This window comes from Microcebus murinus, chromosome 32, assembly GCF_040939455.1.
Source record: "Microcebus murinus isolate Inina chromosome 32, M.murinus_Inina_mat1.0, whole genome shotgun sequence".
Taxonomy (NCBI): domain Eukaryota; kingdom Metazoa; phylum Chordata; class Mammalia; order Primates; family Cheirogaleidae; genus Microcebus; species Microcebus murinus.
The window spans coordinates 4615619-4687707 of NC_134135.1; the positions used below are offsets into that span (position 1 = coordinate 4615619).

Sequence of the window (72089 nt, forward strand, 5' to 3'; positions counted from 1 at the left end):
ATGGCCATAAAAACAAATAAAATACCAAGGAATATACTTAATCAAGAAGGTGAATCACCCCTCCAAGGAGAACCACACAACACTTATGAAAGAAATTGTAGATGATGCCAATGAATGGAAAAATATCCCATGATCATAAATTGGAAGAATCAATATTGTGAGCATGACTGTACTGCCCACAGCAATCTAGAGATTCTATAGAATTCCTATTAAAACACCAAAGTCATGTTTTAAAAATTGGAAAAAAATAATCCGATTTTACTTATGGAGGCAAAATGAACCCAGAATACTCAAAGCAACCTTAAATACAACCAACACGTGTGGAGACATCACTTTTCCTGACTTGAAATTATCCTACAAACTATAGTAAACAAAATAATAGGAGACTGGTATAAAATAAAATACAAGGATTAGTAGAACAGAATAAAGAAAGCAGAAATGCAAACATATATGCCTACAAGCAACAGATCATCCAGAAAGCAGTAAAAAATATAGACTGTGGGAAAGAATTCCCTGTTCAATACACGGTGCCAGGAAAGTTAGATGCCCACAGGCATAAGAATGCAACTGCATCCGTATCTGTCACCAACTATGAATACTAAGGCATGATAGGTCACAAACTTACAACTTACAAGTAAGAACTAGCACCATGAAGTTTAACCAAAAAAAAAAAAAAAAAAAAGGCATAGGAAAAATGCTTCTAGCCACTGGCTTAGCCAAATCTCCAGACTCTCCCAAGGACGGTAACAGGCACAGACAAAGGACAAGGATGGCCACGCCGAAGAAAAGGTGTCAGGAGGAGCGGGCAGGCCCGGCTGGATCGGGATCCCGCCTCAGGCCGGCCTGCTGGGGTGGATGCGAGATCCCTGGTCGTTGCGTCCCCAGGGACCGGGACAGCTGGACTACCCGTGTCCCGCGGGCGGCTCTGATCCCGGGGTCTTCGTGGGAAGAGCAGAACCCCGTGGCCCGAGGAGCCGCCCGTGCGCAACCGTGCGCTTGCGCGAGTGTCTCTGTGCGAGCTCGGCGTGCGTGTCCGGCGTTTCTCTGTGTGCGAGGGTGTCTGTGCCTGGGGCTCGTTGCCGGGTGTCTTCCGGTGGGAGGGCGTGTCTCTGCCCTGCAGCGGGGCTGCTTCCGGTCGGATTTCCTTCCGGTGAGCCCTCCCTGCGCTCCCGCCTGGCTGCGAGTGCGGCTGAATCTGCCCTCTGTGGGTCCCTTTGGCTTCGTCCACGGCTGGCTGAGTCGGGGGCTGCCTCGCCGGCAGGGTAGGAATGGTCTCCCCATCCCCAGGGGCCACTTTCCTCCACAGAAGAGGATGACACGACAGCAGCAAGGGAAACCTCAGGAGGAGCTCATTCCCCACGTGCGGCAGGTGCAGGCAGGTGTCAGGGAAGGTGATCCTGAGTGCATTTCCAGTGTCCCCTGGTGGTCAGCTCAGACATCAGAGTGTCCCAATGACTGGGCTGCACACAAGGCGGGCACAGTGTCTTTCCCCAACTGGGGACTCTCTGGCTCCCTGGAGCAAGCGTGCACTCTTTGCCGCCCTCAGGTGGCAGTTGCGAGGCATTGCTCTTGCGTGCGCTCCAGCCTGGCCACGTGCTCCATCTTTTGGCGTCCTCCACCTTTCTATGAGCCTAGACAGTACTTTCTCTCGGCCCATCTTTCCAACGAAAGACCTTCCTCAGTTCATCCCCACTCACAATTTTGGGGATCGTCACACAGGGGTTTCCTGCTGCACATTCTTATGTCGTGCTGAAAAGCTGTGATATACTGCAGATCTGGGTTTCTAACCCTTCTGCCAACAAGGTGAGCATTGGTCCCAATGCCCAATATCCCCACAGGACCTGGTGCAGCTCTCCGTGTCTGGCCTTTGCTCCAGTAAACGAGGTGTTATTGGCCACTGGCACTTTGCCTCTCCTTCTTGGGGCATGTACCCTGTGTTCCTCGTGCAGGGTGCTTGGGGGATGCTGGTTGAAAGTCTGGAATCTTTGGCGGCTACTGCTTTCCCTGTGAGGAAGGCACTAGGTATTGGGTTGGTGCAGGGGGGTGCTGAGGTCCATGGTCCACCTTCTTGCCTCGGGGGCAACGGTGGTGTTTCAGGAGGACAAGGAGGATCCTTCTCCTAATGACTGACCCAGAGATCTGGTGAAGGAGATGAGCATTTATTCACTGGTGAGGCTCAGAGGAGTGGGCCCAAATTCTGAGCCCCAAAAAAGATTGTAACAGTCCTTTATACATTTTTAGGAAGAGTGAGGGGCACAGTTACAATGTAGTTATCTCTATTCCTAGCGGAGGCAGGGTTCTGAGGAGGCAGTGTCAGGCATGCAAGTCAGCCTTGAGTTCTTATCTTTCTGGTGCAGGCCTGTTCTTTGTAAGGAAGTAAGTTACAGAAATCATAAAGCAAGTTAGCAAGTTTTACAACCTTACCTCCTGGTATAGAGTTTCTATAGAATTTCTTCCTGTTTTCTTTGTTTTCTGTTTCACAGGGGCTGGGGACCCCCACCACATTCCCCCCTTTGATTCTTTTAATGAAGGAGTCTCACTTTTAAATTTAATTCTCTTTTATGTAGGCTAGTAAAGTTTGTTTTTTATAATAGATGTGATTTATCCAGTCTACATTTTTTTTTAACAGTGACCCACCAAACTAGGAAAGATTCAAAACCTGCAGCTATCTGATACTGCACCTTGAACTCATTTGGCACCAGAACTTCTCTTGTTGCCCCAATAGCATCTAGATATATGTGCAGGTCAAAGGATCCTCCTGGGGTTTGTAGGACAGCTCTCTTGTGTCAGGAGTGAGAATATGGTTGAGATAGGTTATGGGGATGGAATGCCAGGTAAAGAAGATAGGCAATTATCCCAGGGTACAAGTGCCACTATAATTCTCTGGAAGAACCTAAAATAGACCATGTCTACAATACCACCATACATCAGCTCTTGGGATGAGTAAAGCAGTTTGCTTTGCTAATGAGGAGAATTCTTGCTTTTCATTGCACCCAGTCAAATTTCCAAATGAGGCTATCTTCTTCCCCCACCTAGAGAGGCAGGAGGTGAAATTAGCCCCTGCCACAGGCAGCTTCATGGCTCTTGGGTGCTGACAGAGCAAGGGTGGTGAGGTGCAGGATGCATTTCTCCCAGCTTCACAGTGTTGGAACACAGCAATCATGCATGTCATCCCTGCCAGGTCTGTGGACCAGCCTAAAGGAAAAGGAACAACCTGAGCTTCCAGCCTTCCTCTCACACAAGCATAACAGTCGCTTTTGTCTAAAGTGTGGAACGAATATTTGGTCCATTCCATCCAGGCATTTGCATCCTGATAACCTGTTTCTATGGCCAGTGTCTGTTTTAGGTCTTTAATCTCTGCTATAGTTACTATAGATTTGTCTTTATTCTTTTGGGGTTAGGTATTTCTGTGCTTGTGGCAACAGAGACTCATTTTGGGGTTCAAAGAACTGTAACTTAAATTTCCCAGTGGGATCTTTGGCTGATATATCAACCCTGAGACCATTGACTATGGACAGTGTGGAGGTCTGCACTAGAGTGGTAGGGACATTAACGGTCATGTGTACTGGGTTACCCTGCAGGGGCTCACAGTCCACAGCTGGAGTTCCCCGGGTGAAGGGTAACTTAGGTTTTAATGCAGGGCATCCAGAGCTGAAGGTCCAACCCTGAAACTGGGTGGTCCACAAGCCGTCAGTCCAGGACTGGCATTGCTGGCTGTAGATTTCAGGGTAACCCCTTTTTATTTTAGCAGTTAGATGGGGCCCATTCATAGTTTCCAACTCCAGACCTATCTGTAGTGAAAGGACAAAGATATTTGTCACTGAGGAAAGTTGTCTTTGATTTTGTAGGGAGCCACAGGATAACAGTTGACAGGCATCAAGCCTGACTACTAGCAGGAAAGAAGACTTAGTTACATTAATAATAATTACCTTTCAGCTATATGTTCTCCAAAATGATGAAATAGAAATATCGCTAATAACCCTAATCCCAGTCCACTGATTCCTAAGGGAATCATATGTTTCTTCATCAGGTGCATCCTCAGGCTTCGGCCGTGCGTAGACCAGCCAGCTTCTGGGATGTGACTGGAGCAGGACCAGACGAGCTCTTTCTCTCAGGCTTAGTCGGAGTGGATTCTCAGGGTGAGTCAGTCTGCCAACCCAGAGCTGGAGCTGCCTTCTTAACTCGGTGTGGAGAATCCATGCTGCTGTGCCTTCCACTTCAAGGGCTGTTGGGGTGGTGAGTATAACAGTGAATGGCCCTTTGCACCTTGCCTTAAGCGGGGTGGAATTCTAATCTTTTACCTATACTTGATCCCCTGGTGAGAGAGGGTGTATGGGAGTTGGCAAGCTAATGGGGACTCTCTCTTGAAATTATTTACTTAAAGCATTAGATATCTTTCCTAGTCCCTCTATTACTGTATGAATTTCTAGTTCTCTCTGTTCTCTCAGTCATCTGGGCAGGGACCTAAGGATGGGAGGAGGCCTAGCACACAACACTTCATAGGGTGAGTATCCTGTTCTCTTAGTGGGGGTGCACCTGATTCTAAATAGGACCATAGGGAGAGTTGACCCAGGTAAGGTTTGTTTCTTGGCATAGCTTTCCTAATCCTGCCTTTATGGTTCTCTTCATTCTCTGTGCCTTTCCCGAATTATGGGGCCTATACGCAATATGTAGTTTTCAAGAGATTCCTAACCCCTTGGAGGTCATCTGGACTATGTCTGCTATGAATACCAGCCCGTTGTCTGAGCCGATCTGTAACAGTCTATATCGAGGGACTTTTTCTCTGAAGAAAACCTTTACCACCTCTCAAGCCTTTTCAGTCCTGCAAGGGAAGGCCTCACACATCTTGAGTAGGTGCACAGCAGTACCACCCGGTGCACTGAGGCAGCTCAGAAAAGTCTTTCTGATGGTCCTCGAAGTGCATCGCGCCTCTGTCTGAACTCCAGGAGGCGCAGCTGGGCCTTGTTTGGCGTTGTGTTGGCTACAAATGATGCAACATGAGTTTGCATTCTTCCTCAAAGCAGGGAGGTGTTGGATGTAAAAGTATCTTCCCCAAGGTTTTCTGTAGTTTCTTACCAAGGGTGAGTGGCCTCATGGGCTGTTTTCACTATAGTTGGCCCGAGGAGGTGAGGAACAGCTATCTGTCCATAGGGAAGAATCATCCATCCTGTTTCATCTGTCTCAGCCTCCTCTTGTTTTAACCATTCCTGTTGTAGGGGTGAGTTTTGGGGGTTTCAGTTGGAAGCCACGACAGTAAGGGAGCCATCAGCCCTCTGTCATCTCTGTCTCTCGGGTGGCTGCCCTCTTTGCCTCAGCATCGGCCTTTGCATTTCCCGAAGTCTCCAGCTAGATCCGTTCTGGTGTCCCCTGCAGTGTTCAGCTGCCACTTCTTAGGTTCCCAGACGGCCTCTAACAGCCCTAATATTTCTTTTGGATGTTTTAACTCTTTCTCCCTGCATTTAAGAGTCTCCTCTCTCAATGTAGTGGCCCATGTATATGTAATGCCAAAAGGCATATTTCGAGTCTGTATACATGTTTACCACCTTCTCTTTTCCAATTTGAGGAGTCCTTGTGAGGACAGTGAGTTTGGCTTTCTGTGCGGAGGTGCTGCCTGGCAGAGTTTGGACTTCTAGTGCCTCATCCCAAGTGACCACTACATACCCAGCCTGTTACCTTCTGAACATGGGCTAGAAGAAAGATGGTAACTGTCCTTTTCCCAAAACTAACTCCCAAGGAAGTCAGCAAAGTATACACAGAAGTAACAATGCTATGTTAAAGATGTACAGCAACGTCATGACTGGAACCCTCCAAGGTTACCTGACCAAGAAAAAAGAAGATTTAAGATTTAAGAAGATTTCTCAGGCCCTCAATGACCCCCACATGTCTGTGGTCCTCTGTTACTTCGTGTAACTCCCTTTGCCTGTTAACAAATAAGGAGTGCAAGTTTCATAGTAACTTAAGATGTTTCTTTAGGATATTAGTCCACAATATTCTAAGTTTGCTGCTTCCTGAATAAAAGTCACTTTCCTGCCCCAGCTCCTTGACTCTTAACTTACTGGCTGCCCTGCAGCAAGTGGCAGGAACTCGGATTTGGTCACACCACTAACAATGTAAAACATGATGACAGTCAGTAAAATGAAGATTAGAGAATAATTAGACTTGGGTAGAAAACTTTCTCAGGGAAGCAAAGAACGCCATGGGACACACATCCTTTACTGCCAGTCCCCCCATGACAGACCTCAGTCACTCCTGCCCCTCCGTGTGACACCTCGCCTGCTCCCAGGGATCATTGAAAACATGGAGCCTTTGGAAAATAGCCCAGTAGTCTCTTAGGAGACACTAGCTAGACATTTGTAATTGCTTGCAATGATGCACAACTGGGAAAAAAGTTTTCAGAAATCTTCTCAGCTCCCAAGCGTAGACACCCATTGCCACGGCTGGTGAAACAATAATTGCAGTTCCGAGGAGGGGTGAGGCCACAGAATCCCAAACCCATATGTAAGGGTCTGACTGCCTGCCTGTCACACATGTATGCTGTGCAGTGACTGTCACATGGAGCTCATCATCCTGACAACGAGAAAAGACTGGGTGAGTATTTTCTATTTCAGTCTGAGGGCAGAGTCTGTAAGCAGAAAGCTGCATCGAGAGTCTGCTTAAATGATCGTATCAGGGAATGGGTCTTTCCTGGATTGAACCTGGCTCAGTGCCTAAGCTACTCAGGAAGGAGAAAAAGTTCTTGCTGAATGGACTCAGCTGGTAACGAGAAAGGGCAGTCCTTGATGCTGCACCAACTCCTCACGGTGCCTAATTTGGTTTCATAAGCCTCACGGACAGCAACTTTTATAGTTTAATCCAAGTGATAATGAAACCTAATGTTTAAGTTTCTTTAAAGATGTCATTTCAGAAGGGTAAAAACGTTCAGTTATAAGATGTTCTGGGGTCCAATATATGATGGTGACTATGGAGCATAATACGATATTGTTCACTTGAAAATTTATAGGGAGCAGATTTAAATGTCCTTAACTCAATCCCCTGACACAGTTAATATGTGGAGGATAGATGTGTTAGTGAATTTGACCCTGGTAATTAGTACACAATGTATATACATATCAAATCACCACACCGTATACCTGGAATATATACAATATTTTTTCTTAAAATTAAATGTTTTCAAATAAGTTTCTTCAAAAAGTAGAAGAGAGAATTATAAAATAAATATACATAGCCACACTTGAACAAATAAAATTTTTAAAAACTCATCTGCTGTTCATCCTACTTCGAAGGAATCCTACACTAAATGTTCAGGCTTACTAGAGATTTGGATAGAATCCATTCATACTTATAAGAAAGAGTAAGATGATTTTACAGGAATAATACAAGCACACATGGAAAGAGTATTTGAATGGCAATGACTTGAATAGAAAGGTTTTTCTATAACTCTGGGCATCTGATACAATTACCATAGACAGTAATTGTGTCTGTACTGAAACTAATTTTAGTCTGGGGAGTGCAGTGAGGCTGTCTTTCTTCTGAAAGTTAGGGAAGGAACATTTAAGAAAAGGTTCACATAATAATTATGGATTTCTGACAGAGCTGTCAGCATTATATCATCTTGTTGTCACTTGGTTAAAAATATTCTCATTAGTTATAGCAGTTGTACCACACTGGTGTCAGGATTTGCTAGGGGAGACTCTGTGCATACACAGGGGTCTGTGGGAAATCTCTGTACCTCCCGTTCAATTTTGTTATGAAGTTAAAACTGCTCTAGACAATAAAGTCGGTTAAAAATATAAATTCTAATAATCCAAAATCTATACTCATTGAATTTCCTATAAGCAGACGCTTTCCTGTCTTCTATATTCCTTTTTTGATATAACTGCTGCTTTAATATCGTTCATGTATCTCACTTTACTGCTAATAGTTTGCTATTTATTATGTATTTATCTACTTAACCAAAGTATTATTAACTAGACAAGTATATGATCTAAACTTAAGAACCTTCTACTGTCCACCATTTTATTATGTATTGTACTTTATATCCCAGGTTAAAGTGCATGAGAAATGATTAATCAATAATTCCTAAGACAGGTGTTGTTGTACATGTGTGCCTGCGACAAAAGCATATGAGTTCTTCTGCAGCTATCCTAACATCGATCCATTATTGCATTCACCACACATGACTTGTAAGGGGGCAATTTCCTGCAGTAGTAGTATGTTGCCCTCAGGGCATCAGAATTTATTAAGGTGTCTAAAGGTTTTCTGCAAATGATATTAGCCTAAAAAATAAATGTTTATAAATAAATGGAAACTTGTTACAACCAAGTGTAAAAACTACTACCAGTCTAAATGAAAATGACAGTGTGTTAAAAGAAATCTAAGTATACATCTGAATTATTTTGGGAAAAAATCCTACAACTACTGATTCGGGAGATGCTAGGTTTTCACTGCACTTTCTCTCTGTCTTCTTTTTTTTTTTTTTTTTTTTTTTTTTTTTTTTTTTTTTGAGACAGAGTCTCGCTTTGTTGTCCAGGCTAGAGTGAGTGCCGTGGCGTCAGCCTAGCTCACAGCAACCTCAAACTCCTGGGCTCGAGTGATCCTTCTGCCTCAGCCTCCCGGGTAGCTGGGACTACAGGCATGTGCCACCATGCCCGGCTAATTTTTTTTTTATATATATATCAGTTGGCCAATTAATTTCTTTCTATTTATAGTAGAGACGGGGTCTCGCTCTTGCTCAGGCTGGTTTTGAACTCCTGACCTTGAGCAATCCACCCACCTCGGCCTCCCAAGAGCTAGGATTACAGGCGTGAGCCACAGCGCCCGGCCTCTGTCTTCTTTTTTTAATCATCCAGCCAGTTAAAGAGCCCCCTGTATCCCTAATAAGCACATGAATTTAGGCAAATATTTAATCTCCCTGTGCCCAAGTTTTCCTCATCTTTATAATTAAAGTTATAGAGTGCCTGCTTCACACATCATGAAGAATGAAGAGGCTACATTGTATGCTGCCTTCATAGCAGGGATTGAAACATTATTAATTAATGCTATTTTAAATTTTTACATTCAAATTTTGGAAACTCTTACTAATATAAAAACATCAACACATATTTCTAGGGAATTAATAGGAAATGGTGAATATTGGTTTTGAATTGTCATCTTTCATGCAACCCCTGCTTTGTCTTCCCATACAGGATCTTCTGGCTCAGAAGGCTCGTATCTGACAGGATGGTGGCCAGCCAAGTGGCAATAGGAATCATCTTCTTATCACAGACTGTGGTTGGGATTCTGGGGAATTTGTGTCTAATTTACCATCATGTGTTTCTGTGCTTCTCTGGAAACAGGACAAGATCAACAGATTTGATCCTTAAGTACTTGACTGTAGCCAACCTTTCAATCCTCCTCTGTAAAGGAGTGCCCCAGACAATGGCAGCTTTGGGCTGGAAAGGTTTCCTCAGCACCTTTGCATGCAAACTTCTTTCTTATGTTCACAGAGTGGGCAGAGGAGTGTCCATTGGCAGCACCAGCCTGTTGAGTGTCTTCCAGGCCATCACGATCAGCCCCAGGAGCGCCAGGTTGGCAGAGCTTAAGGTAAAAGCTCCCAAGTACATCAGCTCCTCTGTATACATGAGCTGGATCCTGAATACGTTTGTAAATAGCATTTTTCCTATGTTCGTGACTGGAAAATGGAACAACACAGACATCACAGCGCAAAAAGATCATGGATACTGTTCTTCTATTCGTCATGACAAAACCAGTGACATACTGTACGCAGCACTGCTGTCATTCCCTGACGTGTTCTGCATGGGGCTCATGGTCTGGGCCAGCAGCTTCATGGTTTTGGTCTTGTACAGACACAAGCAGCAGGTGCGACACATTCATAGGGCCAATGTCTCCTCCAGGTCCTATCCTGAGTCCAAAGCTACTAAAACCATTCTTCTCTTGGTGAGCACCTTTGTCAGTTTTTACACTCTCTCTTGCATCTTTCAGGTTTGTTTGAGCCTTATGAATTATCCCAGCTTGCTCTTAGTGCACACTGCTGCAATATTCACTGGGTGTTTCCCAGCTGTCAGCCCCTTTCTGCTCATGAGCTGTGATTCCAGTGTATCCAGGCATTTCTTTGTCTGGATAAAGAATAGAACCCCCTAGTTGTATAAGAAACATGTAAATGATAAGCTTTTGCTCAATGTTCAAGTGTTTATTTACTTTTCCCCACAGAATTGTACGTGCCATATGAAAGTCAGACTCTAAGAGAGTGGTTTTATACCCACTTACATATTTTGTGTTGTAAATATTTGCGTGTGTATGTTTGTGTGTTTGTACATAACAATTAGATTATGCTTATTATCTATGAAGCAATAATACTGAAATATAACACATAAGTATTAAGTTTTGTATTAAAAATAATAGTAATTTGAACAATGACAAACTACTTTAACAGGAAACCTGTTTTATTTTATATGTATATTTTTTAGTTCATTAACTTGTTAAAATACATGGACTATATTTTTTACTTCTTCACTCATTCTTATGTTTTAACTTTGTCTCTCAAAAGAAATTCCTAACTAAATACGGTCAATGTTTATCTTTAACAGAACAAATTAGTATTATATACTTCATATAAAAATTGACATATTTGTGAAGCATTTATTTAGTAACTGTTTATGTGTGCATCCTCACTTCTATTTTCTATGTTGGTTTCATCTGTGTTAACTTATTTCTGTAATTGTACCTTTTACTTGTACATGTACATTTTACTTGTACAATACCTCTATTGCAGCTCCTGTATCAAATAACAGAATATTTTCAACCTTGCAGATGCCTCTGTGTGCTCACCCAATCTCTATCTTCTATGGCTTCAATGTGTCTTCTGAAACTTCATGTTTGAACCTTAATTTCCAGTGTGGCTGTATTGGAAGACAGACTAATGGGAGAGGTTGAGGTTTAGGTCATGGGCCTCCACCCTTATGAATGGAATAAATCTGTTTTCACTGTAGTGATGTGGTTATTACAATAGAGAGTTGGTATAAAGCAAGCCCAGCCCCTTGTGTTTTTTTCCACACACATTGTCTTGCTCTTTCACTTTGTGTTGTGTTATGATGGAGCACAAAGGCTCTCACCAGATCTGACTTCAGCATCTTGCACTTCCCAGCTTCCAGAGTCATAACCCAAACATTTTTCTTTTCTTTCTAAGTTACCCAGTCTCAGGTATTCTATTCTAACAGCAGAAAATGAAATAAGACACTGTCTCTAAGAGTGATCATGATAGTGACGTCTAATAATATACATCATTTTACCTCTTTTGTACTTTACATACATCAAAGTGTTTTAAATGTTTGCATATTTATGTATGTATGTGTGTGTACATAACACTCATATTATGTTTTGTGTCTATCAAGCAATAATACTGAAATATTACGCATAAGTATTGTCAGTTTGGAATTAAAAATAGCACTAATTTCAACCATGGCAAGCTATTTTAACATCAAATCTGTTTTATTTTATGTATATTTTGGTTTAGTTGAATAACTTGTTAAATTCAATGGATTATATTTTGTACTTCTCCACTCTTATTCTTATCTTTTAGCTTTGTATTTTGAAAGAAATTCCTGATTAAATATGGTCAATGTTTTATCATTAACAGGCAAATTAGTATTGTATATTTCATAGTAAATGCACATATTTGAGAAGCTTTACCAACTATTTGTGTGCCCATCCTCACATCTACTCTGTTTTCTTGACTTCTTCTATGTTAACTTATTTCCATAATTGTGCATTTTACTCCCTTTTTGAGGGCTATATATTTAGCAGCAATTAGACTTCAACCTGGAAATGCCAGTGTACTTTATTAAACACTATTCACACAGTAAAATTATTTAATACCCTTTTCATCCACCTTCACAATGTAGGATATTATGTACAGATGTATTGGCCTTCATACACCTGACATGTAAATTTCTGACATGTAATGTAAGAAAATTTTCATGGGTGAATTAAGTGTGCACTACTCAATGAATTTTGGCAAATGGAGCCTAGCTCTCTTGCAGCTCCTATATAAAAAACCAGAATGTTTTCAGTTTTGCAGATCCCTCTGTGTGCTCACCCAATCGCTATCAGCTGTGGCTTCAATGAGTCTTCTTAAAATTCGTGTGTTTGAACATTAATTTCCAGTGTGGCTGTATTTGGTGATCGAGACTAATGGGAGAGGTTTAATTCAAGGGGGAGCCACCTACATGAATGGAATAATTCCATTTTCACTGTAGTGAGGTGACCACCTCTCTTACAATGGGAGACTTGGTATAAAGCAAGCCTGGCCCCTTGTGGTTTTTTCCTCACATGATATCTTGCTCTTTCACCTTCTGCTGTGTTATGAGGCAGCACAAAGGCCCTCCACAGATCTGACTTCAGCATCTTGCACTTCCCAGCTTCCAGAATCATAACCCCAAATTTTTCCTTTTCTTTCTAAATTACCCAGTCTCTGGTAGTCTATTTTAACAACAGAAAATGAAATAAGACACTGTCTCTAGAGTGATCATGATTGTGATGTCTAACAATATACATCATTTTACCTCTTTTGTACTTTACATACATGAAACTGTACATCATAACCTCTTTTATATTTCACTTTTAAAATTCTGTATATTTAAGATGTCTCTATTTTATAGATTGTTAGTGATAAAATTTGATTGTGTAAATAGAATATCAAAGAATTTTTTGGCTTTCAAAAAACTTAAGTTTTATTATACAGAAGAATATGAAAAATGCATCTGTATTATGAATCCTGTCTTACTCATCAAAGCCTTTGCTGTTTTTTTGTACACCTGACCTCTTGTTGGAGAAGATAATCATGCTGTTGCATTTTATTATGTTTCTAAGTACTTGATTGTTTAAGAAATTATGTACCAAAAGTAGATTAGAAGAAGCAAAATTGAGAGCTTCTGAGTTATATAGCTAGTGGCCATAAACCTAGTTAGTAAACCTTGTGTATTGTACACAGAGGCCTTCCGTCAAAACCTATTTATTGTGGAAAAGTTTGAATATTTTAGTTTCTTGTTCACACCATTTTAAGAAGAAACAAATCAGCCATTGCACAAATTGAAAGTAATAAGTGTCTGGTGCTACTTTTTACTTAAAGCGTTGAGATTTAATAGCTGCTAATCTCTAAGAAGAAGTATATAAAATCACAAAACTACAATACATGCCACTTTGAAGCCATTTCAATGGGGTACAAGCTGCTTTACCTGCCACTATACGATTTGATGGCATGGCTTTCAAACAATTAATTTTAGTATTTCTCTCTTCATGCACATGGTGAGTGTTTTCCCTTGGAGTATCATGAATACTGGTAGCTTTTAAGTCTTGAAACATGTTTTCATGATACATATATGAATTTCTGATTTTTAAGTATAAGCATGTATGTTTGTATGTACTTCTTGGGTCTTAAGTTTATATCTATTGAGCATTACAAGATATCAAGAAACTATTTTCTAAAATATTTGTGTAAGTTTCAACTCATATAAGTTATTAATTTCAATACAAATCATTTGACGGGTATCCCTGTGTAGTTAATATTTTCATTTTGTTAAAAACACTACTGCAAGACCCAGACCGGAAGAGGAGTCGAGTCTGGACAAGGAAGAGGAGACCAGACCAGATGAGATCAGACAAGGAAGAACAGAGGAGACCAAATGAGGGAGAGGAGACGAGGCTAGATGAGACCAGATGAGGAAGAAGAGACCAGACCAAAAAGGAGGCCAGACTGGAGGAGGAGACCAGACCAGACAAGACCAGATGAGGAAGAGGAGACAAGACCAGATGAGACCAGCAGAGGAAGAGGAGATGAGACCAGATCAGAAAGAGGAGACAAGACTGAAAGAGGAGATGAGATCTATGAGCAAGATCAGAGGAGACCAGACGAGGAAGAGGAGATCAGGCTAGATGAGGAAGAGGAGATCAGATAGGAGAGGAAGAGAGTGCTAAGTTCTTAATATGCAATACTTCATTTGGACCTCATGAACCATCCTGTAAGATAGGTGTTGTTCTTTACCTTGTTTAAAGAGGAGGAAACTAAGACTTAGAGAAGTTATATACTCTGCCCAAGGTAAAACCTTGACTCATGAAACTAAGAATCAAAACCAGGCCTGACGCCAGAGTCTCTGCTCTTAGCCATTATGCAAGTCTGATACCTTCTCTCTGCCTATATGGTTGTTCCCACAGCTTCCCCCAAAGCTGTCCTCAGGCTGGCCCTGGGGCTAAACCACAGCTGCTGTCCTGGTGATTTCCAGCCCCACATTTTATTTTTACTGTGGATAGGGGGACGGGCACAGTCCTGGGCTGGAGGGCAGAAATTGGGCTTCTTATGCTTTTCTGTCTCTGGACACAAGAGGATGAATTCTCAGCAGGTATCTCTTGTACTAGGCCTCACTTGCCCCTTCAGTAACATGGGAATAATAATTCTACTCCTGGTATCTGCAAAAATTACTGTTTTCTGAGATCATATATGGAAAAAATCTGCATAAAGTATTAGCACTTATTAGACTATGTATATACCCAACCAAAGTTCCACACTTAATTACCAAAAGTTCCCAGAAAACTTGGAAAACCTGCAAAGGATCCTAACTTCCCTGCCTTTGTTCATGCCTTTCCATGTATCTGAAAGGCCTCCTCATCTTCACCTACCATAATCCTACCTTTCCCAAGGGCCTGGTTCACAGGCTTCCTCCTAGAAGGTTGTTGTGGACAGCTGTCCATGAAGTGATCCATTTCTCCGACCTAAACTTTGGCTGTAAGCACTTAAGACAGGCATCACTCCTAGCCTAGCCATATAATCACTGATGTATAGGATGCATAGGACAACTCCTCTATGGAAGCCATGTGCTGGTTTTTGCTTGCTTAATATTTTCTCCCTGTTTTAGTAACAGCAACTTGATTTTACTCTGGGGAACAAACTTCCCTTACTTTTAATCCATATGCTTTGGATGGGGTGAACCACACTTTTAAATCCAGAGGTAGACAGGTGATGTAGGCCTCTTCAGAGTTAATATAATGGGTTCATTGAAGGACAGGTGACTCAATTAAAAGCATTGAGAATTAACATAGGACTTTTGCTAGGACCATTGACATAAAAAGCTCTATTTTTGCCACAATTGAATGTAAACATGGAGCTGTGAGCAGCTTTCACATCAGAAAGAAAAATCCTGAGGATGAAGCTACCCAAGAGCACGTAATAGAAAGAGACCTAACATGGAGGATAACATTGCTGGAAAGCCTTGGATCTTAGATTTAGCTATCCCTGAAACTATTAATAGAAGTAACTATCTAGGACAAATAAATTCTGTCCCCTGCCTTCATTCTTTTTTTCCTTTTAAGCCAGTTTGTATTGAGTTTCTATAATGTAGACTTGAAAGATAGGAACACATTCTCATTTGTTTTTGAACTTTAAGGGGCCAAAGGCCTGGTCTTTGTAACTTTACATCTCTTGGCATAGTACTTGGTAAGACAGAGGGTCCTCCAGGTGTGATTATTGATGCATTCAATCTCACTTTCCCTGACCACCTACAATGAGCTGAGCCAAGCACTGGAATCACAAGGAATAAAGAGACATAGTCCTTGCCACCAAGGAGTTCTGAATTTAGTACAAGGAGGAGGTATGAACATGAACACTTTTAAATATAACTTGGACTATAATAGAAATCTGAGCAAATTTTTGTGGGATTCCAGAGGGTTCGAGGTTTGGGGAAATGGGATGTGGGAAGGCTCCTCAGAGGAGGTGACGTCAGAGTTGAGTTCCAAAACAACAAATAGAATTTCCTTGGCAGAGAAGTGGGCGTGGGGAAAAGGTATTCCAGGGACGAGGTATTCCGGGTGGAAAGAACAAGATTATATATTAATAATTATAAAATTAATAATAATATCACCATCTCCTGTTCTTCCTTTGGCCTCTTCACAAGTTCCTTCCTCTTTCTTTTCCTCTGCCTCATTTATCAGTGGAACTGTTGGGCCGTAGAAATGTATAGCCCGTTTGTGGCGGGCAAGCCCTTTTTTGACCTTAGCTATAGACTTTTTAACAACTCCCGTATGGTCTGCATAGAAACAACGTTTTTTTTTTGAGGGCAGCACACAGTCCTTTTTACTGGAGGAATACTAGATTTAACCCCCTCTGGTTTTGGAGCACTACCTCGGATCAACAGCTGCCCTCAGAGTATTAAACCCTCTTTGCTGCATTGTCAGAGAAGAGATACTAGTTCTTGCTCTTATTGTCCCTAAGCCAAAAGAGTAGCCAGGGTTATGGCTGTGAAGGGCTCTCTTTTTTTAAAAAAAATTAAGTTGGTGACTCTTTGCCTTATTATGCCCTCATACATTGTTTTTTTAGTGTGGTATATTATTTTGGGGAACATTAACACTATTATACAGTAATCTTTAGACCCATGTAAGGTTATGGGGTTGGTGGGGGTTTGGGGAGGTAAGTATAGCTGTAGGTTTTTATCTTTAAAACATTGGACTAAAAACACAACATCCCCAAAACACAATAACCAACCCCCCACTGCGACCCGTTTATGTTTGTCACCCAGTCAATCTTTAGATGCCACAACCCCAGTCCAAGTCTGTGTCAGCGGTCCTGGGCTGTCGCCGCCACTTGGGTCAGTCTGGTCTTTAGAGGATTTTTCGGGTCTACAGTTGCTTTTTACTGGTCCTGGCACCGCTCTTGGTCTTTTTTTTTTTATTAGCAGGTCTCACGTGGGAGTGGTGTAGCCAGGTCGCTACTATTTTATCGACCTTAAGAGCAGTGGGGGTAACAAGAATAATTTGATAGGGGCCCTTTTACCTTGGCTCGAGGGTTTTGTTGTTATGCCGTTTCACCCACACCCAGTCCCCTGGCTGGTGTGGGTGAAACGGGTGTCCGGCACCCTCCTCCTCAGGCCGGTAGATAGCGTGGAGGCCTGGCCATACTTGACTGTGGACACGTTGCAGAGCCTGCACCGCTTGTAACACTTTTTTGGGATGTCCCGGAAGAGCCTCAGGGCTCATCCTAGGAACTACAGGAGGGGGTGTGCCGTACATTATTTTAAAAGGGGTTAAACCCAAGTGATAAGGGGTGTTTTAGGCTTGGAACAGGGCGAAGGGAAGGAGGGTCACCCAGTCTCTGCCAGTCTCTAGGGCCAATTTAGTCAGGGTTTTTTTTTATTGTTTTATTTATTTGCTCTATCTGCCCAGAGCTCTGGGGATTATATGCACAATGTAATTTTTAATCTATTCTCATAGCCCGGGCCAGCCCTTGACTAACCTGACTGATAAACGCAGGTTTATTATTTGATTTTATCCCTTTTAGCAGTCCATACCTGGGGACTATTTTTTTAAATATTTTTTTAGCTACTCTCAAAGCTGTTTTTTTTTGTTTTTTTTTTTGTAGGGAAGGCTTTTACCTATCTGGAAAACGTATCTATTATGACCAGTAAATATCAGTACCCGTATTTTTTAGGCTTGACCTCTGTGAAATCTACTTTTCAAAATAGTCCTGGCTGCCTCCCCCTTTCCCTCATACCTGCATGGGTCCCTCTGGTCCTCCCCGGCTGCATGACCTGACAGGCTCGGCAACTTTTGACGATGTCATTTGGAACCCATCCTTGTGACTTGAACCTTAGTTGAGCAGTGTCTAGCAGTTGCAGCATCTTTCTCTTTTTTAGATGTGTGGTCTGATGCAGGTGCTTTAACAGGTGGTGTCTTAAGAGTTCTGGCACTATTAGGCGATGCCCTTCGTCCCGCAACCAGCCATCTTTACGTAGCTGCTCTGAGGCCCAGACCTCATCTACACTGGAATAGTCCGGCAGAGGAGGCAACCGTCCCATGCCTGGGGGTGGCAGGCTAAGGTGTAGGATGTTTGGCTGCAGAGTGTCTTTTGCAGCCTTCTTAGCTTTAGCGTCTGCTCTCCGATTGCCCCGTGCTTTCACGGAATCCCCGCTCTGGTGTCCCGGGGTATGGACTACCGCCACTGCCTTTGGCAGCAAAACAGCCTCTAGTAGGTGGAGTATTTTAGACATGTGCTTAATTTTCTTTCTCTCTGCCATGATGAAGCCCCTTTTTTTGTAGAGGGCCCTATGTATGTGCACAGTCCCAAAGGCATAGCGGCTGTCAGTGTACACCGTCAGCCTTTTTCCTCGGGCCCGGCTACGAGCCTCTGTCAGCGCTATTAGTTCTGCCTTCTAAGCAGATGTCCCTTGCGGAAGGCGTGCCGCTCAGATAAGTTTACCTTGGTCATCTACTATGGCCGCCCCTGCGTACCTGCGTCCGTCCCGGATGAAACTGCTTCTGTCTGTGAACCAAGTCAGGTCGCTACCTGGAAGGGGGCGATCCTTTAAGTCTCTACGGGTCGTCTGGGTCTTGGCTAGGATCTCAAGGCAATCACGTTTAGGTGCGGCTGCAGCGGGGGTTGGCAGAAGCGTAGCCGGATTTAAGGTGGCAGGGGCCCGGAACTCGATGCGGGGTGCGTCCAGCAAAAGTCCTTGGTAATGAGTCAGCTTCACATTTGTGATCCACCGTCCCGGTGGCTGCTTCAGAACCCCCTCTATGGTGTGCGGGGTGGTGATCTGCAGCCGCTGCCATAGGGTGAGCTTATCAGCATCTTTGACCAACAGGGCCCTGGCCGCGATAATTCGCAAACACACTGGCCACCCCACCACCACCGGATCTAGTTTTTTTTTTGACAAGTACGCCACCGGTCTCTTTCAGGGTCCCAGGGACTGCGTGAGTACTCTCTTGACTATTTTCCCTCTTTTCGTCTATGAACAGGTGAAACTCTTTTGTAGGATCAGGGAGTGGTAGGGCCGGGGCTTCTAGCATGGCTGCCTTCAGGGCCTGAAAAGCGTCTTCCATTTGCACAGTCCACTCCCATGCTCGCCCCGCCTTACACCCTTCATATAGAGGTCGAGCCTTCTTTAAAAATCTAAGGTCATCATGGAGGGCCTCGTTGAACAGGGTAGGCAAGTTTATTTTGAACCCAAATCCATTCTCTGCCACGTGGTCCACCGATATAGTTTGGCTCTTGTTGCCCCCTGCACCCAACTGGTCTTACTGGACAATTTTCCTATGTCTTTTATTAGTACCAAATGTTCTGCTCCTGTATCTATGAGGAAGCTGACTGGGTTCTCCTCTACTTGCAAAGTTACCCTAGGTTTGGGGAAGGGGACCGAACCCCATCTTTTTTATTCGTCTATCACCTGTCCTGCAACCGTGACTTTTTTAGGACCTCTAAGTCTTCGCCCCCCTTTCTTTTGGGGCACTCTCAGGCCCAATGTCCATGCTCTTTGCAATTGGCACATTGATCTTTGCCTAGCCTTTTTTGCCGGGGCCTTTTTCTATCTTTTGACCCTATCTTCCCCCCTCTTGTGGTGGCTAGCAGGATTTTAGACATTTTTTTGTTTGCTTTTTGTGCTTTTTTAGCTTGGAATTTCCTATTTTTTATCTTGATCTTTTTTAACCTTTCTTCTGGTGTCTCTCTATTGTTATAGACCTTTTCCGCCACTTTTAACAGGTCCTGCAGAGTCTTTTCACCCAATTTATTTATTTTCTGCACCTTGTGCCTAATGTCGGGGGCCGCCTGATTGACAAACGCCATTATAACAGCTGCCTTACTCTCTTTCATAGTGGGATTTATGGGGGTGTACTGCCGGAAGGCCTCTATGATTTTCTCTAAGTATGCTGCCGGGCTCTCTTCTGGCCCCTGACGAACATTTCCTACCTTGGCCAAATTGGTTGGCTTTTGCGCCGCCATACGGAGACCGGCCATCAGAGTCTGGCGGTAGACCCGGAGACGCTCCCTACCTTCAGCCTCATTGTAGTCCCAAAGCAGCCGTTTAAGGGGAAAAGTTCGGTTGATGGTTCTCGGGCTTGTAGTAGGTCTGCCGTCCTCCCCGGGAACCAGCTTCCGCGCCTCCCCCTGAATTTTTTCTCTTTTTTCTGTTGTGAAGAGCACCTTAAGCAACTGCTGTCAATCATCTCAGGTGGGCTGATGAGTGAAAAGAACAGAGTCTAAAAGATTAATTAGGTCTCCCAGATTCTGGGAGAAGTTCGAGTTTTGAGATTTCTAATTATAGAGATCAGCTGTGGAAAAGGGCCAATATTGGAGGAGCTGGAGGGGAGCTGTGTTGTCATCTGACCCTGGCCCAGAGTTGGGAACTGGCACTGGGCGTAGGGGGCAGGCGACAGTGGAATCTGGAGACAACCCTCTCCTACTCCTAGTGCCTTGGGCCGGACCCTCAACCGTAGGGGCCGTGGGCTGGGCGGTCCCTGGCCCTGGCCGGGCTGCCTGTGCCTGTGAATGGGGGAGATAGGGTGGGGGAGATTGAAGGAGGAGGGATTTTGCCTGGGGATCGGCTAGGGGTAGAGGTCGCCGAGCTGGATCTGATGGTGCCGTCTGGGCCACTAGGGCGAGAGAAGGCTGAGGCACCCATACTTTTACCCAAGAAGGAGGGTTTTGGGCGAGGTCCTGCCAAACAATGATATAGGGGCCTTGATCCGGGTGTCCTTGGGGGTGTGGTGCAAAGATCTTCTTCTTTACTGCAGAAATAACAGAAAGGTTAAAAGTTCTATCTGAGGGCCACCCCACACCAAAGGAGGGCCACTCAGAGGCACATAACGTCTGCCAGGGGCCCTTCCGGATGATGACGGAGAGGTCGTGGGCCTGGTCTCAGACTTCCTTTTAATGTGCCAGAGTGAGGGAGAGAGGAGTACTTTTCCCTTGGCCCATAATTCCTGGATAAGTGAAAAGGAAAATTAAAGAGAAAAGAGTGACGACACAGAAAGCAGACAAACACCGAAGCTACTTATTTTTACACGAAAATGCAGACAAAGGACGATATCCTACCCTAGGGTTATCTTGCCCAATCCCGCAACGGCTTGCAGGCAAACAATTGGAGTCGACCAAGGCCACCTGGTCACCCCTAATCCCTGGAGCATCCTCCAGGGTGACAGTTTTTCTGGGTCAAAAAACCTCTATTTTTGCCCAGAGGAGTCTTCTCCTTACGGAGTCAACACCCTGTCATTTTAAATTCAAACTTTAAAACTGACACATCACATACAACACAGAGACGAACATAAAGGATGACTCCGGAGTCTGCCTACCTCTAAGCCTGGTGCCACTGGTCTTTTTAAGAGGGGTCGCCTCTCCGATCCCGGACGAGCCCCCAAATGTTGGGCCGTAGAAATGTATAGCCTGTTTGGGAGAGAGACGACCGCCCAAAAAGACTCAGAGTCTAGAGGCTTGATGCAAGAGAGCAAGAGGATTTATTTCCAGCGCAGCGCAGGGGCGGCAGCTTCCCTAGCTCGGTGGTGCTGCTCGCCCCTGCGCTGCGCTGGAAATAAATCCTCTTGCTCTCTTGCATCAAGCCTCTAGACTCTGAGTCTTTTTGGTCGGTCGTCTCTCTCCCAAACAGGCTATACATTTCTACAGCCCAACAGAACTATCATAGTGGTTAAGAGCACATGCTCTGAGCTCTGAAAAATTTTGGCTCTGCCAGATGGGTGCCTCATGCCTGTAATCCCAGTGACTTGGGAGGCTAAGGTGGGAATATCACTTGAGCCCAGGAATTTCATACCAGCCTGAGCAACATGATGAGACCCCATCTCTACAAAAATAGAAAACATGGCCTGGTGTGCTGGTGCATGCCTGTAGTCCCAACTACTTGGGAGGCTGAGGCAGGAGAATCACTCGAGCCTGGGAGTTGGAGGATGTAATGAGCTGTGATGATGCCACTGCATTCCAGCCTGGGGAACATAGCAAGACTTTGTCTCAAACAAATGAAGAAAAACAACAACAACAACAAATTTGGTTATGCCACTTACTACCCACATGACTTTGAAGGAAATCATTTAGATGTTGCAAATAAGTATAATAGGGTATTTGACTTATAAGATTATCAAGAACATTAAACAAAATTACAAATATAATGAGTGTGGGTGGCATAAGGTAATTTTTAAGAGAAGTTGGCTGCTATTATTTTTATTGTCATAAGCAAGAACCTCTAAACACTAAGGAATAAAAAAACAAACAAACCAAAACTGGCATAAACAGTAAGGAGATCCTTCATTGCACAGAATGGGGAGTCTTGAAGTGGAGCAGCCTCCAGACATGGAATAATCGGGGCTCTGACTCCTTTTGGCTGTAGTGCTCCCAGCTCTGGCCTCTTCTTTATATTGGCTCTGTCTCCAGGCTTCCCACATTGTCCAGACATGGCTGTGCCATAAAGTCCTGTGAAATTGTGACAACATTCTTCTTTGTTCACATCTATCATGGACACAGGAAAAAACTTCCTTCCCCAAACAGAAATATAAATCTGCTTAGGCCAGCTTACCTTATGTGTCTAATCCTGGAACAATGACCATGACCAAGATAATTCCCTCTGTTGAATGCCTTAAACCTGACTTCCTGAACTGGTCACTGGTAAGTGAGGTTGGGTGGCCACCATCAGCTTAGACAACTTGGGATCCACCCCTAGGGTTAGAGATTGGTTCCAGCTTTCTCCTCATCACATGGCTGCATTATGGCAAGGAAGAGAGAGAAAGAAGGAATAACTGGATGTTGTATGGACAACCAACAGCATAGTGTCTTGTGTGATGATTACTCTTTCATTTTTTGCATGCTAGTTCGCATGGGTCTCTGGAGGCCTTGGCTCAAATGGTTCCTTCTCAGTGAGGTTTTCCTTGACCACACAAGCCAGTTAGTCAGTAATCAGTGCATCAGTCTGTCTCTTTCCACTCACAGAGAGAGACTTGTTTTGTTTTATAACAAAAAGCTACCCATGTGAATATATATATCTATTATATCTATATCTATATCTCTATATATCTGTGAACACTAGAAGTCTCAACAGATGTTCTCCTTTGCTTTGGGCTAAAACACCATTCAATACATTTAAAATTTACATCAGCAATATACTCAGAATTAATTTGTTGTATCTGTTGGTAGCTATTTAAATCTTATTTTTAAAAAATCAAACAATAAATTTTAATGTATTCTGGAAATATTTTTTTGGCTTTATTTTTTTTCAGCACCTGTCACTGCCTTACCCAGGTAAAGCCCATTTCCCCTTAATGCTGACTTTTCTGTCCATTTTCCAGGTGGTTTTATTTCTTCTTCCCTCTTAGTTTTTACAATACCATTGTATCACAAAATCAAGGGTAGTTTTATGTCGAAAATGTTCAGTGTGAGGAAATTCAGGAAAGATTGTGGAGTAAGAAGCACCCAAAATCTGTCTGCACTTAAACAAAAATTGCACTGTGAGAATCAGTCTAACGTAAATGTGTTGGAACTCTGGAGAATTATGTAGGCTTGCACCTTTGAGGGAAACACTTGGATGGTAACTTTCTGTTAATGTAAAACGATTTCAGGTTTTAGCACAATAGCATCTACCCCTTCCCAACTCCATGGCAGGCAGATGTGTGTGCTTCCTGAACAGCTTGCATGCATCTTGTATGAGACATGGTCGACAAGATGAACTCTGTCTTTTAAATATTGTAGAACTGTGTTCTCATTGCGGATTGCTCCTTCTGGTCTTGGGGGTGTTGAAATAGAAGCAGGCAACCATTGTTATACCCCTGAACACTTCATTTCAAATGCTGATCTTTTCTCCTCTGGGATTTAAAGGGCCAGTGTCTGTTCCTGTTTCATTTTTTTCTTTTCCTCTCCCTTTATTGCCACAGATGACAAGTCCACAGAAAAAACATATATAATTGGGTAAACTTGAATATATTCCACTAAGAACCAAGAACAAGGCAACGATGCCCACTTTCACTGCTTCTATTCATCATTGTACTGGAAGTTCTGGTTAGAGAAACCAGGAAAGGGAAAGGAATAAAGGGCACCCAAATCAGAAAACAAGCAGATCAAACTACGCCTGTTTGCAGCTCATATGACCCTCATATTAAAAAATGAATGTTAAAACATCAAGACCATTCCAAAACATCAAGACCATTTCTATTCCACAGAAATAACAGCCAACCTGAGAATCAAATCAAGAACTTGATACCATTTACAATGGCTATATGGACAAATAAGGTTCCAAGGAATATACTTAACCAAGAAGGTGAATCACCCCTCCAAGGAGAACTACAAAACACTAATGAAAGAAATTGTAGATGATGCCAAGAATGGAACAATATCCCATGATCATACATTGGAAGAATCAATATTGTAAACATGACTATACTACCCACAGCAGTTTAGAGATTCAGTAGAATTCCTATTAAAAACCCAAGTCTTGTTCTCCAAAACCTGAAAAACAATACTTATTTTTCTTATGGAGGTAAAATGCACCCTGAATACTCAAAGCAACCCTAAATATAACCAACAAGTGTGGAGGCATCACTTTTCCTGACTTCAACGTATCCTGCAAACTGTAGTAAACAAAACAGGAGACAGGTATAACATTAAACACATGGATGAGTAGAACAGAATAAAGAAAGTAGAAAAGCAGAAATATATACCTGCAAGCAGCAGATCGTCCAGAACGCAGTAGAAAATACAGACTGTGGGAAAGAATTCCCTGTTCAATACGCAGTGCCAGAGGAGGCTGTGGGGCTTCAGAGAGCTGCACAGGCTGCGCATCCTGTGCTTGGTGGAGATGCCCAACAGGGGAACGCACCCAGAGGACAGCGCCATGCTGGCTTCCACCGACGAGTCGACACATACAAAGAGGATGTAAGCAACAAGATAAAAGAACACAAAATTGTTGTGGATGAGCTGCCTAACCTGGAGAAGAATAGGAAAGTATACAAGCAGCAACAGAAGAGCAACATATTCTTTCTTGCAGACTCAACAGAAATGGTTTCTCAAAGCAAAAACACAATAGATGAACTGAAAAAAGAATACCAAGAAATAAAAAACTCAGAGAAGACCAAAATCAAGAAGTAATCAATGTGATATTTCGTAACAGTGGCATTTGTTGTTCTGTAAGCCTTTCCACTGATAATTTCAGTAAAGATTTAAAAGAGGATTTACTGTATAATCTAAGTGACGGGGACCAGTAGTAGTAAACAACTGTTAACGTCTGATGTTCACTACCAGTGTTTATTTTCTGGCCACGTCCTTCGCTTGAGAGGTGTTTTCACTGCCCAGGCCCTGGAAGATGAAAGAGGCAATGGGTTCCTAAGGAATGGAGAAGTATTTAGTGGAATAAAGGTTGAAGCTGAAGAGAATGATACTCAAATTATGTTTAATTATCTTTCCTCTTGTAAGAACGAATCTGACATTTTGTCACTCTTCTCAAAAGTTCAAGGTCATTGGTCTTTCACATATTATTAAGCATGTACTCATTATGTATGTTTTGGGAGGGATTTATTTTGGTCACCACAACTTGCTTTGGCATTTTAGTAATTTGGGCAAGAGTTTCTGCCTCTCTTCAGTTGGTACCCAAACATCAGGAGTAGCAAATCATTGGCAAGAATTTCTAGCGTCTGGAGTTTTCAGAACTGATCTTAAGTCTCCTTAAGTTTCCAGATATGTGGTATTAAAATTGTATCCTTGGAAATATATTTCTAGGGAGAGTATTGTTGAAGGATGTGTTAATATTCTGACTCAGATGTCAGCAAACTTATCAGCATTTGTATCAGTGGCAGCAAATGAAGCCAAAGTATATCTTAAAAAACCTATTATCCCTTTAAATATGTTGTTGCCACAGCTCCATCAGAGACTCACTGCAGTAATATTTCCAGCATCCCCACTACAAGAGAGACACTTCAGGTCTTTCTTGCTGATGGACACATGGAGGAAGTAGTTCAGCACTTTACTGATGTCCTGAGTGTTGCAGTCAAGAGACGTGTCTTGTGTTTACCTAGGGATGAAAACCTGGCATTGAATGAAGTTTTGCAAACTTGCGAAAGAAAGAAAATGTTCCAATCCTGTTTTCTGGGGGCACTGATTCCATGGTTATAGCAACCCTTGTTGTCCGTCATATTCCCTTAGATGAACCAATTGATCTTCTTCATGTAGCTTTCATGACTGTAGAAAAGACCATGCCAACTAGCTTTAACAAAAAAAGGAGTAAACAGAAAAATTATTGTGAAATGCCTTCTGAAGAATTCTCTAAAAATGTTGCTGACACTGATGGCAACTGTCCTGATAAAGAATTCAATGTACCAGATCGAATTACAGGAAGAGCAGGACTAAAAGAACTACAAGTTATTAACCCTTCCTGAATTTTTAATTTTGTTGAAATCAATGTTTCTCTGGAAGCACTACAGAAATTAAGAAAAAAAAATGTCACTTGATTCAGCCCTTGGATACAGTTTTGGATGATAGCATTGGCTGTGCAGTCTGGTTTGCTTCTAGAGGAATTGGTTGGTTAGTGACCCAGGGTGAAGTGAAATCATATCAGAGCAGTTCAAAGTTAGTTCTCACTGGACTTGGTGCAGATGAGCAACTGGCAGGTTATTCTCATCATCATGTCCGCTTTCAGACACATGGGCTGGAAGGACTGAGTAAGGAAATCCTGATGGAACTGGGGTGAATTTCTGCTAGAAATCTTTGTTGTGATTACAGAGTTATTGGTGATCATGAAAAAGAAGCAAGATTTCCTTTCCTGGATGAAAATGTTGTCTCCTTTCTAAATTCCCTACCAGTTTGAGAAAAGGCAAACTTGACTTTACCCCATGGAATTGGTGAAAAACTAATTTTATGCCTTGAAACTGTGGAAATTAGTCTTCCTGCCTCTGCTCTTCTGCAAAAGCGGGCGAGGTTGGTATATCTGTCGAGTGTTTCTCTGTGCGTGCCTGTGTGTCTGTGGCTGTGGCTTTTTGCCGTGCGTCTTCTGGTGGGAGGGCGTGTCTTGTGCCCTGCAGCGGGGCTGCTTCCGGTCGGATTTCCTTCCGGTGAGCCCTCCCTGTGATCCCGTCTGGGCTGTGTGTGTGGCTGAATCTGACCTCTGTGAGTCCCTTTGGCTTCCCTCATGCTGGCTGACTGAGTTGGGGGCTGCCTCAGCCCGGCAGGGGTAGGAATAGCCTCCCCATCCTGAGGGGCCACTTTCCCAGTGGAGGGGACAATAGGACAGCAGCAAGAGAAACCTCAGCAGGAGCTCATTCCCTGTATGTAGGGCAAGTGCAGGTGCAGGCAGATGCCAATGAAGGTGATTCTGAGTGTATTTCCATTGTCTACTGGCAGTCACTTCGGACCTCACACTGGCTCAATGACTGAGCAGCAGAAAGGAAGGTGGGCACAGAGTATTTTAGGCCAACTAGGGATTTTCTGTCTCCCTCGACCAAGCGTGCACTCTTTGCCGCCTTCAGGTGGCAGTTGCGAGGCATTGCTCTTGCGTGCGCTCCAGCCTGTGCCACGTGCTCCATCTTTTGGCGTCCTCCACCTTTCTATGGGTCTAGACAGTTCTTTCTCTTGGCCCATCTTTCCAATGAGAGACCGTCCCCAGTTCATCCCGAGTCAGATTCTTGGGGATCCTCTCACAGGGGTTTCCTGCTGCAGGATTCTTAGTTCGTGCTTAGTTCCTGCTGCAAAGCTGTGATTACTCTACAGAGCTGGGTTTCCATTGACCATTGGTGCCAATGCCCAATGAGAAGGCTGCAATATCCATACAGGACCAGGTACAGTTCTCCGTGTCTGGCCTTGGATTTCCAGTAAACGAGATGTTTTCTGTCCCCTGCACTTTCCTTCTCTTTCTTGGAGGATATCTTCTTGGTGTGGGTCTCACATGTGTTCTTCGTGCAGGTGCTTGGGTGATGCTACTTGAAAGTCTGGAATCCTTGGCTGCCACTGCTTTTCCTGAGAGGAAGGGACTATGTATTGGGTTGTTGCAGGGAGGGTGTGGGGTCCATGGTCCACCTCGTTGCCCGGGCCAATGGTGGTGTTGCAGGACAAGGAAGATCCTTCTCCTAATGACTGCCCAGAGATCTGGTGAAGGAGAAGATGAGTGTTCATTCACCAATAAGGCTCAGAGGACAGTGTCCAAATTCTGAGCCCTGAACGAAGAGTGTAACAGTTCTTTATAGATTTTTAGGAAGGGTGAGGGGCACAGCTATAATGTAGTTGTCTCTATTCCTAGCGAGGGCAGGGTCTGAGCAGGCAGTGGTCAGGCATGCATGCCAGCCTTGAGTTCTTATCTTTCTGGTGCAGGCCTGTTCTTCCTCAGAAAGTAAGTTACAGAAGTCATAAAGCACGTTAGCAAGTTTTACAACCTAGACCCTTTAGCAGTTTTACAACTTTCATCCTTGGTACAGAGTTTCCATAAAATTTTTTTGTTTTCTTTTTGTTTCACAGGAACTGGAGACCCTTACCACAGTGAGAGACCCCCCCAAATGTAACATTCTAGGGGCTTTGGTTTTGTGACTCACTCTTGTGTTGAAGAGGTGCATGCAGCAATGTGTGCTCGACCACACAAGGTTGAGGGGCGAGTTGTGGAAGCAAAGAGAGCTGTTTCTCAAGAAGATTCTGTAAAGCCTGGTGCCTGTCTAACCATGAAGAAAAGTTTCTTGGTGGCATTAAAGAAGATACAGAAGAATATAATTTGAGAGCGTACTTTGAAATATATGGTAGGAGTGAAACCATAGAAGTTATGGAAAGCAGGCAGAGTGGAAAAAAGAGGATTTGCTTTTGGAACTTTTGATGCTCATTAAGTGTTGATAAAATTCTAACACACAATTGTGATCAAAGATGTCAGCTGCAGACAGAACTGGCACTCGGAACACGGCTTTTCTATCTTGCTGGGTGTGGAAGACCTAAGAGAGCATGTCAGCCCAGATTTCCTCAAAAGTAACCGACCTGATGGAAAATGCACATATCTAACCACTTCTGTCATCCCTGCTGTGCATCCTTAAACCTGTAAGTGTGGCAGCGAATATCAGGGGACACCTCGCCCCACACCTAAACGTGCCCTGGTGCACACGTGCAACCATGTTCACACTGCTTGCTCAGATTGGTCCTTCCCAAGCCAGGTTACTTAAGTCCTGGCGAATGCATGCAGGCTGCTTTAGTGTACCTTATCTACATAGGATTTGCTCTGCGCCTCCAAACCCTTGATCATCTCATGGAGTCCTCAGAGCTTCCCTATATCAGCCCCTTCCCAACCAAGGAATCACCCATTGTATTCCTTTCCCCACCATATGGTAAGTGCAAGGAACCAACAGTGTATGCGTGTTGAGTTGTGATCATAGTTTGTAAGTAGCTTAGGTGTGCTGTGTTTACTTTCTCTAGCTTGGTGCTAAAGAAGAGGGATGAGTGGATGCGATTGAAACAGGAATATTGGTAGAGATGTATCAGCACCACCAAGGATTATGTTCAATGAGCAAATTTATAGGTTCCACTGCAGACCTGCTCTATATTAATTTCTTAAAGTGAAGTTACCCCCTGGTTAATCTCTTTCCACAAGATCTCCACGTGATTTTAGGGAACATTACAGTTAGAGACACGGAGTCCAGCTAGCTGCTCCTCAACTCTGGCTTCTCCTCAGGGTCACCTGGGGAGCTTTAAGAAATTCCATGGCCTGTGCCCTGCCATCTTCCCAACTTAATTCTGTCAGTTAGTCTGAGTCAAGGCCCATTCTCAATGTTGTAATAAAATGACAAAAGGAATTGAAAGGAACATCCAGAGCTAATTACTGAGCATTCAGGACATGTTTCTGAAGGCAGGGTCTGTGCTCAAACTTAGGGGTAGTGACTGGGTTCTGCTCTTACAGATCTTGTAAGGAAATTTCAGTGCAGCCGCATTCTGGGTGCTGTGGCAGGATTTGTGAGTGCTCCTAGGTGGGGAATGTTCTGAGGACAGGGTGCAAATATTCATGTTATAAGCATCATATCAGAGACCTTTGTCCCTCAAGCCCTCCTGTTCCTATGACAGAGAGGTGTGGTCGTGTCTGCATTTCACGATCTTCTGCCTGTGGATCAAAGTGTGGCAAGGGAAGGTGTGTTTTGTCTTCTGTAGAGCCTTAACAATGTGCCACCAAATGAGTGTTTACACAACAGAAATTTAATGTCTCCCAGCTCTGGAAGGTAGATATCGGAGATTAAGCTGTCCTCAGGGCCATGTTCCCAGTAATGGCACCAGAGAGTCATCTGTTCTACACTTCTCTCCAAGCTTCTGGAAGTTCCACGCCACAGGCAGCACAACTCAGTCTTCACTGTGGTTCTCACTCAGAGAGTTCCTGTCTCTAAATTTCTTTGTTTTGTAAAGATACCAGTCAAAATGTATTGGGGCCCAACAACTCCAGGTTGCTCTTATCTTATGTAATTATATCTACAATGATTCCATTTCCAAATACAGTCACATTCTCAGGTACTGGGGTTTAACTTCAATGAGTGAATTGTGTAGGAGCAAACAGGTACAAAGCGATGTAAAGGGCGATGTAAAGGGCGTTGGACACAATGAAGGGGCAATGGTATGAGAGGAGTGACGATTAAACTTACCTTTTGGGTTCTACGAACACTATTCTGGTGAGAGACGCACCAAAACCCCTTACTCGGGCATCGTACAATATATCCATGTAATAATTGCTTTTGTGCTTCTCAATATTTTGAAACTAGAAAAAAGAAGAGATGTGTTGATGACATAAGCAAGAGCATATTTGTCAAATGCAGATGTGATTTTTCAAGACAATAAGAAAGACACTTCGAGAAAGAGAAGGGAATGGCCTTTTCTTGAGCAAATCTGGACTCCCAGTTCACACTCTGCAACCTCTCTTCCTCCTGAAATGCCATAGTTTTATAGTTTGAATTTTTACTTCTGTGTCTGTGATATTGAGGCAAGAACACGATATGTTCTTTCAGAGTGTGTGTGTACTACAACATCACATGCAATTAAGATATATTTTGAAACTGTGTAAGAGAGAGCACAGATTTCAGTCAAGAAAATTGTTAATCTGAAGATTGAAATGGTATTGATTGTGGGTAAAAATGAAGTCTTTGACTTTATTTTCTTTTAAAAATATTTCACTATTAAATTTATTTCTGTGCATATTGATATTCTATTACTGATATGATAATTTATGACAAATTAATCAGCTTAACAGACACTGTTTTATGTTGTTACATGTCTTAGACCTGAGATCTATGGGACTTGTCTGGGCATCTTGAATAGGGTGTTAAAAATGGAAACCAAGGTCACAAATCTGGCATTTATTCATTAAACAGTGAGGAAGTTACACTTCCAGGATATTTTAGGCTGATGTCAGAATTCACTTTCTTAGAACCATTTCTTTGTGTTCCTATTTACACACCATATTCAAATGAGCAATAACATGTTAGATGCATTTCATGTTTCCCATGTCTGACTACTGCATCTACGACAGCATCTGTCTGGATTTTCTGTGTTTAAGGGATATTGTAATTACATTGAGAAAATCTCCCTGTCTTAAGATCAGCTGGTTAGTGTCCTTAATTACAACAGCATATTCCCTTTTACCTTGTGACGTAACACAGCAAAGGCAGCAGCATCCAGTATAGGAGATCTGGTTTTATGGCCTATGGTTTTATGTGACCACAGAAATATTTGAAATGCAAAATAGCATTTTTATAAAACTGTCCATAGAAGGCTAGGCATGGTGGCTCACACTTGTAATTCTAGCACATTTGAGAGGCCAAAAGGGAGGATCATTTCAGGCCCGGAGTTCTAGAGCAGCCTGAGCAACATAGCAAGACCCTGTGATTATGAAATGTAGACAAATTAGTCAAGCATGGTGGTATGCACCTTTGGTCTCAGCTGTCAGGGAGGCTGGGGCAGAAGGATCACTTCAGCCCAGAGGATTGAGCTTACACTGAAATATTATGATGCAACTGTAGTCCAGACTGGGCAAATGGGGTGATATCCATTCCCAAAATAAAATAATAATAATAATAAAATCAAGAAATATAACGCACATATAGTTCTTGTGGTGTGTTGTGGGGTTGGAGAGATTGAAAATAATAAAAAGAGTCCACCTTTTCTGGCATCCTGAGGTCTGGAGATATAATAAATTTTCTGCGTGTGTGTGTATCTACATATATATATTTAAAATATATATGTATCTGTATGTTAACAAAGACATCCACACAAGTGTAAAGGTAAAGTGGGTGTGATTGTGTGTTCATATGGGTGTGTGTCATCATGAGTGTGAATAAGCATGTGCAGAGTGTGTGCGTGAATGATTGAATGTTCAACTGAGATGGTGTATGTGCCACTGTGTGTAATACTGTCAGTGTTTCTCTGTATGTGTGTACATACATGCCTTTCGTTTATCTGTGTGTAAATGTGTAAATTAGTACGTGTATGTGTTTGTAAGCGTGTAGTGTCAGTGGCCCACCATTAGGGTTCTAATTCCTTACCAAAAATTAGGGGAGATTGGATAATGAACCCAGATTAAATTATGGAATTGCTTGTAAGGAAAACCAAAGAATTAATTTCATTTCCTACTTTACATTTCTCAATTTCCAAAGGCACAAATACTCATCACTGAAAATTCATAAAAAATATACGTGTAGAGAACTGTGGCAACTATTTGACACTCTTGAGTAAAAAGCATTGGCTTATCTGAAAGTTCCATGAATAGGAGAATTAGCCTGTTAAACCATCAGATCCTGGAGCTTTATTTATGAGGGTCTGTATCAGATGCTTTTTTCTTTTTTCTGTGGATGATGTTTTGTCTGTGATCTGTGACTAATAAAAGTCAATAATGGTAAAGTATATCTTCCCATAAAATATCCATATGAATTGGCCTTGTATTGTGAAAATAGACAAAATCAATTGGCCTTTAGATGTGCAGATGAGTCTAGTGATTTCCAATGTGAATTAATGGCATCATTTTCTTCCTTTTGCTTCTATCTATTTGAACATCCTTCCCAGGAATAGCTCCATTTAGTCTCTTACACCTTCTGGTGATGGCCTCTAGATTAAAAGCATCTACTGAGCTCTGAACACAGGCTAGCAGAACGACAGTCACTGACCCTTTCCCAAACTACCTCCAAAGGAGGTCAGAAATGTGTACACACAAGTAACAATGCCATGGTAAAGATGTACAGCAACATCATGACCTGAGCCCTCCAAAATTAACTTGCGAAAAGCAAAAACGTTTTACAACCTCCTGCGACCCTCAGTGACACACACATATGCGTGCTCCTCAGTTACCTCGTGTAACTCCCTTTGCCTGTTAACAAGGAAGGAGCCCGAGTTTCATAGTAACTTAAGATGGTTGTTTAGGACATTAGTCCACCATGTTGTCAGTTTGCTGCTTTCTGAATAAAATTCACTTTCCTTGTCCAAGTTCCTTGACTTTTAACTCAATGGCTGCCCTGCAGCAAGTGACAGGAACTTAGACTTCGTTAAAAGATGGTGTCAGTCAGTAAAATGAAGATTAGAAAAGAACTAGACTGGGGTAGAAAATCTTTTCAGGGAAGCAAAGAACGCCATGGGACACACATCCTTTACTGCCAGTCCCCCCATGACAGACCTCAGTCACTCCTGTCCCTCCGTGTGACACCTCGCCTGCTCCAGGGATCATTGAAGACATGGAGCCTCTGGAAAATAGCCCAGTAGTCTCTTAGGAGACGCTAGCTAGACATTTGTAATTGTTTTTAATAATGGGCAACTGGGAAAAAAGTTTTCAGTAATCTTCTCAGCTCCCAAGCGTGGACACCCATTGTTGCTGCTGTAGAAACAATAATTGCAGTTCCTAGGAGGGGTGAGGCCACAGAATCCCAAACCCATATCTAAGGGTCTGGCTGCCTCCTTGTCATACATGTACGGCTTGTAGTGACCGTCACGTGGAGCTCATCATCGTGGCAAAGAGAAAAGGCTCTGTGAGTATTTTCTATTTCAGTCTGAGGGGCAGAGTTTGTAAGGAGAAAGTCATATGAAGGGTCTGCTTAAGCGACCATATCAGAGAAATGGACTGTCCTGGATTTAACCTGGCTCAGTGCCTAAGCTACTCAGGTACCAGAAAAAGTTCTTGCTGAATGGACTCAACTGGAATGAAAAATGGCAGTCCTTGACGCTGCACCAACTCCTGATAGTGCCTAATTTGGTTTTATAAGCTTCACAAACAGAGACTTTTATGCTTTAATCAAGGTGATCATGAAATCTGATGTTTAAGATCTTTAAAGACAACATTTCAGAAGGGTAAAAACTTTTAGTTATAAGAAGTTCTAGAGTCTAAGATGTCACGGTGACTATAGTGCATAATCCTATATTGTTTACTTCAAAACTTATAGGGAGCAGACTTAAATATCCTTAACTCACTCCCTCAACCCAGTAACTATGAGTGAGGAGAGATGCGTTAATGAATTTGACCCTGGGAAATAGCACACAGTGTATATACATATCGAATCATCATACTGTATACTCAGAATATATACAATATTTTTCTGAAAATTAAATGTTTTAAAATAAGTTCCTTTAAAAAATAAAAGAGAGGATTATAAAATAAATACTTATAGCCACACCTGAACACAACTTTTTAAAAAACTCTATGTGCTGATCAGCCTACCTTTAAGGAATGCTACACTAAATGTTCAGGCTTACTAGAGATTTGCATAGAAAGACTTCATGCTTATGATAAAGAGTAAGATGAATTTTCTGGAATAAAACAAGCCCATATGGAAAGTATTTGAATGGCAATGACTTGAATAGAAAGGATTTTCTGTAACTCTGGGTGTCTGATGCAGTTGCTCGAGACAGTACCTGTGTCTGTACTGAAAACATTTTAGTCTGGGGAGTGCCGTGAGTCTACTTTCTTCTGAAAGTTAGAGAAGGAACATTTAAGAAAAGGTACACCTAATAATTATGGATTTCTGATAGCAGCTGTCAGAATTATATTATCTTGTCATCACTGGCTTAAAAATATTCTCATTAGTTATGGCAATTTTACTACACTGGTGTCAGGATTTGCTAGAGGAGACTCTGTGCATACAAGGGGCCTATGGGAAATCTCTGTACCTCCCATTCAATTTTCGTATGAAGTTAAAACTGCTCTAGACAATAAAGTCTATTATAAACATAAATTCTAATAACCCAATATCTACTCATTGAATTTAGTATAAGTAGACACTTTCCTGTCTCATTTCTTCCTTTTTTGATGTTACTTCTACTTTAATATCATTCACGTATCTCACTTCACTGCTAATAATTTTGCTATTTATTATGTATTTATCTATTAACCAAAGTATTAAATAGTAAGTATATGATCTAAAATTAATAACTTTCTACTCTCCACCATTTTATTATGTATTGTATTTTATATCCCAGGTTTAGTGCATGAGAAATGATTAATCAATAATTCCTAAGACAGGTGCAGTTATATGTGTGTTCCTGCAACAAAAGCATATGAGTTCCTCTGTAGCTATCCTAATATCGATCCATTATTGCATTCACCACACATGACTTGTAATTTGGCAAGTTCCTGCAGTAGTATGTTACCCTTGGGATATCAACATTATTAAGGTATCTAGATGTTTTCTGGCAATTGATATTTGTCTAAATAAGAAATATTTATAAATAAATGGAAACTTGTTACAACCAAATGCAAAAGCTAAGAAAAGTCTAAAAGAAAATGAAAGTGTGTTAAAACACATCTATGTATACATCCAAATTATTTCAGAAAAAAGCCTAAAACTTGCTATTTGGGAGATGCTAGTGGTTTACATTTCTCTCTCTCTCTCTCTCTCTCTCTCTCTCTCTCTCTCTCTCTCTCTTTTACCATCCAACTAGTTAAAGAGCCCCTTCTATCCCTAATCAGCACTTAAAATTAGGCAAATATTTAACCTCCAGGTGCCTAAGTTCTCCTCATCTTTATAATTATATTCATAGAGTGCCTGCTTCACACAATGTGAAGAATGAAGAGGGTACATTGTGTACTGACTTCATAGCAGGGATTGAAACATTATTAATTAATGCTGTTTAAAATTTTTACATACAAATTTTTGAAACCTCTTTGTAAAATAAAAACATCAATACATATTTGTAGGGAATTAATGGGAAATGAGGGATTTTCGGTTTGAATTGACGTCTTACATGAAGCCCCTGTTCATCTTCCCGTACAGGATCTTCTGGCTCAGAAGGCTCATAACTGACAGGATGGCTGCCAGCCAAGTGGCAATAGGAATCATCCTCTTATTGCAGACTATTTTTGGAATTCTAGGAAATTTCTGTCTAATTTACCATTATCTACTCCTGTGCTTCTCCAGAAACAGGAAAAGATTCACAGATATGATCCTGAAGCACTTGATTGTAGCCAACTTCTCAATCCTCCTCTGTAAAGGAGTGCCCCAGACAATGGCAGCTTTGGGCTGGAAAGATTTCCCCAGCACCTTTGCATGTAAACTTCTTTTCTATCTTGACAGAGTGGGCAGAGGAGTGTCCATTGGCAGCACCAGCCTGTTGAGTGTCTTCCAGGCCATCACGATCAGCCCCAGGAGCTCCAGGTTGGCAGAGCTTAAGGTAAAAGCTCCCAAGTACATTGGCTCCTCCGTATACCTGACCTGGATTCTGTACTTGATTGTAAATAGCATTTTTCTTATGTCCATAACTGGAAAACGAAACAAAACAAACATTGCAGGGCAGAAAGATTTTGGATACTGTTTTTCTATTCCTCATGACAAAACCAGTGACATACTGCATGTAGCACTGCTGTCATTCCCTGACATGTTCTGTGTGGGGCTCATGCTCTGGGCCAGCAGCTTCATGGTTTTGGTCTTGTACAGACACAAGCAGCAGGTGCGACACATTCATAGGGCCAATGTCTCCTCCAGGTCCTATCCTGAGTCCAAAGCTACTAAAACCATCCTTCTCTTGGTGAGCACCTTTGTCAGTTTTTACACCCTCTCTTGCATCTTTCAGGTTTATTTGGGTCTTATTACTTATTTCAGCTTGCTCTTGGTGCACACTGCTGCAATATTCACTGGGTGTTTCCCAGCTGTCAGCCCCTTTCTGCTCATGAGCTGTGATTCCAGTGTATCCAGGCATTGCTTTGCCTTGATAAGGAAGAGAACCCCCTAATTATATAAAAAATATGTAAATGATAAGATTTTGCTGAATGTTGAATGTTTATTTACTCTTTCCCTCATAGTTGTACTGGCCATTGTGAAAATCATCTGATTAGAAAGTAGTTTGTGTACACACACATAGATTTGTATGTTTTTAAAATTTATTTCATCATACTATGGAGGTACAAATATTGTTAGGGTTACAAATATTGCCCCTGCCCCCCTCCCTCCCCCCGATGTGTCCTATCCCCCGGTGGTGTGCATCACACACATTATGGAAGCATACACCCCTTTCCTCCTCCCCCCTCCCGCCTGCCCACCACCCGATAAAAAGTTTTGTTTTGTTTTGTTTTTGACATTTTGGTTACATTGTATATCTTTGTCTCTCCCTAAGAAGGGTTAGAGTTATGCCCTTCCCCTCCAAAATACTCGCCACCTCCCTAAGATGATTTGTATGTTTTAAATATTTACATATTTATGTATGTATTTGTGTGTACATAACAGTCATATTATGTTTTTTTTATCTATCAAGCAATAGTACTGAAATATTTCACATAAGTATTGTCAGTTTGCACTGAAAAATAATTCTAATTTCTACAATCACAAGCTACTTTAACATCAAATCTGTTTTATTTTATGCATGTTTTGGTTTAGTTGAATAACTTGTTAAATTAAATGGAGTATATCTTGTGCTTCTCCACTCTTATTCTTATCTTTTAGCTTTGTGTCTTGAAAGAAATTCCTTACTAAATATGGTCAATGTTTATCTTTAACAGGACAAATTAGTATTATATATTTCATAGTAAATGCACATACTTGAGAAGCATTTAGTAATTATTTATGTGCCCATCCTCACACCTGTTCTATTTGCTTGACTTCTTCTGTGTTAACTTATTTCCATAATTGTACATTTAACCCCCCTTTTGGGGTGATGTATATTTATCAGCAATTAGACTTCAACCTGGAAATGGCAGCATACTCTATTAAACACTATTCACACAGTAAAATTATTTAATACCCTTTTCTTCAACCTGCACAATGTAAAATGTTATGTACAGATGTATTTGCCTTCATACACCTGATTTTTCAATTTTTGATATGCAATTAAAAAATTTATGGGTGAATTAGGTGTGCACTGCTCAATGAATTTTGGCAAATGGAGTCTAGCTCTCTTGCAGCTCCTATATCAAAAAACAGTATTTTCAGCCTTGCAGATCCCTCTGTGTGCTCTCTCAATCGATATCAGCTGTGGTTTCAATGTGTCTTCCTAAACTTCATGTGTTTGAACCTTAATTTCCAGTGTGGCTGTATGTGGAGATCGAGACTAATGAGAGAGGTTTGATTCAAGGGGCCTCCACCCTCATGAATGGAATAATTCTATTTTCACTGTAATGAGGTGGTCATTGCAATAGACAGCTGGAGTAAAGCAAGCCCTGCCGTGTGGTGTTTTCCTCACATGATGTCTTGCTGTTTCACCTTCTGCTGTGTTAGGATGCAGCACAAAGTCTCTCGCCAGATCTCACTTCAGCATCTTGCACTTTCCAGCGTCCAGAATCATAAGCCAAATATTCTTCTTTTCTTTCTAAGTTACCCAGTCTCTGGTATTCTATTCTAAAAGCAGAAAATGAAATAAGACACTGTCTCTAGAGTGATCATGTTTCTGATTTCTAACAATATACATAATTTTACCTCTTTTGTACTTTACATACATGAAAATTTATATCATGAACTCTTTTACATTTAACTTTTAAAATCCTTTATGTTTAAGTTGTCTCTATTTCATAGTTTGTTAGTGATAACATTTGATTTTGTAAATAGAATAGCAAAGTAATTTTTTGGCTTTTGAAAAACTTAAATTTTATTACAATATAATAATATGAAAAATTCATCTGTATTATGCCTGTCTTACTCATCAAAGCCTTTCCTATTTTTTTGCACACCTGACCACTTGTTGGAGAAGATAATCATGCTGTTGCATTTTATTATTTTTCTAAGTACTTGATTGATTAAGAAATTATGTACCAAAAGTAGATTAGCATAAGAAAAATTAAGAGCTTCTGAGTTATATAGCTAGTGGCCATAAACTTAGGTACCAAACCCTGTGTACTGTACACACAGGCCTTCAGTAAAAGCCTATTAATGTGGAAAATTTGAATATATCAGTTTCTCATTCACATTATTTTTTTTTATTTTGGCATATTATGGGGGTACAGATTTTAAGGTTTCAATAAATGCCCATTTTCCCCCCTCCCCCCAAAAGTCTGAGTCTCCATCATGACCAGCCCCCAGATGGTGCACATCTCACTCATTATGTATGTATATTCATTCACATTATTTTAGGAAGCAACAAATTAGCCATTGCACATTGAAAATAATAAATGTCCACTGCTAATTTTTCTTCAAACCATTGAGATTTAATAGCCAATAATCTGTAAAAGAACTATATAAAATCATAAAACTATAATACACACAAGTTTCAAGCCATTTAATGGGGTACAATCTGCTTTATGTGCCACTATATGCTTTGATGGCATGGCTTTCAAACAATTAATTTTAGTATTTCTCTCTTGATGCACATGGTGTTTTTCTATTTGGAGTACCATCAATACTGGTAGCTTTTAAGTCTTGAAACATATTTTCATGATACATATATGAATTTCTGCTTTTTTATGTATGTGTATGTATGTATCTATGGACTTTTGGAGTCTTAAGTTTATATCTATTGAACATTACAATACACCAAGAACCTACTATCTAAAATATTTGTGTAATTTTCAACCTTGTATAAGTTCTTGACTTCAATACAAATCATTTGACAGGTATCCCTGTGTAGTTAATATTTTCATTCTGTTAAAAACACAACTGGAAGACCCAGACTGGAATAGGAGTGGAGACTGGACAAGGAAGAGGAGACCAGATGAGATCAGACATGGAAGAGGAGAGGAGACCAGACTGGAAAAGGAGACCAGACCAGACGAGACCAGAAGAGAAAGAGGGTTCCAGACAAGACAAGCACAGCAGAGGAAAAGGAGATGAGACTGGATGAGAAAGAGGATAAGAGACAGGAAGAGGAGACAAGATCTGATTAGGAAGATGAGAAGAAATCAGAAGAGGAAGAGGAGATCAGAACAGATGAGAAAGAGGAGACCAGACAGTAGAGGAAGAGAATACTAAGGTCTTAATATGCAATACTTCACTGAGACCTCATGAACTATCCTGTAAGATAGGAATTGTTCTTTATCTTGTTTACAGAGGAGGAAACTAAGGCTTAGAGAAGTTATATAATCTGCCCAAGGTAAACACCTTAACTCATGAAAATAAGAATAAAAACCAGGCCTGACGCCAGAGTCTCTGCTCTTAGCTGTTATGCAAGTCAGATACCTTCTCTCTGCCCATATCGTTGTTCCCACAGCTTCCTCCAAAGCTGTCCTTAGGCTGGCCCTGGGGCTGAACCACGGATGCTATCCTGGTGATTTTCAGCCACAGATTTTATTTTTACTGTGGATGGGGTGAGGGCCACAGCCCTGGGCTGGAGGGAATAAATTGGGCTCCTTGTGGTGTTCCCTCTCTGGACACAAGAGGGTGAATTCTCATCAGGCATCTCTTGCACTAGGCCTCAGTTACCCCATTGGTAACATGGAAAGAATAATTGTGATCCTGCCAAAATTACTCTTTTTTGAGATCATATATGGAAGACATCTGCATAAAGGGTTAGCACTTATTAGACTATGTACAGATCTCAACCAAAGTTCCAGACTTAATTACCAAAGGTTCCCAGCAAACTTGGAAAACCTCCAAAGGATCCTCCTCTCCTTGCCTTTGTTCATGCCTTTCCATGCATCTGAAACACCTCATCACCTTCACCCAAAATAATCCAACCTATCCCAAAGGCCTGGTTCACAGGCTTCCTCCTAGAAAGTGGTTGTGGATAGCTGTCCTTGAAGTGATCCATTTCTCCTATCTAATCTTTGACTGTGAGCACTTAGGACAGGCATCACTCCTAGCCTAACCATATCATTACTGATGTTTAAAATGTATAGGACAACTCCTCTATGGAGGCCTGTGTTGAGTTTTGCTTGCCTAATATCTTCTCCCCCTCTTAGTAACAACAACTTGTTTTTACTCTGGGGAACAACCTTTCCTTACTTTTAATCTATATGATTTGGATGGGGTCAACCACATTTCCAAATTCAGAAGTAGACATGTGATGTAGGCCTATTCACAGTTAATATGGTGGGTTTATTGATGTGCAGGTGACTTAATTAACAGGCTGGAGAATTATGGCTAGAACTTTTGCTATTACCACTGGTATAAAAAGCACTATTTCTGCTACAATTGGATATAAACTTGGAGCTGTGAGCAGCTTTCACATGGGAAAAACAAAATTCTGAGGATGAAGCCACCCAGGAGCAGGTTATAGAGAGAGACCTAACAGGGAAGATGACATTGCTAGAAAGCCTTGGATTTTATTTTTATTTATTTATTTATTTATTTTTTGAGACAGAGTCTCACTTTTGTTGCCCTGGCTAGAGTGAGTGCCGTGGCATCAGCCTAGCTCACAGCAACCTCCAACTCCTGGGCTCAAGCGATCCTCCTGCCTCAGCCTCCCAAGTAGCTGGGACTACAGGCATGCACCACCATGCCCGGCTAATTTTTTGTATATATATTTTTAGTTGGTCAATTAATTTCTTTCTATTTTTAGTAGAGACAGGGTCTCGCTCAGGATGGTTTCGAACTCCCAACTTCGAGCAATCCGCCTTCCTCGGGCTCCCAGAGTGCTAGGATTACAGGCGTGAGCCACCGCGCCCGGTCGAAAGACTTGGATTTTAGATTCAGCTATTCCTGAAACTATTAATAGAAGTAAGCTGCCTAGGGCAAATAAATTCTGTCCCCTGACCATGTTCTTTTTTTTTTTTTTGCTTTAAATCTAGTTTGTGTTGAGTTTCTATAATGTAGAATTGAATGATAGGAACACATCCTGATATGTTTTGGAGCTTTAAGGTACCAAAACCCTGACCTTTTTAACTTTACATCTCTTAGCATGGTACCTGGTAAGACAGAGGGTCCTCCAGGTGTGATTCATTTTAATTTCACTTTCCCTGAGCATCTACAATGAGCTGAGCCAAGCCCTGGAACCTCAAGGAATAAGGAGACATAGTTCTTGCCCTCGAGTAGTTCTGAATTTAGTACAAGGAGGAGGTATGAAAACGAACGCTTTATAATATAACTTTGACTATAATAGAAATGTGAGCAAATTTTTGAGGGATCCCAGAGGGTTAGAGGTTTGGGAAGATGGGATGTGGGAAGGTTCCTCAGAGGAGTTGTCATCTGCATTGAGTTCTGAAAGAAGAAATAGAAGTTCCTAGAATTGCTTGAATTTAGGAGTTTTAGGATGCAATGAGCTGTGATGATGCCACTGCATTCCTGCATGGGCAACAGAGAAAGTCTTTTTCTCAAACAAATGAACAACAACAACAACAAAAACGATTTGTTTCTGCCACTTACTACCCACATGACCTTGAGCAAAATCACTAACACTTTACAAATAAGGACAATAGTGTATTTGCCTTATAAGATTGTCAAGAACATTAAACAAAATTGCAAATATAATGAATGTGGCTAGCACAAGGCAATTCTCAAGAAAAGTTGGCTGCTATTATTTTATTTTTTTTCCAACTTTTATCTTTTATTTTTTTTTCTTTCTTTTTTTTTATTTCGGCATATTATGGGGGTACAGATTTCAAGGTTTCAATAAATGCCAATTTCCCCCCTCCCCCCACAAGTCTGAGTCTCCAGCATGACCCATCCCCCAGATGGTGCACATCTCACTCATTATGTATGTATATACCCTCCCCCTCCCCCCTCCTACCTGCCCAATACCCTATTACTACAGTACCTATGTGACCACTTAGGTGCTGTTCAGTTAATACCAATTTGCTGGTGAGTATATGTGGTGCTTGTTTTTCCATTCTTGGGAAACTTCACTTAATAGTATGGGTTCCAGCTCTAACCAGGAAAATATAAGATGTGCTATGTCACCATTGTTTCTTAGAGCTGAATAGTACTCCATGGTATACATATACCACATTTTATTAATCCATTCTTGGATTGATGGGCACTTGGGCTGTTTCCACAGCCTTGCAATTATGAATTGTGCTGCTATAAACATTCGAGTGCAGGTGTCTTTTTTATAGAGTGTCATTAGATCATTTGGGTAGATGCCCAGCAATGGGATTGCTGGATCAAATGGTAGATTCACTTGTATCGCTTTAAGGTATCTCCATATTGCTTTCCACAGAGGTTGAACTAGTTTGCAGTCCTACCAGCAGTGTAGGAGTGTTCCTCTCTCTCCACATCCACGCCAGCATTTGTTATTTGGATACTTTTTGATAAAGGCCATTCTGACTGGAGTTAAGTGATATCTCATTGTAGTTTTGATTTGCATTTCTCTGATGATTAGAGATGATGAGCATTTTTTCATATGTTTGTTGGCCATTCTTCTGTCTTCTTTAGAAAAGTTTCTGTTCAAGTCCTTTGCCCACTTTTTAATAGGGTTATTTGGTTTTTTCTTGCTGATTTTCGTGAGTTCTAAGTATATTCTAGTTATTAGCCCTCTATCGGACACGTAGGATGCAAAAATTTTCTCCCATTCTGTAGGTTGTCTGTTTACTTTCATGACTGTTTCTTTGGCTGTGCTGAAGCTTTGTAGTTTCATCATATCCCATTTATTTATTTTTGTTGCTGCTTTTTTTTTTTTATTTTGGCATATTATGGGGGTACAGATTTTAAGGTTTCAATAAATGCCCATTTCCCCCCCTCCCCCCAAAAGTCTGAGTCTCCATCATGACCATCCCCCAGATGGTGCACATCTCACTCGTTATGTATGTATATACCCGCCCCCCTCCCCCCTCCCACCTCCCCAATACCCTATTACTGTAGCACCTGTGTGTCCACTTAGGTGCTACTCAGTTAATACCAGTTTGCTGGAGAATATATCTGGTGCTTGTTTTTCCATTCTTGGGATACTTCACTTAGTAGTATGGGTTCCAGCTCTAACCAGGAAAATATAAGATGTGCTATATCACCGTTGTTTCTTAGAGCTGAATAGTACTCCATGGTATACATATACCACATTTTATTAATCCATTCTTGGATTGATGGGCACTTGGGCTGTTTCCACAGCCTTGCAATTATGAATTGTGCTGCTATAAACATTCGAGTGCAGGTGTCTTTTTTGAAGAGTGTCACTGGATCATTTGGGTAGATGCCCAGCAATGGGATTGCTGGATCAAATGGTATATTCACTTGTATCGCTTTAAGGTATCTCCATATTGCTTTCCACAGAGGTTGAACTAGTTTGCAGTCCCACCAGCAGTGTAGGAGTGTTCCTCTCTCTCCACAACCACGCCAGCATTTGTTATTTGGAGACTTTTTGATAAAGGCCATTCTCACTGGAGTTAAGTGATATCTCATTGTAGTTTTGATTTGCATTTCCCTGATGATTAGGGATGGTGAGCATTTTTTCATATGTTTGTTGGCCATTCTTATGTCTTCTTTAGAAAAGTTTCTGTTCATGTCCTTTGCCCACTTTTTAATAGGGTTATTTGATTTTTTCTTGCTGATTTTCGTGAGTTCTAAGTATATTCTAGTTATCAGTCCTTTATCGGATACATAGGATGCAAAAATTTTCTCCCATTCTGTAGGTTGTCTGTTTACTTTCATGACTGTTTCTTTGGCTGTGCAGAAGCTTTGTAGTTTCATCATGTCCCATTTATTTATTTTTGTTGCTGCTTTGATTGCCTTTGGGGATTTCTTCATAAACTCTTTGCCTAGGCCGATGTCTAGGAGAGTGTTTCCAACATTTTCCTCTAGAATTCTAATGGTTTCATACCTGAGATTTAAGTCTGTTATCCAGCGTGAGTTGATTTTTGTGAGAGGTGAAAGGTGTGGGTCCTGTTTTAACCTTCTACAAGTGGCTATCCAGTTTTCCCAGCACCATTTATTGAAAAGGGATTCTTTTCCCCAGCGTATGTTTTTGTCTACTTTGTCAAAGATTAGATGGCTATATGAGGATGGTTTTATATCAGGATTCTCACATCTGTTCCACTGGTCAATAATCCTATTTTTGTGCCAATACCAGATTGTTTTAATTACTACAGCTTTGTAGTATAGTTTGATATCTGGCATATTAATGCCTCCCAATTTGTTTTTGTTGCCTAGAATTGCTCTTGATATTCGGGGTTTTCTTTGGTTCCATACAAAGCGTAAAATTATTTTTTCTATATCTGTGAAGAATGCTGATGGGATTTTAATAGGTATTGCATTGAATCTGTAGATCAGTTTGGGTAGTATAGACATTTTAATGATGTTGAGTCTGCCGATCCACGAGCATGGAATGGATTTCCATCTGTTTACATCCTCTGCTATTTCCTTCCTCAGTGTTTCATAGTTCTCCCTGTAGAGGTCTTTTACCTCCTTGGTTAAGTATACTCCTAGGTACTTTAATTTCTTTGTTGCTATTGTGAAGGGTATTGAGTCTTTAATTTGGTTTTCGATTTGATTGTTGTTGGCATATACGAATGCCTCTGACTTCTGTGTATTGATTTTGTATCCTGAGACTTTGCTAAATTCATTGATCAGTTCCAGAAGTTTCCTGGTTGAATCTTTGGGGTTTTCTAGATATAATATCATATCATCAGCAAACAGTGAAAGTTTGATCTCTTCTGCCCCTATTTGGATACCTTTAATTCCACTTTCCTGTCTGATTGCTGTAGCCAGGACTTCCAGTACTATGTTGAATAGAAGTGGAGATAGTGGGCAGCCTTGTCTGGTTCCGGTTCTAAGTGGGAATGCTTTCAGTTTTTCCCCATTCAGTATGATGTTAGCTATGGGTCTGTCATAAATGGCTTGTATCATTTTTAGATATGTCCCTTCTATGCCTATTTTCTTGAGTGTTCGTATCATGAAAGGGTGTTGAATTTTGTCAAAAGCTTTTTCTGCATCTATTGAGAGAATCATGTGGTCTTTGTTTTTGCTTCTGTTTATGTGGTGAATTGCATTTATAGATTTGCGTATGTTGAACCATCCCTGCATTCCTGGGATGATGCCCACTTGGTCATGATGGATTATTTTTTTGATAAGCGTCTGGATTCGGTTAGCTAAGATTTTGTTGAAAATTTTTGCATCTATATTCATTAGGGATATTGGTCTGTAGTTTTCTTTTTTTGTTGGATTCTTTCCTGGTTTTGGTATCAGAGTAATATTCGCTTCATAAAAGGTGTCAGGGAGGTTTCCATTCTTCTCGATGTTGTGGAATAGTTTCTGCAAGATAGGTATTAGTTCTTCTTTGTAAGTGTGGTAAAATTCGGGTGTGAAGCCATCTGGACCGGGACTTTTCTTTTTAGGGAGATTTTTAATTGCTGTTTCTATTTCAGCTGTTGAGATTGGTCTGTTCAGGGAATCTATTTCTTCCTGGTTGAGCCTAGGGAGGCTGTGTGTTTCTAGAAATTTGTCCATTTCCTCCATATTTTCCAGTTTGTGTGAATAAATATCTTTGTAGTACTCATAAATTAAATCTTGTATCTCTTTGGGATCGGTTGTGATATCTCCTTTTTTATTCCTGATGGAGCTTATTAGAGATTTCTCTTTTCTGCTTTTCGTTAGCTTAGCCAGTGGCGTGTCAATTTTGTTTATTTTTTCAAAGAACCAACTTTTTGTTTTGTTAATCTCCTGAATAGCTTTCCTGTTTTCAATTTCATTTAGTTCTGATTTGATCTTGTTGATTTCACTCCTTCTGCTGGGTTTGGGGCTGGTCTGTTCTTCTTTTTCCAGCTCTTTGAGTCGTTTCATTAGATTGTCTCTTTGTGATCTTTTTGACTTTTGATTATAGGCATTTATGGAGATAAACTTTCCTCTCAGAACAGCTTTAGCTGTGTCCCAGAGGAGTTGATAACTTGTCTCTCCACTGTCATTTTCTTCATAGAATTTTTTTATATCCGTCTTGATTTCTTCATTTATGAAGTAATCATTTAGTAGGAGGTTGTTTAATTTCCATGTTTTTGTGTAGAAATGTGAGTTTCTGTTAGGGTTGATTTCTACCCTGATTCCATTGTGATCTGAGAAGATACATGGTATGATTTCTATTTTTTTAAATTTCTTGAGGTTTACTTTGTGTCCTAGGATATGGTCAATCATAGAGAATGTCCCGTGAGCTGATGAGAAGAACGTATATTCAGTGGATTTGGGGTAGAATGTCCTGTAGATGTCAGTCAGACACAATTGTTCTAGAGTTTTGTTTAAGTCCATTATTTCTTTATTAATTTTCTGTTTGGAGGATCTGTCTCGAGCCGTCAGTGGGGTGTTGAAATCTCCGGTGATTATGGAGTTGCTATTAATCCATTTGCTTAGATCCAGTAAGTTTTGCTTTATGAAACTGGGTGCACCTAAGTTGGGTGCATATATATTTAAAATTGTTATCTCTTTTTGTTGAACTGTGCCCTTCACCAGTATGTAATGACCCTCTTTGTCTTTCACAACTTTTGTTGGTTTAAAAACTAAATTTTCTGAAATTAGAACAGACACGCCAGCCTTCTTTTGGCTTTCACTTGCCTGGAATACTGCTCTCCACCCTTTTACTTTTAGTCTATATGCATCCTTGCAAGTTAGATGTGTTTCCTGAAGACAGCATATACTTGGCCTGTATTTTCTTATCCATTCAGCCAGCCTATGTCTCTTGAGTGGAGAGTTTAAGCCATTCACATTTATTGAGAGAACTGATAGGTAAGGTAGATTAGTGTTCATTCTGTTGGGTTGAATGTTGTTGCTTTCATTTCTCTCTTGAGCCACTGTATTATCTGGCCTTTAATCTTTGGGTTTTGGTTGTTTTTATATTCGTGAGTTTTTATTATGGTGCTCCATGCGTAACACTGTTTTGAGTACTTCTTGTAGGGCTGGTCTTGTCTTGGTGAATTCTCTGAGACTTTGCTTGTCTGGGAATGTGTTTATTTCTCCTTCATATATGAAGCTTAGTTTTGCAGGAAAGAAGATTCTAGGCTGGGCATTGTTTTGTTTCAGAAGAGTGAGAATGGGGCCCCAGTCTCTCCTTGCTTGTAAAGTCTCATTAGAGAAGTCTGGTGTTATTCGTATTGGCTTTCCCTTGTAGGTTACTTGCTTCTTTCATCTTACAGCTCTTAGAAGGACCACTTTAGTTGATATTTTGGTCAGTCTGATGACTGGATGACATGACATCTTCCTGTTTGCATTGAATCTCCCAGGGGTCCTCTGGGCTTCTTGAGCTTATATATCAAGATTTTGAGCAAGGCCTGGGAAATTTTCCTCTATTATATCTTCAAACAGCTTGTGCAGCCCTTGAGTGTTGTCTCTTCCCCTTCTGCTAACCCTATGACCCTCACGTTAGGTTTTTTCACATAATCCCAAAGCTCTTGTAGGCTTTGCTCTTTTCTCTTGTTTGTCTGCTCTATCTCTGTGACTGATTTATTTAATTGGTAGGTGTTATCCTCAATCTCTGATATTCTTTCTTCTGTTTGATCTACCCTGTTCTTGAGACTTTCCACAGTATTTTGTAATTCCCTGAGTTGATTCTTCATCTCCAGGACTTCGGTTAAGGTTTTCTTCACTGTGTTGATCTCTTTAGTGAACCTTTGTTCCATATCTTGGAGGCTCTTTGTGTTTTCTTTGTGTTGGTTATTGAGTTGTTGTTGCAGGTCGGTGAGTGTTCTTATGATCCACATACGTAATTCCTCTTCTTTCATTTTGGTTGCCTGATTTGGGATGGTGTCCGTTTCTAGGTGGCTATTGCTCCTCTTTGGGGGTGTGTTTTCCGTTTGGTTCTTCATATTTCCTGAGTTCTTTCGCTGATTTCTTCCCATGTCAGTCCGTTATTGTTTCTTTCCTTTAGGTTTTTCTTTGGGTATTCACACACCTTGTTTAGTTTCTGAGCCGTTAGGTGGTGTCTGTGGGTGAGATTCGACCACTCCCTGTATAATGAGTCAGTGGACGCCATGATAAGGCTTTGCAGGATGCCATCCCTGTCAGTAGGTGGCGCTTGCTTGGAGGAACAGGCTATGCTGTTGATTTTGTGTCCTGTTATCAGCTCTTGTTCTGGGCAGAGCTAGGTTGGGTAAGCCTGCCCTCAGGCACCACCAATGTTGTTAGCGAGGGTCAAAGTTCTGTTCTCTGCTTCCAGGAAAAGCTGTCAGGGCAGGGCTGGAATAGTCCCGCTCCGCCAGAAAGTCTGGGTGTGAGGGTGGGGCTGTCTGAGACCCGCAGTCTGGAGCAGGCCTCGCTTCTTTCCACCCTCCCCAACTTCGCAGCTACTCCTGGGTCTCTGCCAGCAGGCCAGACCACACGCCACCAGGCCTCCCTGGACTGTGATGCCGGTGGGGAGGTTCCCTGCGCAGGAATGCCACCTGGGCTGGGCGTATGGTCTCCTAACCCTTCTGTTCCCCGGGCAATGCTAGACCTCGGTGCATGGGATCTGGTCTGCAGGTCCGACCTCTGGGTCCCAGAGATCAAACTATATCCCCACCAGGGAGAGGAGTTCTTGTCCCAATTCACCCACAGGGAGCCCAAGCTGGGTCTATGTCTCTCAGCCTCTGAGTCTGCATCGTTCTCCTGGGGAACACTGTGCCAGCAGCACCTGGGAGGGCGGGCGGGTAGGGAGCTCACAGTCTGAGTTCCCCTGAGTCAGCTGTAGGGTCCCATAAGGGAAGGTCCTGTTCCTTGGAGGTGGCTCCGGCTGGTGGCTGTATTGTCTCTCTGGGCAGCTGCAGGTGGGTTGGCAGAGGGGAGGAGGAGGCAATATGGCGCCTGCCCGGGTCTGTGCCCCCGGAGGTGCCGGGAGGGAGTTGGGAGCCTTGTGCCATGTCCACTACAGGGTCACTGCTGGCTGGTGGCAGCCATCTCTGGGCTCGTGTCCGCAGGTCTCTCCACCCGCTGGGGAGCCCACCAGCAGTCCCAAATGCAGGGGAGTGGAAACAGCAAATCCACCTACCCTTGCCGGTGGTCTCTGGGCTGGTCCTGTGGTCTCAGCCTCCAGTTCTCCTCTGCAGCCTTCTCCCGTGGAGTCTCCCGGGGTTTCAGGTACCCCTCCTTCCGGCCCTCGTCCGCTGTATGCTCGTCTTCTTGCTTCTTTTTTCTAATTTCTGCTAGAATCTGTCTTTCCTGCAGAGACTGTCTGGCGGTGTTTCTCATCCACTATCTTGATCCTCCCCCTATATTTTCTTATATGTCTCAGATCAGACGCATCTCAGATGAGACTTGTCTGGCTACCCTGAGTAGAGTGTCAAAAGCTGAAACCAAGTCACAAACCTAGGCTTTATTTGTGAGATTGTGAGGAAAATTACACTTCCAGGGTCTTTTAGGCTGATGTCATAATGCACTTCCTTCTAACAGTTTCCTCGTGTTCCCTCTTACACACCGTACTTAAAAGTAACAATAACGTGTTACATCTATTTCATGTTTCACATCTCCGACTACCGCATCTATGATGGCATCTGTCTGGCTTTTCTGTGTGTAAGGGCTATTGTAATTACATTGGGAAAATCTCCCTGTCTTAGATCAGCTGGTTGGCGTCCTTAATTACTACAGCATAATCCCTTTTACCTTGTAGCATAACAAAACAAAGCAGTAACATCCATTATAGGAGATCTGTCAATAGTTTTATGCTGCCAGAGAAATACTTGAAATGCAGAATATTATTTGTACAAAACTGTCAATGGAAGACTAGGCAGGGTGGCTCATAACTATAATTCTAGCCCTTTGAGAGGCCAAATATGGAGGATGGTTTGAGGTCAGGGGTCAAGACCAGCCTGAGCAACATAGCAAGACCCCATCACTACAAAATATAGAAAATTTGGGAAAGTCTGGTGATGTGTCAGCTCTTAGGGAGGCTAGGAGAGGAGGATTGCTTGAGCCCAGGAGTTTGAGAATGCAGTGAGCTACAATGATGCAACTGCAGTCTAGGCTGGGCAACAGTCTGATACCCATTCTCATAACAAAATAAAAATAATTAAAAAAGAAAAAAATTTATTTAAAAATCTATAGTTCTACAAAAGTAATTCAATGGTTTCACTTGTTATGCTTGTCCATAATGAAGAAGAAAAATCAAAATGTACTAAAACATTTGAGTTGTTGTGTTATATTCTATTTTCTTATATTAACAGTTATAAGCATAAACTTATTAAACGTGAAAATGCTTAAAATTACTAAATTTTAAAAATATCACAACACTTTAAATATTTTCATCATATCAGTGTTGGGGCATGAAAGTTATTTGACGTTTAAAAGTTCTTTGGGGCCGGGCGTGGTGGCTCACGCTTGTAATCCTAGCACTCTGGGAGGCCGAGGCGGGCGGATTGCTCAAGGTCAGGAGTTCAAAACCAGCCTGAGCGAGACCCTGTCTCTACTATAAAAATAGAAAGAAATTAATTGGCCAACTAATATATATATATAAAATTAGCCGGGCATGGTGGTGCATGCCTGTAGTCCCAGCTACTCGGGAGGCTGAGGCAGGAGGATTGCTTGAGCCCAGGAGTTTGAGGTTGCTGTGAGCTAGGCTGACGCCACGGCACTCACTCTAGCCTGGGCAACAAAGCGAGACTCTGTCTCATAAAAAAAAAAAAAAAAAAAAAAAAAAAGTTCTTTGGTAAAAATGCAGAGGGAGAAGAGATGGACTGACACTTCCTTCCAACACCCACAATGCAGGATACCAGGAAACAGCCTCCCCTGCCACACCCACCAACACCATAGGCTGTGCCAGGTATCTGAAAAGAAGAGAAAAAACCCTATTGAATGTTTTCATCCAACATTTAATTGCTATCCTCTAGTGTATCTTCAGTAGAAGGGGTTCTCAGTGCCGTATTATATAGCAAGATTGTACTTTCTGAGCGAAGTGACATTTTTTCCATGACTGTTGATATTTAGCCATAAAACAAGGATGTAATGAATGGGAAGATGAAATAGCAGCATCTGAACTTACCTCTGGCACCTCCCTCAACCCCAGCACTGCCCCAACTCCCCCTTCATTTTTGCCTTCCCCCTACATACTCCTCTATTCCTTCACCGTCACCGTCACCCTGTAAGCTTGAGCCATCCACTGAACCTCCACCCTAACCTGCTGGACTTAAGTTTGGTACCCTCTAGCTCAGTCCCACGCATTTTGAGGATGTCCTCCTGTGGCCGTCTTCCAAAGATCTCAGTGTAAACCTTCTGATCATGCATCGCCGATGCAAACCCACCACGCGTCTTTCTTTGCTCTATTTAATCCCAATTGCAATACCTCAGCCCATTCCCCAGGTGCTGTAGGCCCCTCACTATCTAACCTTCCCACGTCAGCTATCATGTATCATCAATGTCCTTGTAAACACATCCAATACTACATCCTGCCTCTTTCTCCTGGTCTCTTGGGCTCAAGTGTGTTTACTGCTTCCCCAGCTCCTCACTGCCCTGTGCTGTTTTCATCAACATTTAACTGCTATCCACTAGTGTATGTTCAGTATAAGGGGTTCTCAGTGCTGTATTATATAGCAAGACTGTGCTTCCTGACGGAAGTTACACATTTTCCATGACTGTTGATATTTAGCCATAAAACAAAGATTTAATGAATGGGAAGATGAAATAGCAGCATCTGAACTTCCCTCTGGCACCTCCCTCAACCCCAGCGCTGCCCCAACTCCCCTTCACCTTTACCTTCCACATACACACTCCATTCCTTCACCATCACTGTCACCCTGTTCCTTCACCGTCACCGTCACCCTGTAAGCTTGAGCCATCCACTGAACCTCCACCCTAACCTGCTGGACTTCTGTTTGGTACACTCTAGCTCAGTCCCATGGATTTTGAAGATGTCCTTCTGTGGCCGTCTTCCAAAGATCTCAGTGTAAACCTTCTGACCACGCATCACCAATGCAAACCCCAACTGCAATACCTCAGCCTATTCTCCATGTGCTGTAGGCCCCTCACTATCTAACCTTCCCACGTCAGCTATCACGTATCATCAATGTCCTTGTAAACACATCCAATACTACATCCTGCCTCTTTCTCCTGGTCTCTTGGGCTCAAGTGTGTTTACTGCCTCCCCAGCTCCTCACTGCCCTGTGCTGTTTCCTTCCCCTCACGTCAACCATCTCCTCCAGCTCCATCCACTGCCCCACACTCCACACCTGCCAGGACCACACTGTCCCCTCCCAGGATCTCTTTAACCCTGCTGTTCCTGCCATGATACTTAATGCTTCATACACTCGAAGTTTCCCATGACTTTTACCAAACTCTGACCTTTTCCTTCTTTGTCTATTACCTACCCATACCCAGAATTCCCTTCTTTTGGATGAAAACCAGCACCCCTATCTCCCCAGATTACAGTGTTCCCTGGACCTCTAGTATTCCTGAACACTTCTCACCCAGATACCCTCAAACTGGACAGTGAGTGTTGACCCCTCTGTGACATTTAACACTCTTTTGTCTTTTATCTATCCGCCATCTCTTTCCCCCTGCACTCTCTATTCTCACCCCCCAAGGCTCTCTGCACAACTGTTTATCCCTATGTCCTTCCAACCCTGTGTCCTCTTTCTCACCTCCTTCTCTCTCACCCATGCCCCGTCTCTGCTCAAATCCCCAATTTCAACTTCCCAACTACGCAACTTCACCTACATAGTACTGCACACAGCAATTAAAAGGGTATATACTGTCAGCATTGTCCTTGTTGTGCATTGCTGGTTGGAGGGATTAAAAATAATGTAAAGGGTTGCCCTTTTCTGTCATTCTAAAGTCCGGTGATACAACCAGTTTTCTGTGTGTGTGTTCGTGTGTGTGTCTGGTAAGAAGGACATGCACACATCATAACTGTGATTGTTGGTCTATGTCAGCGGGGGTGATTGTGTGTTCATCTGGGTGCTTGTCATCATGAATGTTTACAAATAAGAGTGTTAATATTCATGTCCAGAGTGTGTGCATGCATTACTGACTGTTCAAATGAGATGGTGTATGTTACACTGTGTGTAATTACATCAGCTTTTATGTGTATGTGTGTGTACATGCATGGCTTTCTTGCCTCTGTGTGTAAATGCCTATATTAGTTTTTGTATGTGTTTGTGCGTGTGCAATGCCAGTGTTTCACCATGATGGCTCTAATTACTGACTAAAAATTAGGATACATTGGGTAGTGAACCAAAATTAAATTGTGGAATCACTTGTAAGAAGAAACAAGGAATCAATTTCATTTTCTACTTTATGTACCATTTCCTATTTTATGTTGCCAAAGCAAAAAGTGCCCATCACTGACATACAGGGGTGGAGAACTGTGACAACCATATGGCAATCTTGAATTTAGCAAGGAGCACTGGCTTATCTGATAGTTCCATGAATGGTAGATTTTGCCTTTGAAACTGTCAAATCCTGGTGCTTGATTTATGAGGGCCTCTTTTAGTCCTTCTCTCTTTCTTCTGTGGAGAAGAAGAAAGATCTGTGACTATGACCTGTGACTAATAAAGATTAATAATGGTAAAGTGTATTTCACCATAAAATGTCCACTGCATTGGCCTTTCATTGTGAAAATAGACAAAATCAATTAGCCTTAATATGTACACATGAGTCCAGTGATTTCCACATGAATTATTGGCATCATATTCTTCCTTTTCCTTCTATCACTTTGAACCTCTTTCCCAGGAGTAGTTCCAGCTAGTTTCCCACAGCTCGTGGTGATATCCTCTAGGTTAAAAGCACCTTCTAATTTCTGAACATAGGCTAGAAGAAAGATGGTAACTGCCCCTTTCCCAAAACTAACTTCCACGGAGGTGAGCAAAGTATACACACAAGAAACAATGCTATGGTAAATATGTGTAGCAAATTCATGAGGAGAGCCCTCCAAAGCAATTACCAAGAACAAAGAAGTTTTAAAACCTCCTGAGACCTTCAATGACACTCACGTACCTGAGCTCCTCAGTTACTTCATGTAACTCCTTTCACCTGTTAACAAATAAGGAGCCAAGTGTCATAGTAACATAGTAGACATTGGACCACCATATTCTTAGTTTGCTGCTTCCTTAATAAAAGTCACTTTCCTACCCACCACCTTGTCTCTTAACTTATTGGCTTCCCCGTAGCAAGTGGCAGGAACTTGGACTTGGTTACACTACTATCACAAAACCTGGTGCCAGTCAGTAAAATGAAGATTAGAAAACTACTATACTGGGTTAGAAAAACTCTTCAGGGAAGCAAAGAACACCATGGGACACACATCCTTTACTGCCAGTCCCTCCCATGACAGACCTCAGTAACTCCAGCCCCTTTGTGTGACACCTCGCCTGTTTGCAGCGATCATTGAAAACACAGAACCTCTTGAAAATAGCCCAGTAGTCACTTAGGAGATGCTAGCTAGACATTTACAATTGTTTTTAATAAAGGCCAACTGGGAAAAAAGTTTTCAGAATCGTTCTCAGCTCTCAAGTGTGGACACCCATTGCTGCTGCTGGTGAAACAATAATTGCAGTTCCAGGAGGGGTGAGGTCACAGAATCCCAAACCCATATCTAAGGGTCTGACTGCCTCCCTGTCACACATGTATGCCTTGTAGTGAGCACCACACGGAGCTCATCATCCTGGAAAAGAGCAAACGCTGGGTGAGTATTTTCTCTTTCAGTCTGAGGGGCAGAGTCTGTAAGGAGAAACCCATATCGAGGGTCTGCTGAAGTGATCATACCAGAGAAAGGGACTGTCCTGGATTGACCCTGACTCAGTGCCTAAGCTACTCAAGAGCCAGAAAAAGGCTGAATGGCCTCAGCTGGTAATGAGAAAGGGCAGTCCTCAACCCTGCACCAACTCGTGATGGTGCCTGATTTGGTTTCATAAGCCTCAGGGGCAGAGACATTTATAGTTTAATCCAGGTGATAATGAAATCTGATGTTTAAGGTTCTGTAAAGATGTTATTCCAGAAGCCTACAAGCTTTCAGTTATAAGATGTTCTGGGTGTAATATAAAACATTGTTCAAATATATTGTTTATTTGAAAACTTATAGGGAGCAGATTTAAATGTCCTTAATTCACTACCCTGACACAGTTAATATGAATGAGGATAGATGTGTTAGTGTATTGGACCCTGGTAATTAGCACACAATGTATATACATATCAAATCAGCATATCGTATATCCGGAATATATACAGTAATTTTTCTGAAAATTAATTGTTTTAAAATAACATTCTTTAAAAAGCTAAAGAGAAGATTATAAAATAAATACATAAGCCACACCTGAACAACTAAAAATTTTAAAAACTTAATCTGATGTTCATCATACCTCAAAGAAATCCTACACTAAATGTTCAGGCTTACCAGAGATTTGCATATAATCTCTCCATGCTTATAATAAAGAGTCAGATGATTTTCCTGGAATAATACAAGCTCATATGGATAGTGTATTTGGATGGCAATGACTTGAATAGAAAGGCTTTTCTGTAACTCTGGGTGTCTGATGCAATTACTAGAGACAGTACCTGTGTCTGTACTGAAAACATTTTTAGCCTGGGGAGTGCACTGAGTCTTTCTTCTGAAAGTTAGAGAAGAAACATTTAAGAAAAGGTGCCCACAATAATTATGGATTTCTGACAGAGCTGTCAAGGTTATATCATCTTGTTGTCACTTGTTTAAGGATATTTTCATTAATTATAGCAGTGGTACCACACTGGTGTTGGGGTTGGCTAGAGGAGACTCTGTGCACACGCAGGGGTCTGTGGGAAACTCTGTACCTCCCGTTCAGTTTGGGTATGAAGTTAAAACTGCTCTAGACAATAAAGTCTGTTAAAAATAGAAATTCTAATAATCCCAAATCTGCGCTCATTGAATGCCATATAAGTAGACGCTTTCCTGTCTTCTATATTCCTTTTTTGATATAACTGCTACTTTAATATCATTCACATATCTCACTTTACTGCTAATAGTTTGATATTTATTATGTATTTATCTACTTCACCAAAGTATTATTAACTAGACAAGTATATGATCTCAACATAAGAACTTTCTACTGTCCACCATTTTATTATGTATTGTATTTTATATCCCAGGTTAAGTGCATGAGAAATGATTAATCAATAATTCCTAAGACAGGTGCTGTTGTACATGTGTGCCTGCGACAAAAGCATATGAGTTCTTCTGCAGCTATCCTAACATCGATCCATTATTGCATTCACCACACATGACTTGTAAGGGGGCAATTTCCTGCAGTAGTACGTTGCCCTCAGGGCATCAACATTTATTAAGGTGTCTAAAGGTTTTTTGCAATTGATATTGCCCTAAAAAATAAATCTTTATAAATAAATGCAAACTTGTTACAACCAAATTAAAAACTACTACCAGTCTAAATGAAAATGACAGTGTGTTAAATGAAATCTATGTATACATCTGAATTTTTTCAGGAAAAAGTCCTACAAATGCCTATTTTGGTGATGCTAGTTTTTCACTGCACTTTCTCTCTGTCTTCTTTTTTTAATCATCCAGCCAGTTAAAGAGCCCCCTGTATCCCTAATCAGCACATGAATTTAGTCAAATATTTAACCTCCCTTTGCCCAAGTTCTCCTAATCTTTATAATTATAGTTACAGATTGTGAGCTTCACACATCATGAAGAATGAAGAAGGTACATTGTGTACTGCCTTAATAGGAGGTATTGAAACATTAATTAATGCTCTTTAAAATTTTTACATTAAAATTTGGAAACAGTAATATAAAAACTTCAATACATATTTCTAGCTAATTGGTGGGAAATGGTGAATATTGGATTTGAATAGGCGCCTTACATGCAGGCCTTGCTTCATCTCCCCATGCAGGATCTTCTGGCTCAGAAGGCTCGTAACTGACAGGATGGCTGCCAGCCAAGTGGCAATAGGAATCATCTTCTTGTCACAGACTGTGGTTGGGATTCTGGGGAATTTGTGTCTAATTTACCATCATGTGTTTCTGTGCTTCTCTGGAAACAGGACAAGATTCACAGATTTGATCCTTAAATACTTGACTGTAGCCAACCTTTCAATCCTCCTCTCTAAAGGAGTGCCCCAGACAATGGCAGCTTTGGGCTGGAAAGATTTCCTCAGCACCTTTGCATGCAAACTTCTTTTTTATGTTCACCGAGTGGGCAGAGGAGTGTCCATTGGCAGCACCAGCCTGTTGAGTGTCTTCCAGGCCATCACGATCAGCCCCAGGAGCTCCAGGTTGGCAGAGCTTAAGGTAAAAGCTCCCAAGTACATCACCTCCTCCATCTACCTGAGCTGGATCCTGTATATGTCTGTGAACAGCATTTTTCCTATGTTCATGACTGGAAACTGGAACAACACAAACATCACAGGGCAAAAAGATCATGGATACTGTTCTTCTGTTCGTCATGACAAAACCAGTGACATACTCCATGTAGCACTGCTGTCATTCCCTGATGTGTTCTATTTGGGGCTCATGGTCTGGGCCAGCAGCTTCATGGTTTTGGTCTTGTACAGACACAAGCAGCAGGTGCGACACATTCATAGGACCAATGTTTCCTCCAGGTCATTTCCTGAGTCCAAAGCTACTAAAACCATCCTTCTCTTGGTGAGCACCTTTGTCAGTTTTTACACTCTCTCTTGCATCTTTCAGGTTTATTTGGGTCTTACTGATTATCCGAGCTTGTTCTTGGTGCACATTACTGCAATATTCGCTGGGTGTTTCCCAGCTATCAGCCCCTTTCTTCTCATGAGCTGTGATTCCAGTGTTTCCAGGCATTGTTTTTTGTGCATAAAGAATGGAACCCCCTATTGTATAAGAGGCATGTATACTATAAGTAAGCTTTGGCTCAATGTTCAAGTGTTTATTGACTCTTCTCCACAAAACTGTATAATATATGCCATATGAAAAGTATACTGTAAGAGAGTGGTTGTATACCCACACATATATTTTAGGTTGTAAATATTTGCATATGTATGTGTGTTTGTGTGTGTTTACATAACAATCAGATTATGTTTATTATCTACTAAAAATAATACTGAAGTATTACACATAAGTATTATAAGTTTTCTATTAACAATAATAGTAATTTGAACAATGACAAGCTACTTAACACCAATTTGTTTTATTATATATATATATATATATGTAATTTTTTTAGATGATTAACTTCTAAAATACATGGACTATATATTTGACTTCTTCACACATTCCTATGTTTTAACTTTATTTCTTAAAAGAAATTCCTGACTTAACATGGTCAATGTTTATATTTAACAGAACAGAGTAGTATTATAGACTTCATAGGTAAAGGCACATATTTGTGAAGCATTTATTTAGTAACTGTTTGTGTGGCCATCCTAACATATATTCTATTTTCTATCTTAATTTCATCTGTGTTAACTTATTTCCATAATTGTACACTTTACTTCTTTTTGTGGGTGCTATATATTTAGCAGTTATTATACTTCAACCTAGAAATGGCAATATAATTTATTAAACAGTAGTCACACTGTAAAATTATTTAATACACTTATCCTCCATCTTGAAAATATAAGATACTATGTACAAATGTATTTACCTTCATGCAACTGATTTTTCAGTTGCTGATATAACATATTTAAAAAGTTATGTGCAAATCAGGTGTGCACCACTCAATGATTTTTGGCAAATGGAGCATACGTCTCTTGCAGCTCCTGTATCAAATAACAGAATTATTCTCAGCCTTTGCAGATGCCTCTGTGTGCTCACCCAATCACTATTCTATGGCTTCAATGTGTCTTCTGAAACTTCATGTGTTTGAACCTTAATTTCCAGTGTGGCTATATTGGGAGATGCAGACAAATGGGAGAGGTTGAGGTTTAGTTCATGGGGGCTCCACCCTCATGAATGAAATAATTCTGTTTTCAGTGTACCGAGGTGGTCATTACAATAAAGAGTTGGTATAAAGCAAGCCCAGCTTCTTGTGGTTTTTCTACACACAACGTCTTCCTGTTTCACCTTCTGCTGTGTTATGATGCAGCACAAAGTCTCTCACCAGATCTCACTTAAGCATCTTGCACTTCCCAGCTTCCAGAATCATAAGGAAAACATTCTCCTTTTTTTTTTTTTTTGCAAATTATCCAGTGTGTGGTATTCTATTTTAACAGCAGAAAATGGTATAATACACTGTCTCTAAGAGTGATCGTGATAGTGACATCTAACAATATACATCATTTTACCTCTTTAGTACTTTACATACATGAAACTGTACATCATAACCTCTTTTATGTTTGACTTTTAAAATTGTATGTGTTTAAGTTTTCTCTATTTTATACATTGTTAGTGATAAAATTTGATTGTGTATATAGAATATCAAACAATTTTTTGGCTTTCAAGAAACTTAAATTTTAGTATAAGATAAGAATACCAAAAATACATGTGTATCATGAATCCTGTCATATTCACCAAAGTATTTCATAATTTTTGCACATCTGACCACCTTTTGGAGAAGATAATGATGCTGCTACATTTTATGTTTTCTCTAAGTACTTGATTGATTAAGAAATTAAGTACCAAAAGTAGATTAGCATAAGCAATATTGAGAGCTTCTTAGTTATATAGCAAGTAGCCACAAAACTAGCTACGAAATTCTGTGTAGCATACACACAAGCCTGTACTCAAAACCTATTTATTGTAGAAAATCTTGCCTATCCTGGTTTTTTGTTCAGATTATTTTGAGAAGCAAGAAAGTAGCCATTACAAAAACTGAAAGCAATAAATATCTACTGCTACTTTGTATCAAAGCATTGAAATTTAATAGTTGCTAACCTCTAAGACGAACTATATAAATTAATAAAACTATAATACTTGCCAGTTTGGAGCCATTTCAATGGGGTGAAAACTGCTTTATCTGCCACTATAGGCTTTGATGGCATGGCTTTCAAGCAATTAATTTTAGTATTTCTCTCTTGATGCACATAGTGAGTGCTTTTCCATTTTTGGTATGATGAACACTGCTAGCATGTAAGTTATGATGCATGTTTTAATGATACATACATGAATATCTGTTGGCTTTATGTAAATACATGTATATATCTATTGACTTCTTGGTCATAAGTTTATATCTATTGAACATTACAAAATACTGAGAAAGGGTTATATAAATTATGTGTGTAAGTTTTAACCTGTACAAACTCTTAACTTCAATACAATAAGGTCGTTTGACAGTTATCCCTGTGTAGTTAATATTTTTATTATCTTAAACATTACTGCAAGATTTCAGGGATGTTTTCTTTTGCTTTCCTCTAAAATGCATTTTATACAATTAAAATATATATCAGCAATATACTCAAAATCAACTTGTTGTATCTGTTGGTAACTACTTAAATCTTACTTTTAAAAAATCAAGCAATAAATTTGAATGTACTCTGAAAATCTTGTTTTTCGCTTTTTTCTTTTTTCTTTCTTTTTTCTTTTTTTGAACATGTCACTGCCTTACTCAGGTAAAGCACATTTCCCCTCAATACTGACTTTCCTGTCACTTTTCTTGGTGATTTTATCTCTTCTTGCCACTTTTAGTTTTTGCAATACCAATGCATCAAACAATCAAGGGTAGTTTTGTGCCAAAAATATCCCATGTGAGGGAATTCAGGAAAGATCATGGAGTAACAAGCACCCAAAATTGGTCTCCACTTAGACAAAAACTGCAGTTGCAGAATATACTGATGTAAATATTTTGGAACTCTGGAGTATTTTGAGGGCTTGCAATTTTTAGGGAAACACTTGGATGGTAAATTTCTGTTAATGTAAATAAATGTCAGGTTTTAGCACAATAGCATCTACCCCATCTTCATCCCCCAACTCCATGGCAGGCAGATGTGTGTGCTTCTTGAACAGCTTGCATGCATCCTGTATGAAACATGATGGACAAGAAGAACTCTGTGTTTTAAATACTGTGCAACTGTGTTCTCCTTGCTGATTGCTCCTTCTAGTGTTGGGGGTGTTGAAACAGAGGCAGGCACACTTTGTTGTACCCCTGCACACCTCATCTCAAATGCTGATCTTTTCTTCTCTGGGATTTAAAAGGCAAGTGTCTCTTTCTGGTGTTTTTTTTCTCTCTCTCTCTTTTTCTCTCCCTTTGTTGCCACAGATGACAAATCCACTGGAAAAAAACATATTTAATTGGATAAACTTGAATACATTCCACTAATAACAAGAACAAGGCAACGATGCCCAGTTTCACTGCTTCTAATCACCATAGTACTGGAAGGACTGGTCAGAGAAATCAGGAAAGAGAAAGGAACGAAGGGCAGCCAAATCAGAAAAGAAACAAATCACACTATGCTTGTTTGAGGTGATCCGACCTTATGTCTAGAACACCATAAAGACTCTTCCAAAAGTCTCCTAAAATCGATAAACATATTGCATAAAGTCTCAGGTTATAAAATGAATGTTAAAACCTCAAGACCATTCCATACACAAATAAGCCAAGCTCAGAATCAAATCAAGAACTCGATACCATTTACAATTCTATAAAAACAAATAAAATACCAAGGAATATACTTAACCAAGAAGGTGAATCATCCCTCGAAGGAAAACTACAAAACACTGATGAAAGAAATTGTAGATGATGCCAATGAATGGAACAATATCCCATGACCATAAATTGGAAGAATCAATATTGTGAGCATGATCGTACTGCCCAAAGCAATGTGCAAATTCAATAGAATTCTTATTAAAACACCAAATTCATGTTCCAAAATTGGAAAAAAAAAAAATCCGATTTTTTTTGTGGAGGCAAAATCAACCCTGAATACACAAAGCCACCCCCAGTACAACCAACAAGTGTGGAGGCATCACTTAACCTGACTTCAAATTATCCTAAAAAGTATAGTAAACAAAAAGAACAGAGACTGGCATAAAATTAAACACATGGGTCAATAGAGGGGAATAAAGAGAGCAAAACCAAAAATATATTCCTACAAAAACACATCGTCCAGAAATCACTAAAACATATAGACTGAGGGAAAGAATTCCCTGTTCAATACACGGTGCCAGGAAAGTTAGATGCCCACATGCATCAGAAAGAAACTGGATCCATATCTGTCACCAAATATAAAAATAAGGCATGATAAGTCACTTAAGGCATGATAAGTCACACTTACAAGTAGGACCCTCCACCATGAAGTTCAACTAAAAAAATAAATAAGAATAGGAAAACTGCTTCCAGACATTGGCATAGCCAAATCTCCAGACTTTCATGGCATGGTAACAAGAACAGACAAAAAAACAAGGATGGCCACGCCGAAGAAAAGGTGTCAGGAGGAGCAGGCAGGCCCGGCTGGATCGGGATCCCGCCTCAGGCCGGCCTGCTGGGGTGGATGCGAGTCTCCCTGGTCGTTGCGTCCCCAGGGACCGGGACAGCTGGACTACCCGTGTCCCGCGGGCGGCTCTGATCCCGGGGTCTTCGTGGGAAGAGCAGAACCCCGCGGCCCGAGGAGCCGCCCGTGCGCAACCGTGCGCTTGCGCGAGTGTCTCTGTGCGAGCTCGGCGTGCGTGTCCGGCGTTTCTCTGTGTGCGAGGGTGTCTGTGCCTGGGGCTCGTTGCCGGGTGTCTTCCGGTGGGAGGGCGTGTCTCTGCCCTGCAGCGGGGCTGCTTCCGGTCGGATTTCCTTCCGGTGAGCCCTCCCTGCACTCCCGCCTGGCTGCCAGTGCGGCTGAATCTGCCTTTCTGGGTCCCTTTGGCTTCGTCCACGGCTGGCTGATTCCAGGGGCTGCCTGAGCCCAGCAAGGTAGGAATAACCTCCCCATCCCCAGGGGACACTTTTCACCACGTAAGAAGGCAACACAACAGCCAGCAAGAGACACCTCATTCCCCACGTGCGAGGGAGGTGCAGGCAGATGTCAAGCAAGGTGATTTTCAGTGCATTCCCATTGTCTCCTGCTGGTCACCTCAGACCTCAAAGTGGCCCAAATATTGAGCATCACACAGGACGGTGGGCGAAATGTCTTTCCTGGGAACTGGGGACTCTCTGGCTCCCTCACAAAGCGTGCACTCTTTGCCGCCCTCAGGTGGCAGTTGCGAGGCATTGCTCTAGCGTGCGCTCTAGCCTGGCCACGTGCTCCATCTTTGGTGTCCTGAACCTTTCTATGAGTCTATATGTTTTTTTCTCTGGGCCCATCTTTCCAACGAGAGACCTTCCCCAGTTCATCCCGAGTAACAGTCTTGGGAGATCCTTCGCACAGGGATTTCCTGTTGAACCAATGTTCTTCAGTGCTGCAAACACGCAATTAATCCACAGAGCTGGGTTTCCACCGCTTCTGGAAACAGGGTGACCTCTGGTCCCAATGCCCAATCAGAAGGCTGCGTGATTCACACAGGACCAGGGGAAGCTCAGGGTATCTGGCTTTTGACTTCCAGCACAGGAGGCCCTGTTGGCCACTGGCCGTTTGGTTCTCCTTTTTGGGGGATGAGCACTTGCTGTGGGTATCCGCTGTGTGCCTTGTGCAGGGTGCTCAGGGAAGCTGCTTGAAAGTCTGGAATCTTTGGCTGCCACTGCTTTCCCCGGGAGAAAGGGACTAGGTGTTGTGTTGGTGCAGGGAGGGTCCTGGTGTCCATGGTCCACCTCGTAGCCCAGGTCAATGGTATTGTTGCAGGAGGAGAAGGAAGATCCTTCTCCTAATGACTGACCCAGAGACCAGTGAGGGAGAAGATGAGTGTTTATTCAAGAGTGAGACTCAGAAAACAGTGTCCAAATTCTGAGCCCCAAACAAATTGTGTAACAATTCTTTATACATTTCTTGGAAGGGTGAGGGACATAGTCACAGTGTAGTTATCTCTATTTCTAGCGGGGGTGGGGTCCTGAATGGCAGTGGTCAGGCATGCACGTTGGCCTTGACTTCTTATCTTTCCGGTGCAGGCCTGATCAGTGTAAGCAAATAAGTTACAGAAGTCATAAAGCAAGTTAGCAGTTTTACAACCTTTATGCCTGGCACAGAATTCCCAAAGAATTTCTTTCTGTTTTCTTTAATTTGTTTTCATGTGGGCTAGGGACCCTTACAACAATGAGAGACCCCCCCAAATGAAATGTTCTAGGGGCTTTGGTTTTGTGACTCACTCTTATGTTGAAAAGGTGCACGCAGCAATGTGTGCTCAGCCACACAAGGTTGATGGACGAGTAGTGTTACCAAAGAGAGATGTTTCTAGAGAGGTTTCTGTAAAGCCTGGTGCCCATGTGACCAATAAGAAAATTTCTTCATGTGTTGGTGGTATTAAAGAAGATACAGAAGAATATAGTTTGAGAGACTTCTTGGAAAAGTATGGCAAGATGGAAACCATACAAGTTATGGAAGACAGGCAGAGTGGAAAAAAGAGAGGATTTGCTTTAATAACCTTTTATGCTCATGATGCTGTTGATAAAATTGTTATTCTAAGAAACAATTGTGATGAAAGATGTCAGCTGCACACGGAACAGGAATTCAGAATGTGGCTTCTCTACCTTGCTGCCTGTGGAGGCCCTAAGAAAGCATGTCAGCCCAGATTTCCTCAAAAGTAACCGATCAGATGGAAAATTCACATCTCTACCCCACCTCTCATCCCTTCTGGGCATCCTTTAAGCCTGTACAATGGGCCGAGAACATGAGGGGACACCTCATCCGACACATGAACACATACATGTGCACAGGAGAACTGTTTCCACTCTGCCTGCTCAGATTAGTCTTTCCCAAGCTGGATCCCTAAATGCTTGCGCTTGCACGCAGGTTGCCATAATGTACCTTGTCTGCATAGGATTTGCACATGAAGCTGCAAACCCTTCATCATCTCACGAGGTCCTCAACATTCCCTAGAGCAGCCCCTTCCCACTCAAGGGATCACCCATTCTATTCTTTGCCTACAATAAGCTAAGTGCAAGGAACCAACAGTGTACGTGTGTTAAGATGTGACCATAGTTTCTAAGAAGCTTGGCTGTGCTGTGTTTTCTTTCTCTAGCTTAGTGCTAAACAAGAGGGATGAGGGGATGCTATTGAAACAGGAATCTGGGAGAGATGTATCAGCAGCACCAAGGACTGTCTGTGTTCAATGAGCAAATGTATACGTGCCATTGCAGACCTGCTCTATATTAATTTCTTAAAGTGAAATTACCCTCTAGTTAATCTGTTTCAACAAGATCCACAGGAGATTTGTGGGCACATTACGGTTTGAGAAGCGTTGCTTTGCTAGATGCTCCTCAATACTGGCTTCTCCTCAGGGTCACCTGGGGAGCTTTAAGAAACTCCATGGCCTGTGGCCTCCCATATCCCCCACTGTTATTCTGTCAGTTAGTCTGAGTCAGGGCCCAGTCTCGATGTTGTTGTAATAAAATGATGCAGAGAATTGCAGGCAACATCCAGGGTTAACTACTGAGCATTCAGGACACGTTTCTACAGGCAGGGCCTGTGTTCCCAACTTTGAGGCAGTGACTGTGGTCTTGTCTCACGGATCTTGTAAGGAAATTTCAGTGCAGCCACATCGTGGGTGCTGTGGCAGGATTGATGAGTGCTCCTAGGTGGGGAATGTCCTCAGGACAGGATGGAAATACTCATGTTATAACCATTACACCACAGACTTTGGCCCTAAATCCCTGCTATTCCTATGAGGGGGAAGGGCAGTGGTGTCTACATTTCACATTTTTTCTGCCTGTGGATCAGGAGGATGGCAAGGGAAGGTGTGTTTGTCTTCTGTGGAGCCTTAACACAGTGCGGCCAACTGAATAGCTACACAACAGAAATTTCATTTCTCCCAGCTCTGGAAGTTAGATATGAGAGATTAAGGTGTCATCAGGACCATGTTCTCATTAATGGCACCAGAAAGGTCTGTTCTATGCTTCTCTCCAAGCTTCTGGAATTTCCATGCCACAGGAAGCATAACTCAAACTTCATTGTCATTCTCACTCAGTGGATAACTGTCTCTAAATTTCTTTTTTTTTATGTTTTAGATACCGGGCAAAATGTATTGGGGCCCAACTACACCAGTTTGTCCTCATCTTACCTAATTACATCTACAGTGATTCTATTTCCAAATAAGATCACACTCTTAGGTTCCAGGGTTTAAGGCTTCAATGTGTGAATTGTGTAGAAGCAAAATTCACCACATAGAAGAAGAGGTGTGTTGCAGGCACAACGAGATGTGAAGGACATTGGAAACAACCAAGGGGGGAGGGTGGGAGAGGAGTTATGGATAAAACCTACCTGTTGTGTACAATAAACACTATTCTGGTGACCGACACAGCAAAAGGCCTTACTTCAGCATTGTACAATATATTCATGGAACAATAACTTTTGTGCTTCTTTAATATTTTGAAATTAGAAAGAGATTTGTTTATGACATAACCAAGAGCATATTTGCCAAATGAAGATAAGATTTTTGATGACAATAAGATGCTTATAGAAAAAGAAGGGGATGGCCTTTTCTCAGGAAAATGTGGACTGTCATTTCACACTCTGCAGCCTCTCTTCCTCCTGAAATGACATCGTTTTATAGTTTCTCTGTTTCTGTGATATTGAGGCAAGAACACAATATATTATTTCAGCGAGTGTGTGTATAGTGCAACATCTATACAATTCAGATATATTCAGAAACTGTGTAAGAGGCAGCACAGATTTCAGTCAAGAAAATTGTTATATCTGGAGATTACAATGATATTGATTGTGGGTACAAAAGAAGTCTTTGTCTTTATTTCCTTTTAAAAATATTTTGCCATCATTTCTTTCTGTGGGTTGCTTTCATATTACTGATATGATAATTTTTGACAAATTCATCAGCTTAACAACACACTATTTTATTTTCTTACGTGTCTTAGATCTCAGATCTCTGGTACTTGTCTGGGTATCTTGATTAGGGTGCAAAAGCTGAAACCAAGGTCACAAACCTAGGCTTTATTTGTGAGACTGTGAGGAAAATTACAATTCCAGGATCCTTTAGGCTGATGTCAGAATTCACTTCCTTCTAACAGTTTCTTTGTGTTCCCTCTTACACACCATATTTAAAACCAGGGATAACATGTTAGATGCATTTCACGTTTCACATCTCCAACTACTGCATCTATGACAGCATCTGTCTGGCTTCTCTGTGCTTAACGGCTAATGTAATTATATTGAGAAAATCTCTGTCTTCAGATCACCAGGTTGGTGTCCTTAATTACAACAGCATAATCCCTTTTACCTGGTAACATAACACAACAAAGGCAGTAACATCCAGTATAGGATATCTGCCTATGGTTTTATGTGACCAGAGAAATATTTGAAATGCAAACTGGCATTTTTAATAAACTGTCTATAGAAGGCTAGGCATGAGGTCTCACAGCTGCAATACTGGTATCATGGGAGGTGAAAGTGGAAGCATCATTTGAGGCCAGGAATTTAAGATCAGCCTTCGCAACATAGGAAAACTCAATCTTTAGAAAATCTACAAAAATTAACCAAGCATGGTGGTGCGTGCCTTTAGTCTCAGCTGTCTGGGAGGCTGGGGAGGAGGATGGCTTGAAACCAGGTGTTTCAGGTCACAGTGAGCTACGATGATGCAACTGCAGTTCAGTCTGGGCAACAGAATGATACATATTCTCCTAATAAAATAAGAATAATAGAGATTGTGGAAGATGGTGGACGAGAATAAATGGCAGCCAGAGTGTCTCTGCAAAAAAGATAGGTTTTAGAAGAAAGTAGAAGAAATAAGCAAGCAGACAAGCGTATGTCAGATGAGGGTCAGAAGGAGGGTACCTGACACTACAGGAGACTCCACAGGTGGAGTTTGCAGAGGAGAACTTTAAGAATAGAGCTCCCGTGAAGCTTGCAGACCAGCAATGAGGCTAGGTGGTGATAGGGAAAAGCCCCCACCCGGGGCCCTGAGGCAAAGTCAATTTCTGATTGGATACATGTGAAGCTCATCCTGTTAATGATAGGGAAAGCCCTGCCAGAGGCCCTGAAGCAAAAAGCACTACTAATTGGGTACATGTGAAGCTTACGCTGATCCTACTAATCCCACCATTAACTGGATATTGGTTGTGTGTAACACCAAGAAGTGTATAAAACAGGAGAGAAATAAGGAATCTGGGCTCAGAATTTGGTAGTATGCCCCTCTGAGCCTGCTGGTGAAAAAAAGCTGATTCTCTTACCCTCTGTGTGCCGCTGGGTTCATTCCCTGGTTAATCACTGGTCATTGCCACCACAGTGGAGTGGTTAACTTTCTTGTCCCTCGGACTGGTGGTGGGCTCCCAGCAGTTAGAGAGACCTGCGGATATCAGCCCAGAGATGGCTGCTGCCACTGAGTGGTAAGCGCGTTGCAGAGGAGGCACGAGGCTCCCAGATCCCTCAGGACACCTACTGTGCACAGACCCAAGCCCCTTGGCAGGCGCCATATTGCTACATTCTCCCACACCCCCTTCCCTATCCGTGCCTGCCAAGAGAGACAACATAGCCACCAGCCGGAGGCCTCTCCAGGCAATGGGACCTTTCCTTTTGGAACCCTACAGCTGACTGAAGGGTACTCAGATGGTGAGCTCCCTACCCACCAGCCCTTCCAGGTGCTGCTGGCCTGGTGACTCCAGGAGAATGGGGCAGATCCTGAGGCTGAGAGACATCAACCCAGCTTAGGCACTCCATGAGTGAATTGAGACTGGCACTCCTCTCCCTGGTGGTGTCAGTGATTTAATTCCAGGGCCCAGAGGTCAGACCTGCCAAGCAACCAATGCACCGAGGTCTCAAGCATTGCCTGGGGACACACAAGAGATACTCGTGAACGACCCTACTAAGGTGTGTGTGCCTTCAGGGGCAGATTAGTGTGCTTGATGGCAACTCTCCTCCCATGAGAGGGCTGTGTGCACAGCCCAGGCTGCAGTCCTGTGTGCCCAGCCCAGGTTGCAGTCCTGAGTGCAGAGCCCAGGCTGCAGTCCTGTGCAGGGAACCTTCTGGCATGTATTACAGCAGGGGAGGCCTGCTGGTGTGAGGTCCTGCCTGCTGACAGAGGCTCAGGAAAAGCCAAGGAGTTGGGAGGGTAAAAAGGAGCGAGGCTTGCTTCAGACTGCATGTATTACACAGCCCCACCCCACACGCAGACTTTCCTGCTGAGTGGAGCCATTCCAGCACCTCCCTGACAGTTTTTCCCAGAAGCATAGAACAGAACGTTGACCCCTGCTAACAGCATTGTGGTGCTTGAGGGCAGGCTTACCCAACCCTGCTTCACCCAGACTCACTCACAGGCCTGCCCTCACTGAGGTGGAGAATAAGGGCAAATCTGGAAGTCCCAGAGCCCCAACCACCACCTGAGGCACTAGTGCCTCTCCAAAGGAACAAGAGCTGGTTACAGGACCCAAAAACAAAGTGTAGCCTGCTCCTCCCAGCAAGCACCACCTACTCACAAGGAGGTCATTCTTCACACACTTTTACTGCATCTACTGACTCATCATACAGGATGTGGTTGAATCTAACCCACAAATAACACCTACTGGTTCAGAGACTAAACCAGGTGTGTCATTATCTAATGAAAATCTAAAGGTAAGAAGCAACAACTGATCCATATGGGAAGAAATCAGCAAAAGAATTTTGGAAGTATAAAGACTGAACCGGAAAGCACACCCCCAAAGAGAGGAACACCAGCCCTTTAGAAATGGACAACCACAAAAATCTAAACAATAAAATGAAGCAGAATTTCAGAAGCAGAATTTAAAACATGGACTGTAAGATAATTTGATGACTTGCAAGAATAAATGGATAACCAACACAAAGAAACCACACACAAAAATTCCAAGACCTGGAAGAAAAATTCATTAAAGAAATTGAAATAATAAATAAAAATCAACCCGAACTCCTGGAAATGAATAATCTATTCAGAGAACTACAAAACACAATAGAAAGCCTCAAAAACAAGGTAGATCAAACAGAAGAAAGAATCTCAGAGATTGTAGATAACACCTTCCAATTAAATAAGTCAGTCACAGAGATAGAGCAGAGAAATAAGAGAAAAGAGTAAAGCCTACAAGAAATGTGGGATTATGGGAAGAAACCTAATGTGAGGGTTACAATGATTCCAAAAGAGGAATAAGAAAAACATGCAAGGGTTGGATAAGCTATTCAAAGATATAATAGAGGAATATTTCCCAGGCATTGTAAAAAATCTAGATATCCAAGTACGAGAAGCTCAAAGGACCCCTGGGAGATTCACTGCAAACAGGAAGACACCACAACATGCAGTCATCAGACTGACCAAAATATCAACTAAAGAGGCCCTTCTACAAGCTGTAAGGTGAAAGAAGTAACATACAAAGGAAAGCCAATCTGAATAATGCCTGACTTCTCTACAGAAACCTTATAAGCAAGGATAGACTGGGGCCCCATTCTCACTCTTGTGAAACAGAATAATACCCAGCCTAGAATCTTGTACCCTGCAAAAGTAAGTTTTGCATACAAAGGAGAAATAAAGACATTCTCAGATAAGAAAGACTGAGGGAATTCACAAAGACAAGACCAGCCCTCCAAGAAGTACTCAAAACAGTGTTGCCCATGGATCAGCACAATAAAGGCTCATGAATGTAAGTCCACTCAAAAGCAAAAGATCGAAGGCTGGATACCACAATGGCTCAAGAGAGAAAACTAAGCAACAATGATCACCCATTAGAATGAACAGAAAGCTTCCCCACCTATCAGTTCTCTCAATAAATGTGAATGGCTTGAACTCCCCACTCAGAGACATAGGCTGGCCAAATGGATAAAAAAAAAATACAAGCCAAGTATCAGCTGCCTTCTGGAACACATCTAACCTACAAGAATAGATTTAGACTAAAGGTAAAGGAGTGGAAAACAATATTTCAAGTAAATGGAAGCCAAAAGAAGGCTAGCATGGCGGTTTTGACTTCAGATAAGTTAGTTTTTAAATCAACAAAACTAATAAAAGATAACAAGATCACTATATAAAGGTGATGGGTACAGTTCAACAAGAAGACATAAACAATTCTAAATATGTATGCACCCAACAAAGCTGCACCCAGATTCATAAAAACTCTACTTGAGCTAAACAAATGGATAAACAACAACAGCATAATAGCCGCAGACTTTAACAGCACGCTGACAGCACAGGACAGATCCTCCAAACAGAAAATTAACAAAAAAATAATGGACTTAAACAGAACTCTAGAAAAAATGAGCCTGACAGACTTTACAGGACATTCTACCTAA

General features: G+C 41.8%; 2 pseudogenes; both read left to right on the forward strand.

The window, feature by feature from the left end:
• Positions 1 to 24605: 24605 nt before the first annotated feature.
• Positions 24606 to 24895, forward strand: LOC142865766 (ASNSD1 upstream open reading frame protein-like; annotated as a pseudogene).
• An 11-nt stretch (positions 24896 to 24906) lies between these two features.
• On the forward strand, positions 24907 to 26867 carry LOC105868665 (asparagine synthetase domain-containing protein 1 pseudogene; annotated as a pseudogene).
• Positions 26868 to 72089: the final 45222 nt, after the last annotated feature.